We start from the raw sequence: 72,089 nt of genomic DNA, 5'->3' as shown, positions 1-72,089 counted from the left end.
CACAATTTCCTCTGCTACAGTACCCTGTGATGAGAAATCAGGTACTATGTTTGAATTTTCATTTCGTCCTCCCATATGTTGTGCCTTTGAACAGGAATGCTTTAAAATACATCGGTGCAACACAGATGCCTTCTTAACAGTGACTAACGTTTCGATGTAAAGTTACATCTTCATCAGAGTCCTAACCCTGGACTCTGATGAAGATGTAACATTACACCGGCGATTCTTTTTTATTCTACACTGTTTTGTCCTGCCCTGGATGCACCAGATTGTTGTGGATTGCAGAAGCGCAGAGAACCCTCTATTTTTCACTTTAAAATACATATTGCATGAGACAAGACACACAATTATCAGCGATGCTGCTTCTTTTTTAACAAAGCAAAACCTTGGTGTGGTCTATTTTTGCTACAGTTCTTTAGCAAATATCTCCCTTTGTCTTGTTGAATTTGATAATATTGAGGATGTCTTTCAGTTAATCCAAAGATAACGACAGGTACTGTATATTAGTATGTATGGTACATATATACTGTATATTACTATTAACAGTAGATATCTACAAACAACAGGAAATGTCAGAATTCACTGACTGGCAAACACACCTGCACAGCCAACACTTGAGTGGTTACATATGGTACATACAGGTGGTACAGAGGAAGCGGTGATGCCAAGATTGTATCTCCACGGTAACAGTAACACGGGAGATAGCATCTCAGCATCAGCACACATTATGAGGGTGCGGGTAAAAACAGTGTGTGAGGCCTGTTTGAAGATTTAACTGTGTGTGTGTGTGTGTGTGTGTGTCGATTTGAGAGGTCACAGAGTCGCTTGATGGGTTTTGTTATGGAACTAAAAACGTTATTTGTGTGGACACACACATGCCATTGACCACACTATGTAACATGCGCACACACACACACACACACACACACACACACACACACACACACACACACACACACACACACACACACACACATGTTCAATGCCTGCATTACACATGGAGAGTATACAGCGATGAAAGAAGAAACAGAGGAGGAGGAAGGGAGCAAGGGAGTAAAACACAGGACAAGGGGATAAAAAGAGATGAAAAACAAGAAAGAAAAAGTTCAAGATGGATTGAATACAGACAAGATCAAGATACAATCACAAGATGAGTGGAGCAAAAAAAAGATGAAGAAAAAAGGAAAGAGGAAATGAGACCATGGATGGTTGGAGTGAAAGGGGAAACAGTAAATGTTGTAACATTTATAGTTCAGCACTTTTCAGGGTCACTCTGTTCACTGGCCCCAAACACACACAAAATCTCTCTCACTCCCTCGATCCATCTTTCTCTCTCTGCTTCCTTCCTGTCTATATGATATACACACTGAAAACACACACGCCCACACACACTCGTACAGTGATATATGTGACTGAGCGTCGTCCACACATTTTTAGATGGAAAAATCTCTTTCTCCGTCTGTTGATTTTTACTTTACAAGCCAACCTGGGTGGCTTCTGAGTGTGTGTGTGTGTGTGTGTTGGGGGGGGGAACAATATGGGGACCGAAATACCATCTGGGGACAAAAGTCAGGTCCCCACAATGTTAACCATTTATTTTTATTTTATTTTAGAAGACTTGGTTCCACGAGTAAGGCAAGGGGCCCTATTTTAATGATCTAAGCGCACAGCGTGAAGCACATGGCGCAGGTGCGTTTAGGGCGTGTCCAAATCCACTTTTGCTAGTTTGACGGGGGGAAAAAGGGTCCGTGTGCCGGGCGCATGGTTCAAAAGGGTTGTACTTTGTGGCTTAATTAATTATAGGTGTGTTTTGGGCGTAACATGCAATAAACCAATCAGTGTCATCTCCCATTCCCTTTAAAAGTCAGGCGCGTTTGGACCTTGGCGCATTGCTATTATGACGGTGGATTTATTGAGCAGGAAGTAAAGAAGAAACTGATCTGCTCATGCGTGAAGTGAAAGCGCGTGAGCAGATCATATCATATTACTATTTCACATTGTCATATTTTTATTTTTAATCTTTTGCTCATTTGTGTGCTGCTGCGCTTCCCTGTGTGTGCGTCTAGGCTCGCGCTGTTTACGAATCTAGGCGCATTTTAATAATGCGCTGTTAAAATGACAATGAAATGCTGCGCTATTGACTTTAGACCAGGTTTTTGTTGGTCAATGGCATGATCACTTCCCGCTGCCTCAAGATAGCAATACGCCAAGAATTCATCTGAACACACCTCCCTGTAAGACCAGTACACCCATGGGCGAAAAGATGGGCGCAGGTGCATTTGCTATTTAAATGACGTGGGCGCTGGACAGTCTTAAAATAGCAAAGACACTTGCGTTGGGCTTTGCGTTGGGCCTTGCGCCACGCTGCGCCGGGTGCAAGATAGGATCCAAGATGTTACTAAAGTTATTACGAGAGTGTTATTGAAAGCAAAGACAATTTTGTGGAGGTAGATATGTGATTCTAGCATGAATTCAAAAATCTAATTTACAGTAATGCCTGTCATCACTATATCTAATAAACAAAGCACAATAATAAAACTGTTACATTACATTCTGCTGGGTTTCTATCTATGTCTATTCTCATATAAGCAGACTTGCCACTCTTTTCTATTATTTTCTATTCTACCCAGTGGGCTAAAGTCAGTTACATAGTTGGGTAGTTTTCTTAACCTTTCGCCTCAGTGACATACTCTGCCATGACGGCCGCAGAATACACACACTCCGACACACCTTAACCCCGTTTATACAGCTGTCTGAAATATGTGTGTGTGTGTGTGTGTTTGTGCTGCTGACACTGCTCTTGCTATATGAAATGAAATGGGGAGAGAGAGAAGGAAAACTTGAACAACTATTTCTTTGTTAAAGATCTTAATGGACAATAGTAGAGTAAGGGAGAGCGAGAGGGATGGGTGAGTCAAAAATTCATTTCACTCATCAATCAGATTTGCAAAGCGAGGGGAAAGAGTGTGTGTGTGAAACCAACTTCTCCTGTCCAAATGACTGATTCACCTACCCAAAATGTCCCCTCTATGACTCCCTCCAGTCACCAGAGTTGAACTCCTGGACTGGTAAATCCTCTAATCGCAGCGATTTCATTGGAAAGATTGATTCCTCTGCAACACTTTGGTTGTTTTAAATTCTGGTGTGACCAGGCCTTCACACATACTTGTTGTTTATACATATTATGTGCATTTTGTTTTTATTTTTATGTATTATTTCTGTATTTGGTCCAGTGTACCGTGTGTGTGTGTGTGTGTGTGTGTGTGTGTCTGAGACCATGATGTCCATTTGAACTTGAGCTCACTTATAAGTGTGGTTCTGCTTCTGTGATACAAATGATGGTGTTCTCTGGCTATGCAGTGGTTTTTCCTTCAAATATACAGTTTGGACACACCGCACACACACACACACACACACACACACCCATGTCCAGAATGAGGTTTGACCAAAGTCTTTGTGTGTCCTCACCACGGCAGCTCTGACCCTGAATCAGGAATGTGGTGGTTTAGACTGTGTGTCCATCCTGTACATGCTTGTGTTTGTTAATTTCTGGTTTGTGTGATATATGTGGATCTGTAGTGGTAATGTGTCAGGGCATGACATCATGGTGTGTAATAACAGGAAGCTGGCGGCTCTGCATGGGAATCAGATCCATTCCACTCCAGTGGGAAGCCGGAGGAAGATGCTGAACTAAAAATATGAAACACAGACAATTTTTTTACTTCACTCCTGTGTATACTTTGCCACGGGGTAACCTGTCTGCTTCCGCCTGGCTACTTGAGGGTGGTGTTGCCTGCACATCGAAATCATGATGGGAAAAAGAACGTAATTTTCTCCCAACGAAAAACAGTCTCCTAGAAGCCTGTGACAATCTGCCAAAAACAAACCAACAAGATGCAGCAGTTGGTGTTCCTCAGGCCACCTTATGTAGACCACTCAAACAACGAGTAACAGTCAAAGCTGCTAGTGATGAGACAGAACATGAATGCACACAGAGAAAGCGGTTTAAGCCACCTGCAGCAAGTGGATTAATAACGTCCGATCACGTAACGCCATTGGTTAGGGAAAAGAAAATTCAGGAAATACCGTAGGTGTCCGTTTCATTACTTAACAGTCATCATCATAGTCATCAATATTGATGGAAATACAAGAATATTTAATATCATTGCAAATGGTACCACCAACCAACCAAACAATGCAACCAAAGCAATGAAAAGGTATAATTCACCATGGTCATAACTCCATCCACAGTTTGTTATCCTCTTTTGTTTCCAGACCATGATGTCTCATTAATATCTGCAAGATATCCAAGATGTAAATTATAGAGTGTGGTCTAGACCTACTTTATCTGTAAAGTGTCCTGAGATAACTCTTGTTATGACTGGATACTATAAATAAAATTGAATTGAATTGAATTGAATATCCACTCCACTTCCATTAGCAGGTGGTCTGTGAACTCAAAATGCAGCAAAATCAAAGTCTAGCCAAAGTCCGTACGTTAACAAAGAACAGAAGAAGAACAGTTACTTTTTACAGCAAGGCGAAGACAGAATGGGCCGGTGCTTGCTTATTCTGGATGTGCTTCAGTACTTAAGGGCAGACGATGAGTGACAGCGGGTAATACACCAGGAAGGGAGGGGATGATGAATCAGAGAAGGTTTGGCCATGCTTATTATTCTATGTGTGTGTCAGCTACCAGCACATACCAGTGGTACAGTGAGTGTATAGGCCCAGTCTGTCTGAAGGTTCCCTCTGTAACCACGCAGAAACAATTCCACTTGCACCCTGCTCTTTTATTTCAATTTTTAGAAGGACCCACAAGGATTAAAAGATTAAAATGTTTCTGACTATTGATTCATATTACTGTTTCAGAATCGACTCATATGTGCATTTTCTGATCTGCCATCTTTTAAAGGTTAAATCCACGGTTAATGAAACTACTTGCCGCTACTTTAGGGAACATAAGAATCAAAGGAACCAATGTTGACTGTTGGTAGGAAAAGAGACATAAACCGAGATCTCTGATGTCGATTTCAAACATTACATAATTTAGAAAAGTGATTTCAACCATTAGGAGATACCACCCAAAAATAGCAAGAATCATGCGAATACATGACACTCATCGAATAAGGAAAACTGCTTCAAGTGCTACATTTTAGAAACAAGAGATCCTTCATCTTTTCATGGGCCAAGATGCAGTCTGAACACATGAGTTTTTTCAGTCTGAAGATGTGTAGGGTTTCTGATGTCCTGATGTCAGTGGGGAGCTCGTAGGCCTTTATATTTTTATTGTGGAGCCAGGACAGCAAACATTCAGGATTTTATTGAGCGATAGCTGGGCCTCCTTCGTATTGACGGAGTAGCAAGCTATTTGGCAGTAGCAGAGTGTAGTTGGCGGGCTGGGGTGTATGGTTTGACCATGTCCTGGATGTACATTAGGATGGGCCATTAGCAGCACGGTAGGCAAGTACCAGTGTCTTCAATGGGATTCGAGCCGCACCGGTAGCAGGGTGCAGAGGAGTGGTGTAGTGTGGGAGAACTTGGGTAGGTTTAAGACCAGCAGGGCTGCTGCATTCTGGATGAGCTGCAGAAGTCGGATGGCACATGCAGGCAGACCGGCCAGGAGGGGTCTTCAACGTTTTTTAAGCCAAGGACCCCTTAACTAAAAGAGAGACGGAGCAGGGACCCCCTACTACGTACATATATTGTATAAAATTAAGTTGCATATAAAACTGGGCCTACAATAACATGTAGGCAACCTAAAGCCTTTTATATACTGTATATATCTTTTTTGCATAGAATACCAAGCTATTAAAACAATAATTGTTGGCATGATTTTATAAATCATCTTTTAATGTTACACATACATGTGGTACAATAATCTCAGGATTAACTCTATCTGTGGATGGCTATCTTAGTGACTACCTTACCTATAGGCCAGTGAGCCTATCATCAGTGGTGATTTAAATTTGCTAATAATATGTTAGAATTATGTTAAGACATTTTTATTCATGAAAAAACCTTTTTGACAATAATTTGGGGCCCCCCCCCCCCCCTGCAGTGACTCGGCAACCCGGTCTCACGCCAGTTCGTCACGTTATTTTGATTTATTGATTCATGTACATGTCACGATTTTCTTGTTTATTTTGTGTACAGGTCACGATTTTCGAACGTTACCATTTCACGAACTGCCATCACACTGGGCTGCTCTGGGGGACGCAACAACGGGGAAATGAAACGCCACAACGGGGAAAATAAACGCCACACGCCGGCGACAACAACAGGACGGACCGCCACACGGGGACGCGATCCCCGGGCACAGGGACACAATTCGCGGTCTCTGTGGCACGCAACAACGGGGACGTGAAACGCCACAACAACAGGACGGTTGAGGTTAGGAAAAGAAGATACTGGGAAAGGAACCGAATAATGCGGAAAGACACTGCAACACGCCGGACGCCAGCCCCGGTCTCCGGGATGAAAGTCCTGTTTTGTTTGGCCCATCCACCACCCCGACCAACCTCCCTATGCGGATTTTCTGCTTTTCATACTACTCCCTACCGTTGTTGTTCTGTGATCACGAAATATGCTTTCAATTTAAATACATTCAATTAAAATTTCTGTTCACGAATCAATAGATTCAATAACGTTACCATTTCACGAACTGCCATGAGACTGGGCTGGACTCGGAGGACCCCCTAGGGGTCCCGGACCCCCTGTTGAAGATCTGTGGTCTAGGCAATAGATGACAAGAGCCTGGACCAAAACCTGTGTTGCTTTCTGGGGAGGGGGGAGGGGGGAGGGGGGGGACAATCCTCATTATGTTGTGGAGCATGAATCTGCAGTAGTGGGTTGTTGCAACGATGTTGGGAGCAAAGTACACTTATCCATTGTCACACCCAATCCAAGCCGCAGACACACACAGAGTTCTCAATGTTGTATTGTACATCCAAACATTTACTTACTTGAACATATGAATCAAGCTCTTTATTTAAATTACATTAAAAGAAAGTGTTTGTTTTCAGTTAAGATTGTCTTCACAAGTCATATAAGTGTCTTTTTGATTCATGCTGTGTGACACATTAAACTGCCAACTGACTAGCGAAGAGTAGATTTATGTATTTGTTTTTGACCACTCCTTAACAGTACTCGCTGACTCAAGGACCACAAAGTAACCACATCAGTTTTTTCGTCTTGACTACGTGACACACTGACCCTCTGCACAAATATCCTCAAACGCTATGACCACAGAAGGCTTCCTCTTAAAAATGTTTTTGAAAAAGATGTCAATTACATCATGTTCCCTATCAGGAAATAACGCGTCATGTTGACAAGAGGGAATTCCAGAAACTAAAGACTTAAGAGTGGCGAAAACAGGGAAAGACCAAGAAAGGGAGAAGAGAGGAATACATAAAAATATCAAAATGGAAAGAAGTAAAGGAAAAAAGGAAAGCAGAGATAGAAGGCGGAATCAAAGGAAATAAAGGGTGATGGGATGAGATAAGAAAATAGATGTGATGATGATGATGATGAATGTAGAAAAAGTAGAACAAAGGAAATGGTTGAGGAAGAAAAGAGGCATGCAAATAAATAATGATTAGGGGAAGGATGACAAAAGAGCAAGGGACAAAAAGAGGGAGGGAAAGAGCTATAAGGTGCAAATGAGAAATGGAGGACAGATGCAAAAAGAAGCTGAAGACTAGACAGGAAAATTATGGTAGAGAAAAAGAAGTAAAGACGGGGTGAATCAGAGAGAAGAATGAGGAAGAGAAGGAAAGAGTGATAGATGAAGGAGCATGAGGACCGAAGGAGGGAGGTGGGGTTCACTTACTCCCCATTCAAATCATAGCCGCAGACACACGAATTCGGCCAAAACCTAAAGGCATCTAAAGTGCTGTTATAAAGTTCATAACAACCGCTTCTATCATTATTAATAATATGAAACCGCAAACTGGAGTATCTTTTTCTGCCGTTTTACCAACCTCACAATTGGTTATACTCCACACAGACCAATAAAAACCAGCAAACTAGCTTACACTTATTAAACGAGTGGCCCAGCAATATGATTACGCACTTTAACAACCTGACAAATGAATAATATTCCATACAGGCTAATAAAAGATACTGCTCTCTTAGAAAATGGGCACTCAGTAACAAATAATGAATGTCAACAACTGTAATGAACATCACCACACAGTCTGCAGAGAAGAGGGTTTTCCATTTTGCTCTGGTAAGGAGCAAAACTCTTGTTTCTTTTCTCAGATAGCAAGAAAGTTATTAAATTATATTACACTGTACAAAGGTTTAAGTGGGTTAAAAAGACTTGAGGAAACAGACACTCAAACTTTAAATGAAATACTATATAATAATTGCATACACATCTAGATTTCTGGCTCACACAAACTATGCACATTTCTCTTAATTTAAGTAAATCTGTTCCACTTATCTGAACATTATTTGCCATCCAACAACTCTTACATTTTGTATTTTGTTCACAAGCTGGTTTCCAGCTCTTTAGGGTTTTGTTAGCTACGAGGTTTGCTTGCAACTTTGTGTAGAGGAGTTAGAAAACAAGACAATCTTAGCTTACTATTCCTTAAACCACAATAGCTGTTTACAGCAGCTGAACTTTTGAAATATTGCAAAATTGAACTGCGAATTAGGCGTGTTTCCATCAATTGGTTTGCAGCGGAAAAAAACTATGCATGGCTGTAATCGGTCAGTAAACAAAGTAGAAGAAGTAAAAGTTGCTAACCGGAAACCAAACAAGTTGCCTTGGACATCTAAACCACCCATCTAAGTAAGAAAAATGGAGAGAGGAATTTGGTTTAATTGAGCAACTTAAAAAATTCAAAAAATCAGCTAGTATTGGCCATGTTTCATTCTGTCCAGAGACGAAGATACGTTATGGGAATATCAGAAAAGACAATGACAGTGGAGACAGATGATTAGTCCTGTGGGTTAATATTCACTACATCAACATTTTTTATTCATTTATTTATATTTTTCCATATCCCATCCCAACTCTTTTTTGAAAAAGGCAAAAACCACCTCAAGCAATTAAAGTGCTAACATTATGCTCATTTTCAGGTTCATAATTGTATTTAGAGGTTATATCAGAACAGGTTTACATGGTTTAATTTTCAAAAAACATCATATTTTTATTGTACTGCACATTGCTGCAGCTCCTCTTTTCACCCTGTGTGTTGAGCTCTCTGTTTTAGCTACAGAGTGAGACATCTCACTTCTGTTCTATCTTTGTTGGGAGTCGCACATGCTCAGTAGCTAGGTAAGGACTACTAGCCAGTCAGAAGCAGAGTATGAGGGCGTGCCATGCTAGCAGCTAGGCGAGCATTATAACGTGTGTTACAAAGTGACGCACAGTTGTCACAGAAGTAAAGGCTGGACTACAATAGAGCTGTTTGGAGCAGTTTGTGAACAGTGTTTTCTGTTGGAGATGGTAACTCCCTTTGGGGTGGACTTTGGGCTTTTTCACTTTGTAAACCTATAACGTGCATAAAAAAGACATATAACACAATAAAGGTAAGGCCAAAAGCTAAAAAGCATAATATGAGCACTTTACGTTTTATTGAATTTTGTCATTTCCATTCAGCTTTTCCGAATCTATACTCCAAAATGCGCATACAATTTGTCTCACACGGTTCAAATTTTTTCATTTCTACACATTCAATCTCTGGAGTTTTTGTAACGTAACTTTGGTGGTGCAATGTTAGCTGATCCTGATATTCAGAACCTTTTGAGAATGTGATGGTTGATGTAGATCAGGACCAAATTATTGCTTGATGTTAAAAAGTCTTGAACCTTGTGGCCAAGATTGCTCAGTTGGTAGAGCAGGCGCACATATATATATAGAGCTTTATCCCTCGACGCAGAAGGTCCAGGGTTCAAGTCCGACCAGTAATGATTTCCTGCATGTCTTCCCCTTCACTCTTCCCCTTTCATAGCTGTCCTATCCATTAAAGGAAGAAATGGCCAAAAAATAATCTTAAAAAAAAAAGAAAAGAAGTCTCTAACCTCAAACAGCACTTTTCTTCACTGTGTTTACAATTTTTAATTTCCTCAAGTTCCTGAAAGATGTTAAAAAGACGTAGGACGGAGTCATTTCTTGGCCTGCATTGCTGGAAGTGTTTATTATTTCCTTGTCTTGCTGTGTACTCTACTGCTGAAATGAACAAGCCATGACTCTATCAAACACAAACATGAACATGTAAACTTCAGTTTAGTCACTCAATCCACTGCGCCTGATTTCATTTTGAGCTTGTGAACACACACACACACACACACACACACACACACACACTAGTGAGCAATGCTGTGGTCTCTCTCTCACATACACACACACACACACACACACTAGTGAGCAATGCTGTGGTCATTTGAACCACAGCTAAACATCCTGGTACCAGACCTCAGGTTTGCCTTGTTACCATGACAGCACAATTGTTACTCTGTCATGTCTATTATGGGATGGGAATAGGGTGAATTACAGGTTAAACCACACTTTGTCTGAGTGTGTGTTTGACTTTAGTGACCATCCACTGCCATTGTTACTTATGTTTATGTTTATGTTTATGTGTGTGTGTGTGTGTGTGTGTGTGTGTGTGTGTGTGTGTGTGTGTGTGTGTGTGTGTGTGACACGCTGCAGATTACAGGTCTGCTACAGGCTGGCTGCGAGTCGCAGTGACTTGTCACGGTATAAACACAAAGTAAACAACGACGTCTGACTTTTGGCTGCCCTTCTGCACAGTCATTTTGCAGTGTAATAGTGTCATTCATCCTGCTTAGGTCGAAGGAGGAAGCTCAAGACCGTCAGGACTCCTGTGCTAATTTCAAACCACGAAGACAGCTATAACCTGAATAAACAACAGTCTCACCTGCTTTACAGGTATGCAAGTCTATTGACGAGGTTTATATAGCACTTTTTAAAACAATATATACAAAGGTGCTTAATGGAGTGGAGAGAAAATAAAAGAGACAGACAATGTATTAAAAGATGGGTAGGACAACAAGACAAGTAGGTCTTTTTAAGAAAGACATGCAATCCCCAAAAATCCAAAGACGAGATCCTGAGACGCCTAAACAAGTTGGGAAGCAGACTGAAATGGAATGTCTTTTCATCCATAAACAAGACTAAAGGTGTTTTCAGACAGAATACCCAGCACCTTTCCGCATCTTCAATCGCACAATTTTGCCAAGGTAATCTACCCCAAGCAGCCAATGAGTGCTTCTGTGTTTGTGTGACAGCTTAGCTTCTGACTGATCTCTGGACTTCTTTCTGTTATTTCCAACCAGTTTATCTCCTTTCCCCTCTGCAGCAGATTAATAAAGTAATGGGATATTTTCATTCACTGGGCACCAAAGTGCTGGACCACCCAACAGACTGACACTGTCACAAGCGTGGCTAAAAATCCACTGCACCAACAGTCATGTCCGAGATGCACAGCTAATTTGAAGCCACACTTTCAACATTTGTGTTGGTTGCTATAATGGATGGCAGTACTTTTTGCTGTGTTCCATAATTTTTCACCTGAAGAGATTATTATTTTAGGGACAGGCATACTCTTTGTGACTCATGTTTTTTTTCACTACTGGTCGCAACATGTTCCCTATTTGTAATGACTAAAAATACTGAAATGTGGGGATCATTCTGTCCCAAATTCAAAGTGCATAAAATAACAGTCTTGTGTAGTAGTTCTAGTTCACTGGGGAATATTTTATCTCCTAGGTGGGAATGTCAAATTGAGCTGTAGGCTCAAGTGACCTCTGTTTGGCCTGTGGGCGATGTCGAGCCATGACAGATAAAGAGACACTAAGAGACAGGGTAATAGGAAAGGTCAAGTGTACAATCAGTCTGTTTGTGTGGAACACTGAAATGTTTAAAGAGGAGGGAGACTGTTCCTTTCCAGTGACATCAGTGCAGAGGAAGAGGCTGCTATAACAGTCCCATGGTGTCTTTAAACGGCTGTGCTGGAATCCTTGCAGGTCAGCCAAAGGCTAGAGCACTTGTCCCTATATCTTCTCTTCTGTCTCTTTCTTCACTTTCTTCACAGGTATTTCCTCCTCTCTTTTTCTCCCCCGAAACAGAAAGATAAACAGAGGACACTGATGAAAGTAAACGATGAGAAAGAGGCCAACATCAAGGAAGACCGATAGAAAATGAGAAAAGGAGAAGTACACAGTGATACAGACAGCACAGTGGTGCCAAATATGTGATTGGCTAGGCCCGATAATGGGGGCCTATACGTTCCAGTAATTGATTGGCTGTCTGATCCTGTTCCAGTCGCTGATTGGTTGTGATGGTGTCGCCGTCCAACAGCAGTGTCATCCAGCGGGCAGGGAGAAGACTCCAAACCAGGAAGTGACCAGGGCACCGCAACATTTCAGGTCAAAGCGACATGTACTGTCCCACCGCTTACAGATATTTTTTGTATACTTAAAGCAATTATTTCCTAACACAGAGGATGATCGCCTAAAGTGGGCAATGACTGAACTAAATCCAAGATGATTGGCAGTGAAAGTTAGTTGGCCATTCAACTTCATACTGTTCAATATCATATTTGGCATCCAGAGTTACACGCATCTCCTTAGGGCAACTTTTGTGGTTAAATTTGGCATCCACACTTGATAAATAGAATTCAGTGCCCAGGCCTGCGATCATGTCTTTTTTGTGCAACATTATAAACAATTCTTAGGAAAACTACAATAACAAAACTATTACTTCTGCCATTATCTGGTTTTCCTTTACCTTAAAAAAACTTGAAGTTTTGGATTGACTGTGGGGACCTTTAACTTTCAATTTGCTAAACTGTTTCTCCAATGGACAGGGCTGTAGTACTTGAGTCCGGACTCAAGACGCTTTTCTGTTGTCTAGGACTCATCTTGGACTCGTTGGTATTTGGACTCGGACTTGTCTCGGACTCGGCCATTGGACTCGCCAAATATTCTAGGTGGTTTCTACCGAGTCCAGCAGTATATGCTTTTATTTTAAAGTAACTTCCTCCTTCAAAACAAAACCATTGATGAAGCGCACTTGTTCAAAAACAGGTATTAGTTTCACTCAAAATCCATCTAGAACAGGAATCGAGATTGGTCGCCTGGTATACACCTGGCTGCATCATATACCTCAATCATCAGGTATCAATCATTTTCATTTTGGCCTCAGACACAATGTCAGTGAATTCTTCAGGACAAGTAATAAATAAAGAATAAGAATGTGAACATGTGAACCATTTTATATTTCAAGTAAATATTGTGGCCTAATTTGACCTTTTCTTTCTACGATCTTGACTGTCTATCATTTGGACTTGGTCTTGACTTGGACTCAAACTTTTTTGGACTCGGTCTTGACTTGGACTTCAACCTCTTTGGACTTGGTCTTGACTCGGTCTCGACTAGTCCTGGTCTTGGACTCAACAAAGGTGGACTATAGCCCTGCCAATGAACCTACAAACTGTTCACCCCATGGAACAAACAGCCATCAGTATACATTTGCATATTGCTTTTAAGTGCAACACACTTGGTCAATTGACGCCTGTACTACACCAGACACGTCATACATACACAATAAGCCTTCATGTTGTAACCACGATCCAGGGAGTATGTGTAATGAAACAGCATTTTTTTTTTTAGACAATTGACGTGCATCAATGCTGGGAAAAAGTATAGTGACACATCCTAATGTGTGTCAACCCACAATGGTGGTGTGTATTGCCCTGCTGATGTTAGTAAAAGAATAATTAAATGACTTTTTGTTTAATCATTCTGGCAGAGCTGAATATGACTCTGGTCTGCATCTGGGCATGATTGCACATGTTAGTTTCCATTGAAAAAACAATTACAACCATCAACGATACGTTAATGCTGAAGTATCTGAAATGCCTTTAAAGTGACCTTTTATAGTAACTATAGACCTGTAAGCCCTTGTACCTGTTGTGATCGAAACTCCAGATCTGCAACTGAAATTGCTGTGGATTGCTGTGCTGGTGTGTGGTCTTCCTTGGAAGACAGAAGTGCTGTACTGCTGATGGTCATACCGGTCTTTGATTACTTGTGTCTGAACAAACTATTCGACAGTTATTCAGAGATGCATCTCCGTTTCCGTCACAGAGGAATTGATTGGTAGAGAAAAAACAGTAGTGATGCCTTTTTAACAATGAAAGACACATGGAATAATAGCAGTTTAGGAAACATACAGACTGGAATAACCACTTTTTGTTGAAATTCAACGGTATTTAAAAAGGTTGCAGCAGCTGTTAAATGTATTTAAGCTACGTCAAATGATGCTACTTCAACGGCTGTTGGGTATAGAAATTACTTAATTTTTTATACTTGATTTGAATTTTTTTGTCCACATAAATTAATAAAGCAGAGACATTGAAGAAAACAACATAAGCCTGAACTTATTTGAAAATTAGAGCAACCATTTGATGATCTGATAAAATCCAGTCTAATCATTGCCAGACAATTCAGAGACATGCTGTCATGGCAGAACGCAGACCGTGTAGCATATTCTCTACTATCAATCCTTTAAAGCTGCAGCCAAACTGGCAAACATGTTCGTCTTGGCAAACAGAAGCGAAGAGAACTCCAGAAATGTTGTTTTGAGGGGAGCAGCCTGGGATAAATGGTAAGTAGCTAAGCCCTGGTTAGGACTGGTTTGGCCCTGCGGTGGAAACCATGCTGCTGGGGAGCATCCAGAAGACACAGTAGGACGCTGGATTAAGTTGAGATGAAACTATTGGCAGGACAGAAGACGGCTATAAAATACAGATATGAGGATGTCTCCATGTCTCTGATGATTCGTCCATCTGAACCAGAGGCCAAGGAAGGGTTAGAGTAACACATGCCATGGAAACCCAAATACTTACGCTTAATAATCACCTGTTTCACATGATTTGTCACTTTTGGGTTTAAATGTAGTTTGGGTTATTATTTTTGTTATTGACAAATATAAATTTAACATACATTTTGGTACCTTTGAAAGTTTAAACCATTGGCTAAAGTTGAAAGGAAACTATTGGCAGGCTAATAGGCAGCAATAAAAAACTCTCCCTAATGATTTGTCCATCTGCCTAAAGAGGACATTCAAGGGTCAGTACGTGCTTTCTCTGTTCCGTTCTATTTTATTGGGCTGTGCCTCCTTCTCCTATATACAAGAGTTAAGAAAAACACGACCTTAGGAGACAAATAGAGGCTCAATTAGAAGGTTGCACTGATTCTTTATTTTATTATAAGGCAATTTCATCATTCATATACAGCAGGCCCATGTTCTATTACATTTTATAGACTAACATATATATCTATAGTCTGAGGTAACACAGTAGTGATATATCCAATGAATATTTTACCCTTCTTGTTCTAGGATCAGTGTTCATTGGGTAGTTCCTTTCAGGGAAATATACTGCGGCATACTGTAAAAATACTATGTTTTACGATTTCTAGTCAATTTTATTTATATAACCCAATATCACAAATTTGCCTCAAGGGGCTTTACAATCTGTACAGCATACATGGCCCATTCCCACTCCCAACTCATCAAATACAGCAGCTTGGTCAGTGTCCCTTAGCGTTCGACGTACAAGGCACCCTTTGGCGTCTGTATGAGCCACACCGGGCTTCGACCGCGGCGCTAAGAGATGACGTAGTATAAAGAGTGACAAAGTCCACAGGGATAAAAAGCAGCAAAGTCCGCGTAGGGAGGAGGTCGGGATGGATGGATGGGTCAAACAAACACAAGACTCACCCGGGAGACTGCTGTTTGTGTCCTATGTGAAACCAAAAGTCAACGTTATTTTAACTTTCGACATCAGTTTACTTGCTTACGATACACACTTAACTAAGTCAAGTACGTAAATTACGTAGCAAACATGATTATTTTAACCCAAACTATGATCTTTTCCTTAACCTAACCAAGTGGTTTATTGCCTAAACCTAACCCTGCATTTTAACGTTAAAGGGTCCTGATTAGTCTATATCCTTCACGTTCCACTTCCGGGATTGCTCCAGTGGTGCAGGAAATTCCGCCGGATGCATTTATTTTCCGTTTCCTTCCGCTTTCTTTGTGTTGGAAGTTTGAATTCAGTGGATTTATGAGGACTATTTTTGACTGCTCCTCAGATCTCTGCAGGGTAAATCAGGGCAGCTAGCTAGACTATCTGTCCAATCTGAGTTTTGTCTCCTACGACTATTTTGCAGTGGCTCTGTGCGTGCGTTTAGCACCACCCACGACAATTCTTATTGTTTTAAAGAAATGCCATTAAACCAGAGCATTTTTTCCTCTCATCCCCGAATGCTGTGTGGAGTAGCCAGACCCTCCTTCAGCTCGCTTTGGAGGATGGTCTGGCAAAGCGAGACTAGGTCCTTATTGACGAGTTGTGAGTGAAAATGCGTTGGCGTAAAACACCCTCGACCCTCGATTCAAAACAGGAAGAATTTCCCCACCAAAGATAAAAACTTTTAACAGGTTTTAAATTGAAGAAACCAGGATGGCCAGGATGGACAAGCATGCAATACTATGGATGTTGTTTGTACAGAATAACCAATATAATAAAATTACAGTTTAGAAAATCAGGACAAAATTATAGATTGTAAACATATACGAAGAATTCTACAGCAGCTACAGAAAGTCGAACTTCATCAACAGAATATCCAATGAAAAAGACATCACAGTGCTGAAGGTCAGGTAAGGCCCCATGCTAGTTTGATTGATCGCCAAACTTCAACACTACGTTTGATTGACAGGCGATCGGTCAGAAACACCACAGCGAAGAGTGGTGAGCAAAAGCAAAACGCCTTCATACAAATCTTCTAAAATACCTACTAAGCTTATTGTCTGAAAAAAATGCATTCTTGGCCAAAATTTCAGTTTTGATCGAGGACTTTAGCGACCATATGTGTTATTTGCGGTTGCACCTCCGAGCTGGATTTCTCTCCGGTGTGGACAAAGATTTATATCGGTGTAGCCACAGCAGCTGCACTCAGGCCAAGTCTGGACGCGCAGTAATGCAGTCACATAAAATCCAATCTGTAGAATCAGATCTGAAATGCCAAATGTAACCAAAGCTCTTAATTGTCCCTGCAGTTTGGAGGTCAAATGCTGACCAGATCCCATTTGTCAAGATACACCATAAGTCAAAGTTTAGCTCAAGTTAGGCCAAAATAAGCTGAAATAACAGCTAGTTACAGGCACACAGAGGTTGCATGCAGTGCAAATGACAACACACAAACTTAATGTAACTCCCGTGTGACTTAGCTGAAAGCTTAACACATGCTAGCATTCATTAGGGTAAAAAAATGGCCAACACTATAGGAACAAACAACGTGAAGAGGGACAACGTTTAGATGGAGCTGAAGTTGGCAGGCTCAGAGACAGCTATTAGATAGAAATTGAAAATGTTTCTTTCTGTTTCTCTTCTCAGTGACTTGGATTCTTTAACTGACTCAGAAGGACAGCCAAAGGTTACCATATGCTACAGTGATGCTTGCTAACATGATAAACTGAAGGGACTATGTAGCCAGGCATTTCAACATGAGGCACAACTGAGCAACTTCTCAGTGCTTTCATGTAGAGCTGCTTGGATTTATACACACACACCTGCACGCAAAACCATGATTTGTTTTTATACACAATATATTCTAATACATTCATGCAAGGGCACACACACACACACACACACACACACACACACACACACAGCTGGCTGGAGCAGAGGTAAACCAGCGACTTTTGTCCAACATCTGTATCACTTCAGGGAAAACACACACACATACACTCACACAGGCCAATCCCATGACAGCGTAAGTACATACACACCCATGGAGGAACGTCGACAAACAACAGGGTTATAATGATGATGTCTTTGTTCATGAACTCTGCAGAACCTGTGGCTAGCTACCATTACTGTAACACAAAGATAAAATCATTCTTAATCACACTTAAACACAGAAAAAAACACACTTTCTCTTCACACACTGACCCACACACACGTGGCTGGCTTTCTCTGTTTCACTAAGGTGACTTTTGGCCAACATCTGTATCACTGAGCTGAAAGGAAAATACACAGAGTTTATGTTTGGTGTGGGCCAGGGATACTGTAGGCTTTTGGTCAGCTCTGCTATTTAGCTGGCTATTCATAGAAGTCCACAAATTTATCACTCAGCACAGAGTGCGAGTCTGCATACGTGTGCATCAGCAAGAAATAGAAGATGGGTGTTCAAGAAAGCATTATTTTACTGATTGAGGGGAGAGCAGGAACAGAGAGATGATGAGTGTGCGTGTGTTTACTCTGTAGTCTGTGTGTTTTCCCCTCTGTAATCATGATGTCAACCTAACCATATGAACTTTAACAAATGTCCCACACTGACAAACAGATCAGAGAGGCACATTCCGATGGGACCTTGGATGCATCACAGTGACTATATGTTACACAACGAAAGTGGCAGCTGCACATTAACACACAGGAACCCATTCATACCTGTGGTTTTGGGATCTCCTTTGGCTGTGGTTCAACTGGTGAACTTCCACTGACCTAAAGCTTTGGTTTGACGACCGAAATATTTGACTTGAAAAGTAATTATTTTTTGCTAGAGCAAAAAAATGTCACAAAAGCATAAAAAATCTCCTTGACTTTAGTCATTGTGAAAATAAATTTGGTAAGATTTCCATGATCTAAAATGTCTAGGGCTGGCCCCTGAAAGTCTGTCATTGTGCAACTACTTATGGGGACATTTCAGTCCCCTGAAATAGCTGCAGAGTGAGCGCTCCTTGCTATCACGCTGCTCTCCGGTACAGGCAGCTACTAGTCTCGCATTGCCAGACCTTCTTCAACAGCGCTGAAATGTGTAGGAATTTGTTTTGCAGAGAGACATGGACTTGAAGACTTAAATGCATTGTATTGGTGCTTCTTAACTTGATTGAACGAAATTGACATACTGAAGATTCGAGACACAGCATTCCGGGATGGGAGAAAAATGTGCTCTGGTTTATTGGCATTTCTTTAAACCAATCACAATTGTCTTGGGCGGCGCTAAGCACAGGTCAAAGCCACGGTGCGTCTGCAATATGTAAGTTCAAAGGTTGTTTTAGTAGTGCAACAGAAAACTCAGATTGGACAGATAGTCTAGCTAGCTGTCTGGATTGACCCTGCAGAGATCTGAGGAGCAGTTAACCATAGTCCTCATAAATCCATCGGAGTTTAAAATTCCAACACAAAGAAAGCGGACGGTAAACGACATCTGACCGAAAAGAATGAAATCCGGCGGAATTTTCGTCGGCAATGGAGCAAACCCGGAAGTGGAACGTCGTGGATATAGACTAGGCAGCTACTGACCCAGGGTGAGACGGAGGCAGCAAGTCGGAGGAAGAGAGGTGTTGCCCGGCCAGGCTCCGAGATAACCTTATCTTCTGCCTTCTGCTTAGAAGTGGTGAATTTACAGCTCACAGCAACGTAATACCATATAGTCTGGGGCTATTGTTTGATGTTGGCAAAAAATGTCCGATCCGTCATTAGCGTAGTTAACACACGTTACCACGAAGGGCTAACTTGGCTTGTGAACGTCGCTGTAATGCTGAACATCCCGCCAAACAATTTTAAAAAATCTGGCAGTCAATAAAGTGTTGCTTGATAGTCTATATGAAAAGAATAGGAACAAATGGTCGAACATATCAAAGCCGATTCGACTGACACAATTCTGAGTGCGGTACAGCCCTATAAGTTTCCTGCTTGCATTACTGAATTGGACTGACTAATGTTATCCATATATCCAGATTTCCCAATGAAAAAAAAGAAATCTTTCTAACTAGAAACCTACTCCCGACATCAGTCTTCGTTTTCTACAGTGCCATTTAATAGCTTCAGGCATAGAGGTTTACCTCGTACTTGAGGAAAGTACAAACATGCCTAGTGATTGCTGCTCATTAACAGGTTTCTTTCACTATTCAATTATTTTGAATTCAGCCTTTTGTCTGTTATGCTTAAATTTTAGGATGAGCAAAGAAATATCAAGGTAGAGAATGAAGGATTCAAAAGAGGCAGGAAGAAAAAGAAGAAAGAAAAGCACATACCTAATGGTAGGAAACCTGACTCCAGTGGGTTTTGGGCTTTACTAATTAAGTTTCTCAGTGGCAAGTTGAATTTCCTCAACGCCAATACAACCATGCTCAGCCTGAACATGATGGACGGAGCATAGGAAGTAGGGACGGAGCGATGCAAAGTGAATTTTAGCTATTTCTTAGGCTTTCAAGCAAATGCTCTCTCTGAGAATGCTGACTAGCGCTTCTAGAAATTACACAGTAATCTTTTGGAAGTGGTTCCTTTGGCTTACAAAACAGTTTGTGAGCTTTCCACTCAAATGAATAAATGACAATATTCAAAGCTGGAGCCTGGAAGGATCAGAACACAAGTGAAGCTATCAGGTGACCGCGCAGATTCAATCGGGGTTGTTTGTGTCCGTACGTGCCTACGCTTCAGCGTAGCCCTTAAGAACAGAGTATTTCATGGCAGGTTGCCGTTTTATGGTTGAAGTGTAATAGCAAACAGATGAGATGAATTACAACGATGAACAGCAGCCATGCTGGGGACACAAAAGAGGATTACTGAGCTGATTTACACCAGATTTGTCCTGGCAATCACAGGGGAGCACTGATTAGAGGTTTGGCTGTCTTTTTTTTTGTTGTCCTGGTCCTTACCAAACTCTTTAGCCCTCTTTAGACCTGTTAATATCTGGTATGATTTGGATCCGCTCCAAAATGTAATGGGTTTTCTTTGACCCATGCTACACCCTTCCACCAGGTTTCATAAAAATCGGGCCAATAGTTTTTTCATAATCCTGCTGACGAATAAAACCAAAACATAACATCCTTGGCGGATGTAATAAAAACCACAAGGGGCCCCTGTAGGTTCCTTGATGAACTCCACTTTTAAAAGGAATAGTAAGACTTTACTTAGTTTGCTAAGAATTAGATGTGAGAATCGATACCACTCTCATGTCTTTAAAGCTACATTGTGTAAGAATTTCTCCCATCTAGCGGTGAAATTGTATATGACAAGCAACTGAATATTACTTTCTAGCCCCTCCCATTCCGAGCGCATTTTAACTCCTACGGTGGCCGTATTATTCCAAGAAGTACGACTTTGTCCGTGAGCGTTCCTTCCAGTGTAATAATAGTTTTACGTTATTTTGGTACCATTTCATTGCTAACATCAGCTATCAGGTTCCCAAACGAATGCAAGCTAATGTTAGTAAAGTATCAGTGCTATCGTTATTCTGTATATTGTACGAGATTAATAGTGTAAGGCAATGTTTACAGCGTAGGCTACATGTTTTTCTCCGTGAGCAGAGTCAGAGATCAGTTGATGCGATGGAGGTGCGAGGGAAAACTAAATAAAGGAAGAGGGAAAGGTAAAGAAAAAACAAAAGACAGAGCCGGTGGCAGTGGATCGGTGAGACTTCCTAGGTAAAGACAAACTAAAGACACGCTCTCCAAAGATGACGAAGAGAGAGTGGAAGCCCTTCAAAGACAAAGGAGAGAAGCAACGGAGGTTTGTGTTTTTAGTATATTTCTCTGAGCAGTATGAACAATGTCAATGAAACCGAAATTAGCTCTTAGTATCTCCATCGTTTACACGCAGCTGTTCTAGCTGTAGCTAGTCTGTTACATCTGCATGACGTGAGTTTTCTGCTATGCAGGGAAATCATGACACATATGATTAAGTTTATGTTACAAGGTAGACAATCCTTTTTCATCATTGACGCGAGGAATAGTATCCTAGATGTCGTTCTAGCGTTATGCACAACTATGCTATAGTTAGCCAAGCAACTATAAAACTTAGAATTTACACAAATAGGCTGAATTACCTTTTGAGAAGAAAGCAGGCAACTTCGGCGTCCCTTTTAAAATCCTTGCTCCTTATGAGCTCTTTCCATCTTAGAAAAGCCACTCCAATATTAACTTTGGTCTTGTTGCTTTGCCTGTCGCGTTGTCGTTTTAATTCTCTTTTTAACTTCCTTGGCGACTCCGTTACATGTCCTCGAGAATAGGCGCGATCCTCCATCTTCAATAGGCTTTCAAATCTGCTGGCAGTCGCGAGTAATCTCCCTGGCATTCGTCACAGTGCCACTGAGTGTAAAAGCGTGAAAGGCAGAGGTACGTCCCTCTTTGGCCAATGTACTTTAAAGATGGAGGCGCAACATGGCGGCCGCCATTCGAGCGACTCGCTCGTATGTATTCCGAATGATTCTGAATGGCAGATTCTACACTTACGAGAATATTTTGATTAGTTGGTGGAAGTAATTACACATGAATGAGCACATATTTGTGAAAGAACAAAGGGTTTTTTGCTAAGAATCAACTCAAAAAATTACACAATGGAGCTTTAAAGAATATGAAACGTTAACCCCAGGGACATGTTTCCTTTTTTAAGAAAGACAGACAAAAGAAATGTTGAATGAGAGAATGTACTGATTTACAGAAGCTAGTGGAACCGAGGCTAGACAGGAAGTGACGTCAGGATTTCGGCTCTCTAGTTTCATCTACAGCCAGGAGATTGGCTGGAAAAAAGGATATGCAGCTAGCCTGGTTCGGTTCAAAGGTAACAAAATCGGCCTGCCAGCATCTCTAAAGCTCACTAATTAACTTGTTATATCCTGTTTGTGTAATCTTTACAAAAACTATTTGATGTTTTATGGGGGGTTGTGTGCTAAAAAATTGGCTCATTTGCTATAAGAAATAGTTATAGTTAAATTATTTTCCAGTTTGCACTGTTATATTTAGTTCTTTGAATGGTGATTCAACCATTCACATTCCTCTGATAAAAATCTTTGATTTTATAACAGAGAGTTATAAAATCCAGTTATGTCGGCACTCGTGTGAGAACCGTGACTGCACAAAGTCCATTCAGCTGCAGAAAAAAAGACTCATCTGTATTGACTTTTGAAGTGAGTTTAATCAGCTTTGACTTTCTGTCCCTGTGCAAACACAAACACGGTGGAAAAATGACAACAAAAACTGGGAGGCACGCTGAGAGGAGAAGGAAGCATGAGAGCTGCAGAACATATCAGAATGTACCCTTAGCCCAGAAATGGATTTTGAGGAAAGTCAGCAAATCTGCATACTTTAGACATATTTCTACCGCTTTTCCCTGCTTCTTTCTCCTTGTCTGTCTACGTGTCTCTCTGCTTTTGTTTCTCTTTGATATGCTTTCTGTCTCATTTCTATTTCAATCTGCCTTCCCTTTCTAATTTATATCATTCCTTAAGTCTATTTCTATGTGTGTGTGTGTGTGTGTGTGTGTGTCGTCACACAGTGTAAGTGATACAGATAGAGCGACCACAGCCTATGATAACAGGATTACTAGACAGCCGTGTTTAATTTGAGCTCAGGGCAAATACAGGTTGAGTGTGTGTGTGTGTGTGTGTGTGTGTGTGTGTGTCTCCTTTTAGGTGGCCTTGATTCCAGTAAGTGCAGTGTCTGAATTGGCTTAGTACCCCAATTCACCATCCTTTCACATACACACATGCACGCATGCACACACACACACACACACACACACACACACACACACAAACACACACACAAACACACACACACACACACACACACACACACACACACACAGTCTGAGAAGACATCACCCTCATATTTGGATAATACCTCGATATCTTTGACCAGTTCACTTATTTTTAGAAGGGATCACATCCAAGGAACATTTTTCTTTTCGTCTTAGGTTGTATTTATTTTCCTGTCTCTCTCTCTCTCACACACACACACACACACACACACACACACACACACACACACACACACACACTTAGAGAGATCAGCCACCCTGTCCAAAAAGAAGATGAGGGGAGAAATTTATCTTCCTGCTGCTGCCAAATACTTTCAGTCATGCAAACACAGTTGGTCCACACACACACACACACACACACACACACACGTTGTGGTTGGGATTCTCAAATTAGCTGGTCAGCAGTCAGTCGTATCCAGGGGGGTTGTCGGTTGGATTCCCGTAACTGAAGCAATTTGGCCCTATTTTCTTTTCACTTAACGCTATCTACATTCTTCAAATAACCATGACTCTTGACATTCTTTCCTCTCTTTGTTTCAGCCTCTCTGTCTCTCCACGTTCTATTTGAATGTTTATATTTTTTCCATGCAGTATCTGATTTTTTTTACCCATTACATTACATTACATTCGTAATTACATACACAATTAAGTGCTTTCAACCCTGAAGGTTCAAACTCCAGACAACAAGTAGTAAGTGCAAGTACACTAGCTTTAAATAAGCAAAGCTACAAAGAGCCATATGAAAGTGCAGGTTCAAGATATTTTTTCTTTTTTTTATGTTTATCCGAGGTGTAGTCGGAAGAGATGTGTTTTTAGCCTTCTGCGGAAGATGCATAGGCTTTCAGCCATCCTGATGTCAATAGGGAGCTCATTCCACAGCAAACAGTCGGGTTTTCGTTGAGTGATTAGTTCTCCCTCGCTGTGAGGGGGCAGCAAGCAGGTTGGCTGATGCAGAGCGAAGTGGGCGGGTTGGAGTATAGGGTTTGACCATGTCCTGGATGTATGATGGGGCTGATCCGTTCGTGGCCCTGTATGCAAGTACTAGTGTCTTGAAGTGGATGCTGGCAGCAATTGGTAACCAGTGAAGAGAGCGGAGGAGCGGTGTAGTGTGAGAGAACTTGGAGAGGTTGAAGACAAGTCGAGCTGCTGCGTTCTGAATGAGCTGCAGGGGCCGGATGGCACATGCAGGCAAGCCAATCAGGAGGGAGTTGCAGTAGTCTAGACGTGAGATGACTAGAGCCTGAACCAGAGCCTGAGCCGCCTTCTGCGTTAGAAGGGTACATATCCTTCTGATGTTATGCAGCATGTATCTACACGATCGGGTAGTTGCAGCAATGTTGGCAGTGAAGGAGAGTTTGTCGTCAAGTGTCACACCCAGGTTTCTAGCAGTCTTGGTGCGGGCTACCACAGAGTTGTCAATTGTTATAGTCAGGTCTTGGGTAGGAGAGCCCTTCCCTGGAAGGAAAAGGAGCTCAGTTTTGTCGAGGTTGAGTTCCCAGAAGAAATGTCAGTCAGACAGGCCGAGATACGTGCTGCTACTTGAGTTTCAGACTCCGGAAAGGAGAGAATTAGTTAGGTGTCATCTGCGTAGCTGTGGTAAGAAAAGCCGTGCGACTGAATGACAGACCCGAGAGAGTTGGTGTACAGAGAAAAGAGGAGGGGACCCAGGACTGATCCCTGAGGAACCCCAGTTTTGAGTGGGCAAGGTTCTGAGGTGCCCAATGAACATAGGGGATAACATAGTTTCATATTATGTAAGTGTCCTTGCCACAGGTTTAGTCATTTCTGGAGGTGCTCATGAGTCCATGATCTTTATGAATTAAACTTTCTGCCATGTATTTAAAATGTTTAAAATGTATTCATATTGACAGATTGTCTTCTACACTCTCCTTGCAGCTACATCTTTAGACTTTGCTGAAAACTCTGACTTAATGCACTTTAAGACACTGCTATCAATCATATGTTTTACAGTATAGTGAAGTTCTGATCAGCTCTGTTAACACTGCAGATCGTGGTTAGTATTGTATTAGTAGTGTAGTAGTAGTGTATTTGGTTATTTTATATTCTCAGTGCTTTGTAACATTGCTATGTTATATGTCTTGTTACACACTCTTTACATTGGAACCTATACAGTATGTACTTTTGGGTTCTGTCTGAGGAGTAAGAAAGCCTCATTAAAAATTACACTGACATTTGTAATAACACAAGTTATTAGAAAATTCAGTCAGAAAATCCAGTCCAAACATAACCTTGCTCAAACGTGTGTTGTACGGATCATTAAATTTGTCTAGCTTGGTGTTTAAAAAAAACAATGCCATATTGTTAATTTTATATCTCTGCTTTTAACGGCCCTCAACAATAACTTAGCAAGTTCTCGTAATAGTGCATTCCATTTACTCTGGAGTCGGATTTTCCAAGGACATAGTCGGAAACACGCCCCCTGACCTCGCATTTCCGAGCATGGAACTTGGAAAACCTCGCAGTAACCCGAGTTCAAAATCAAACATGGCTGCCCCGTGTATCAACAGCAGTGAAAGCTGTAGTAACAATCAGTTTATTAGCACTTGTATCTTATTTGTGTCTCACTAAATCAATCGTACACACAGTCCTGTCCAACTTCTATCTGTGGATATGCTACTACGCTGTTTATATGCACAAAAACAGTCTAATGCGTTGTTAACTACTGGTATTGCTAACAATGGCTAACCTGGCTGAGCTATATCCCACAAAGAAAAATCTGACTTGTAAATAGAACGCATTCAACTCAGGTGTGACGTCATTCCCAGCTCCGGCTTCCGAGTTCCGAGGTAAATGGATGCATTCATTACAGTATACTGTATATCACCCATTAACCCAAATCACAAATTTGCCTGGGGCTTTAAAGAGAGGACAGAACGGTGTAGACCATTCTTAGCAAGAAGTCTGAGGTACTGTAAAAAGTTGGAAAGATGACATTAGAAGAGAGCCTTGGTGAATATCCCAGATATGGCAATCAAGTTAAGCTGGATTTATGCAAAGATACATGTAAATGTATCTGCAAACCTATGCAGAGAATGGTGTTAATTGAACGTGTAGGATGCACGCCTTCCCAAATGTCAACATGTCACGCATACAAGCAAGTCAAACAAGCTCATTGGTTGATTCAATCCCTTGAGGGAGGCAAGTCCAAGACAGGAAAGAAAAAAAACACATAATTGTTTGCTCAAAATCCACATATATACATACATATAGTATAAAAGAAACAGCCACACAAACGTCAACAAACGCCCCCCAATGCATGTTCACCTACATGCAGCCTGGAAAAGCATGTTTCAACCTTTACAATAAAGCATGTTTGAGTGCTAGTCAAGGTTATAATCGTTAACGAAAACGAACGAAATAACGAAAACTAGGTGGGAAAAAACATTGTCGTTAACTGAAATAAAAATAAAAACGAGACATTACAAAAAAACGATAACTAAACTAAAACTGTAATGTCTGTTTGCAAAACTAACTAAAATAAAATAAAATCATTGAGTAAATGTCCTTAGTTTTCGTCTTTGTTGCTGTCTTCCATAGAGCAAATAACGTTATATCTTTCCGACCATGACATTTCCCGTAGTCATCTCCTTATTCTCAATAGTTTCCAACTGGGAACCCAGAAATCCCAACATTCCACGTCAAATTGAACACAACACAATCCATGCCCCTCGCCTGGCATCATAGCGGTACTGAAAGTCGGAAGAAAGCGGCATCTATTTGATTATGACTGTGTCAGATAAAAGCAAGTGCCTTGCAGTGGAAGGTGGTAAAATATGTGGACAATTTATTACAGGGAAAAATCCCACGAATTTGAAAGTACATTTGAGAAGCGCACACAAGCTAGGAGGCTAACCTAGCTTACCTTAACAAGGTAAAGGAGAAAGCAAAGCCCCCTTTCCCCGAAACAGAAACTGACCTCGGTAACGTTATGGGCATGGATGTATGGATACAGGGCCAGGCAGCATGACAACAGCAGGACAGAGAACACTACAGGAAGGCTTTCACCGGCGACCTGATAGCTGCTGGTTAGTACATACGCAGGAACACCAGAAATGGGAGGAAGTGTGGGTTAATATGTGGATTGATACTGAGATGTCTACACAACTGTGTGAGTCGACTGACTAAAAAAAGTTCGCCACTTTACTCGAACCAAAGTTGAAAACACCTGTTTATGTATGTCTTCTTTAGTCTGTTGGCTATTTAGTTTTTTTTCCTGGAACACGTCACTTACACATTTTGCACTTAATGTGGCGTCTTGTGTAGACTGTTGTCATATTTATGACCATATGTAGGCTACATTTTAAGTACTGGTGTTATTGTTCAATACATTGTAAATACATATTTCTAAAATTGTATGATGTTTTTGTTGAGTTATTATTACACAATACTTTTTCTGACCTTTTTGAATCCCCCGACAAATAACCCATATTACAAAGAAAGACTAAAACTAACACTAAAACTAATAAAAACTAAACTAAAACTAAGCATTTAAAAAAAATAAAAACTAAACTAGCAAACCCGCTTTAAAAACTAATTAAAACTAAACTGAATTTGAAAACAAAAAGTCAAAACGAAATAAAAATAAAAACTAATGAAAAATGCAAAACTATAATAACCTTGGTGCTAGTCCATATTCACTGGAGCGGCTTTTCTTTGTATGTTAACAAATTAAACGTTGGTTAACTTTTAAGATCACACAGGTTTCAACCTTTCATAGTGAGGGCTGTATAGTACATGAGAACACAGTAAACCCTAGGAAGATGTTTCCTTTTTCAGAACAACTGATGAAAGAAGCCCAATGATTCAACTGATTTACAGAAGCTAGTGGAACAACAGTTCAACAGAAAGTAGTCTATATCCATGACGCTCCACTTCCGGGATTGCTCCGTTGCCGCCGGAAATTCCGCCAGGTGTCCTTCTTTTCGGCCTGATGTCCGTCACCTTCCTCTTTCTTTGTGTTGGCTAAACTCCAGTGGATTCATGAGGACTATGGTTAACTGCTCGTCAGATCTCTGCAGGGTAAATCCAGACAGCTAGCTAGACTATCTGTCCAATCTGAGGTTTCTGTTGCACGACCTTTGAACGTATATGTTCCACCAAAACAAGTTCCTTCTCGAGGATATTTTGCAGCGACACCAGGGCTCCGTGCGGAGCTTAGCGCCGCCCAAGACGATTGTGATTGGTTTAAAGAAATGCCAATAAACCAGAGCACGTTTTTCTCCCTAACCGGAATGCTGTGTGGACTAGCCAGACCCTCCACCGCAGCGCTGTGGAGGAAGTTCTGGCAATGCGAGACTAGACAGAAAGTGGTGTTAGGACTTCCTTAGGTTTTTTCCATTTTTTCCTGATCCAAATCAATGGTCCAATGATAGACAGTATTGTATAGATTGTAAAGTCCTCTAAGAAAGACTTCTAACTTAAGGCTATATAAATATACAGTACTGACTATAGCTTGCACAGTGAGCAGCAGGACTTCGGTGTCTCCACCCAGTGAACCTGAACTCAACCAAAGAGAATTTCCACCTCCAAAGCAGAACTGCCACTGAACAACTCAACCTTGCTAGTGACATTTTGTCTTTCTTGTTCTTAAAATTATTTAAATTATCTGGCACTAATGTCTATCTGAATTGTCTCAATCTCTTTAAACTTCTCTCCCCGTACAGTTCTGTCTTTTTTCTTCTTCTTTTTTCTCTTTTCTGGCGCTCTGCTCTTTCACTCTTCTCTGAGTTACACTGAGCTTTTGGTCCTTACTAAGCAGTATTCCAGAGGTTGTGTGTGTGTGTGTGTGTGTGTGTGTGTGTGTGTGTGTGTGTGTGTGTGTGTGTGTGTGTGTGTGTGTGTGTGTCTGTCTTAGTGGTTCAAACCTCTCAGAAGGTGATGACAAGATCTCAAAACTCAGGGCTTTTCTTTCAGGCCAGAAATTCTCTCTTTTACTTTTATTACTTCTTCTTTTCTCTTTCTCTCTCTCTTTCTCTCTCCCGCAGTCTGATTCAATTTAACTATTTTAAAAAGGTTCACTGGCATAATAAAACATTCAACAATGCTACCCAAGTACTATATTGTACACATCTGCTTAAAGAAAACCGTACAGGAAATTCTGTACAGTTACATGGTGTAACATCAAAAAGAGCTCATCAGGTGGAAGCATACAGGAAAACTTTTCAAGCTGGCTTTTTATTCTTAAACTATCTTAAAGGGATAGTTCAGATCTTTTGAAGTGGGTTTGTCTGAGCTACTTCTCCATACCCAGTGTATTAGCTACGGTAGATGGAGGTCGGCACGCCCCCAGTTTGGAGAAGCAGGAAGGAGTACCGACACGGAAGATACGCAATGTACTGCTGTGGAAGGGGGAAGCAGCTAAACACATTTTAGAAATCAAAACAAATCTATATATGTTTAAGTGGACGCTATATATAGAATATTTTCAGTGCTTTACCTTGTTGTCAGACAGCCCTTTATGGCAGGGAACTGAAGCCGTTATCTCTTCTCTTTTCAAAGCCACCAGACTCCTTTGCCAAAAACACTAGTTTTACGCCGCAGAACAAGGGAGGCAAAGCTGTGTGTGTGTTATACATTGAGAAGACAATGTTAAGAGAATTCTGGGCATAATCTTGAACATTTAACTTAACTTATTCAGCATTAATCCAAAAAACTACCTCAGAAAACTGCACTTGTGTTAACGCCACACACACACACACACACACACACACACACACACACACACACACACGCACACACGCACACACACACAAACACACACACACACACACACACACCCTTCTCTCTAATGGTCCTTGAGTTGTTGGAGACATAAAGAGATAATGAGCCATCAAATACTGTATATGATCCACTTTTCCAGAACCTTCTGTCTGACCACAGAAAACAGAGCGTAGAGATTTACACACGTGCACACGCGCACGCGCGCACACACACACACACACACACACACACACACACACACACACACACACACACACACACACACACACACACACACACACACACACACTCCATCCACAATCATCTCCCACTGTAACCCCATGTTGTGCCGTCTCATCTTTCTCTTTCGGAAAAATCCATGCTGCTTTTAAGTGAGGCAGAACAAGGGAGTCTGGAGGAGAGAACGTGGGAGGGATGGAGGGGAGGAGGAGATATGAGGGATGGAGAAACAAGGAGACAAGAAAAAGAGGTGAAGAAGAAGAAATTCCGAAATATGGACAGGGAGAAAAGAACAGCAGGGAAAAGTAGAGTCAGGACAATGTTAGAACTTTTTCGGGGTTGCCTTGATCAGCGGCAAACGTCTTGTTGAGAATCATCCAAACACATTTGACGTGTTGCTGTGATTGTTACTTATTAAGACAGTCCTAAGAAAAACAACAGCGTTTCTCATTTGTTTGCATGCCTAAAAGATCTATGTATATATTTACCTTAAAGCCCCCCTCGACACAAAAGTGTTTTTCTTAAGATTGTGTCCCCTAAAATGTCTGAGCCTGACTTTACTGAGTTTTATCCGTGCAAAGTTTCTCACGAGAGAGATGTTTTCACATTCCTCTACTGAAGGGGGAGATGTGCACTTTCCTCAAATCTCAGATTTTAACATACAGGGGGCTCTAATAAGATCTCCAGGAGCGTTTCATAACCAAACACCTCTAGCGGTAGCAGGAAGTATGGCCCACAGAAACTTTGTTTTTTTTGTCCTCGCAGCTAAACCAGAAAACGCAACGGTCGCAGTATTGAACATGTCGTTGACGTTGTGAAACGTCGCAGTTTGGTTACGTTTAGGCAAAAAAAGCTAGTAAGTTCAGTTAAGAAAAAGATCGTGACTTCGCTTAAAGTCAGACAGTATTTCACCTCCGGTTATGCACGTGGCGCAGAACACGACGTAGCTCCGTATGTTCCGTAAAGTAAAAACCAAAACAAAAGAAACTTGAGCAAACAAAAGAAATCTTCTTTTACCTTTTATCTTCAAACGGGACACTAGTCTATATCCACACAACGTTCCACTTCCGGGATTGCTCAGGTGCCGCCGGAAATTCCGACGGATGTGCCTCTTTTTCGGCCGGATGTCCGTCACCTTCCTCTTTCTTTGTGTTGGCATTTTAAACTCCGGTGGATTTCTGAGGACTATGGTTAACTGCTCCTCAGATCTCTGCAGGGTAAATCTAGACAGCTAGCTAGAATATCTGTCCAATCTGAGTTTTCTGTTGCACGACTAAAACAACTTTTGAACGTACACATGTTCCACCAAAACAAGCTCCTTCCCGGGGCTATTTTGCAGCGGCACCGTGGCTCCGTCCGGCGCTTAGCACCGGCCAATAGGATTGTAATTGGTTTAAAGAAATGCCAATAACCCAGAGCATGTTTTTCTCCCATCCCGGAATGCTGTGTGGACTAGCCAGACCCTCTTCCGCAGCGCTGTGGACGAAGGTCTGGCAAGGCAAGAACTTACAGGACACAAACCCCGGTCTGAGGGGAATTTTTATGATTGGTGGGTTCATCACTGCAAGTGACTCCTTTCGCATTACCAAATGAATCCATTGTACATACATAAATATGAAAGTACAAATAAGTTTAGGTATCTAAAACTACTTGGTTAAGGTGAAGGAAAAAGAAACCTACATTGAGGATTTCTGATGTCAAAGTCAGACACTTTTTACACCCACGCATAGACTCCTTCTACTGAAGTTTTTGGCACTAATAAAAACTTCCACCTTTGCTCCTGCATGATAAGTCTTCCTTTAAATGGCCACAACATCAACTATTTTAAACGGATGACCAAAGAAAAAAAGGTAGCTGCATTTGGTGGACTTCACAGCTGCATGGATCAGGAAAAATTAATCAAAAAGTAAGAAGCAAAAAGAGGGGGAAATGAAGGAAGACATTAAAGCAGAGGATTAAGAAAGAATGTAAGGAAGAAGAATGTAATGGAGGAAACAGCTGACAACTCAGAGGTTGGGGTTTTGGATGAGCTAGTTGTTAGCGTGTGGCGCTAACAACTAAATGAATGGAATGGAATTAAACGGCTCAGAATCCAGAACAGCAAGACTGACTCCAGCTCAATTTACTCTCTCACACTAACGGTCTGGTCAGTGTCAACTCCACACAACAATCTTTTTACACTTCACTATCTTGCATTTGTGTGTGTGGTATCTTAAGACAGTTTTGGCAGGACAAGCCATTGAAGAGGGACAAGGCCAAGTACTGGGTTGCTGAGGAGACACAGAGACAGACACACACAGACACACACACACACACACACACACTTGTCTGATAGATTTAGTAACTTTTTAGATGTTTTTCATCCCCTCCCTGTCCAGTGAAAACCATGTATCTCCAGATGTGTTGATGTTGAATGTTTGTGATAAACTGAAGGATGAAGTGTTCCTTTATGTGTTGAGAAGATTCTCCTCCTTCTTAAGCTAAATAAAGCAGGGATGCACCGAATCCAGGATTCGGACTGGGCCGAATATTGGGCTTTTTGGCGGGGTAAGGTTTCTGCCGAACCTTAGAATTTTTTTCTACCGAACCGAACCGTCCATAATGCTGCCGCCGTTGATTACAGGAAGGTGTTTACGTAGGTGGAGCGTTCAATGCAGTAGGCTGTGAGAAAGTGAAAATGGAACTCGTGAGCAGAAAAAGTGTAGCTTGGCAGTACTTTCAGTCAAAAGAAGGCCATTCAAGTCCAGCTCCATGTTCAATTTGCAATGCCCATTTGTCTCGTGGTGGAAAGGACCCTAAACAATACACAACATCACCGCTGTTAAAACATTTGCGTGTGAAACATCCGAAAGAATACGAGTTGTGCATGAAGGAATCTACAGACCAGCAGCCAAAATGCAGCAACTTCAGGTACGGCAAAGGAAGGACAGTTCATTTCTGACTTCATTAATGTGTTTACTGTGTTAATGGACTGAGGATGGGAGTAGGATTCGGTATTCGGTTTCGGATTCGGCAGGATCTTAACCAGTGGATTTGGTATTCGGCCGAACCCCAAAAATCTGGATTCGGTGCATTCCTAAAATAAAGTCTTTTGAAAGCCTCTTGGATCAGCTGGAAAATGCATCGTCACAAAGCTGAAAACAGGGCTGTTTTACTGACAACATGAAAACTTTTCAAACTTTTTAGAGATACGTTCTCACAGGACAGCGACGCTACAAACATATGATGATCTTATAGACCATGATGCATTGCTGTAGATGAAACTACCCAACAGTATATAAAGGAGTTAAAATTAGCACAACCTTAAAACATCTACAGCAGTGAGTTTAAGTTGCTGGGGCTCCGAAGACATGTTGAGGGTGAGGAGGAAAATTCTAATGACAAACTGACACACATGCTGTGGAGGTTTAATTTCTTCAGGCATCTGTTAATGGTTATAGAGGAAATATCAGTAATTAAATTTGTATAGTAAAACATTTGAATGTGATTATGAAAGGAATTGTGTATCTTTTTGTTTCATGGTCTTTACTTCCTGTTTTGTTCCTCTTCTCAGTTTATTGATCTTCTATTCTTCTCCTCCCTCCGTCCTTCAAATAATCAATAACAAACACTGTATTCATCTGGAAGTACTGAAAATGTCCACATATGCATTAACATGTACGCGCACGCACACATACACATAATTCTCCCTCATTATTTGTGTTAACTCGCTGTCTTCCCGAACAGCACCCTGTGATCCTGCGATCAATAAAATCTGCCGGAAAAAATGAAACTACACACAGAACAAAAAGCTGTTTTTGCCTTTCTTTGTGTGTGTTTTTATATGGCCGTTACATCACAGTGCATGGGGTCACAAACACTATAAACACATCGTTGAGCTGAATCGTGTGCATTTTTCTGTGTGCGTTTGCGGGTGTTATATCCCTGTGGGCTCTTGTGTGTGTGTGTGTGTGTGTGTGTGTGTGCGCACACGTGCATGCATGTTTGTGTGTGTGTGTGTGTGTGTGTGGACATGCGGTTCCATGTGTATGTATGGTTATGGGTGTGTGTGTGTGTGTGTGTGTGTGTGTGTGTGTGTGTGTGTGTGTGTGTGTTCCCTCCGTGTTCTCTGTTTGTTTGTCCGCAGTTTAAATGGGGGCACTGGGAGGTTTGCGAGAGGCAAGCTGGTTTACTGGTCTCTAAACAGAGTAAATGAAGACAGGAGTCAACCGGAGGGCAGAGAGGAGAGGAGAGCAGAGGAGAGGAGAGGAGAGGAGAGGAAGATGGGAATGCAACGTGGAGAGAAGCTTAAACAAGAGGGAAGGTTGAGGAGAGAAAAGAGGAGCTGAGGAGATCTGACAAGGAAAGGGAAGAGGAGAGAAGAAAAGGAGACAAAGATGGAAGAGAGATGAAGAAGGGGAGAAGAAGAAGACTACTGGGAAAAGACAAGGTGAGGAGACAAAGAGAGGGGAGGAAAGGAGAGGAAAAGGAAAGGAGAAAGACGAGAGAAAAGGAGAAGAAAGGATGAGGAAAGATGAAATAAACGGGGGAGGAAAGAGAGGCATGAGAAATTAAAGAAGAAAAGAGTGGATAGGGACGCAAGATGAAAAGAAGACAAAGGGAAAGATAAAGCAGGAGAGAGTGAAAAAAAGGAGGAGGAAGGAGCAAAAAGAGAGAAGTGGGAAAGGGACATGAAAAGATAAATTTAAAGGGGAAAGAGAGGAGGAGGGTGGAGGAATGAATAGGATTGGGCATCGAGAACCGGTTACCATTTGGAACAGTTTAAAAAAAAAAAAAAAAAACGATTCCAGTGGAAGATTTGGTTTTGAATCTGATCTTCGGTTCCAAATTTAAAGTTTTGGTTTCCATAGCTTCCACCGTACTTCCAGACGCATGTTGTGTTGCAGCCGTGGAGCACAGTAAGCGGCGCTCTAAAGCCTGGCTTTATTTTACGTTGAAAAAGCCCGGTAGAACTGTAAATCACCATTGAATCAAAATATTATCTGTGAAATAAGCCTCTGACATGTTTCAACTCCACCCCTCAAAGGATCAGAACCAAGAATCGATAAGAGCTGGATTTGAAAGGAAGGGTAACACTCTACTTGAAGGTATCTACATAAGAGTGCCATGACACTGTCATGAACACATGACACTGTCATGACACATGAACCCTAACTCTAACCCTAACCATAACCTGTCATGACAAAAACAAAAAAAAGAAGCGTTATGTCATGAACGTTTATGACTTGTTTATAATGTTTATGACACGTTCATGACAGTGTCGTGTCACTCTTATGTAGATACCTTCAAGTAAAGCGTAACCAAAGGAAGAACAAGAATTGTTCAAATCAAAACGATGCCCAACCCCAGGGATGAAGGTGGTGAAAGAGAGGAGGAGGAGGAGGAGGAATCTAAACTATGGGCACCGCAGGCTGTAGAAAGCATCAGCACCAGTTGTTGTTTTCCACCAACAGAGAGAATGAAGTGGCAGAGTGAGGGAGGTCTGGAATCCAGTCAGCGGGAACTCTGTCACTGTTTCATCAGAAAACCTCCTCCTCCTCTTCCTCCTCCTCCTCCTCCTCCTCCTCCTCCTCCAGGCTTTACATCCCTGATGGTCCGTCAAATAGTATACAAAAACAAATAGCCATAGCCATGACTGATCTCAAGGAACTTTGGCCCGCCAAGGTGACAAAAGGCTGCTGGTGCTGGTAATCTCTTATTTCTCCGGAAGCAAATAAACGCTTATTTTCCAGCGTGTTTTTATTGTTTCATGCTGCAGCTTGATGGCATGCATGAGTGGATAAAGGGGATTGGGCTTTTCTACTCCTTTACTGTAACTTTGGAAGAGTGTAGAGCAAAATGTTAACCCTCCTGTTAAAAAAAGTTTGTGTCAGAAATTCGCGGTTTCTTTCAACCAAATTGTCAAAAAACGTGGCATGGTGGATGGTCGCCTACAACGCTCTTCACAAGTAAGGCAAATGATCAGTTCACTACTTTCATTGAATATGGGTGTTTTATTCAATTTTATAGCATTTGAAGAAAAGAAATGATAAAAAGAACGTTGAAAGAAAGTGACAAAAATGTTGGGGGAAAAAAACAACAAAAAACGTCAAAAGCACAGAAAAAGAAATCGACAAAGACATCGGAGAAAAGTGACAAAACTGTCGAAATAAGTGACAACCACCGGGAAACGGTTTGAATTTAAAAAAACTAGAAGTTGCAACAGGAAAACAACACAAGGGTTAACTTATTTCTTCATTTTCCTACTTATAACTTTTTGGTGGTTTGCACACTGTGTGTCCATGTTTTATACTGCTACAACTGACTTATTTTTCTCTATATACAACATGTACTTATTTAAATGTAATGCAGTCCCATATAAATAGGCCATACAACCTTTCTGAAGCTTCTAATGAGTAATTTGTTACAGAGACACAGATCCATGAGGCCTTAAAGGAACCGTTAAGACAAATTATATGACTCGCCCACGCCTGTTCTACATCCAGCAGGACCACCATGGAATTGGCCTGACGGCCGCTGAAATCGTCCTGCGGTCTGAACGGGTTGAAAACTGGAGACTTCGGCCCTCCACACCGCTCCAGACCCGACGGAGCCCGACAGGACTTTTTTTTTTTTTAAATCTTTACCAAAGGTGTTTGGTTTAGTCGGTCCGGTCTGGCAGGGCTCTGCAGCCGCACTTCAGCCAAGACTCACCAAGGCGAGAATCTGTCAGCGGTCCTGGCAGCAGCCAATGGGAGTTCAGCTCAAGGAGGAAGAAAGAAGAGAGAGTGTTGTGGAGGAGGAGTGCATGAGACATCCCCGACTCCTCTTGGAGGAGTAAAAGAAAAAGAGTTTGCAAACACTGACACAGATGTGTCAAACAAGAACTGTAAACTGTAACTGAAAACTCGAGTACGTTGTCACTGTATGGCCAAAAGAATGTGGATACCTGAATATTACATTAATTTGTTTAGTTTTTTAAGTGGAGTTCTGAGCCCAAAAAGTGTTTTTAGCTCCAGCAGAAGAACTAATCTCTGTTTAAACTAACACGCCCAAACAGTGTGTATCTCCTCAACATCCTCGTATACTGAGCATGCATGTGCCGGGGTAAACAGTAGGCAGCATGTATACTCCGCCCGTTGCTATGGTAACGTTAGTAGCTTAGTCTCAGAGAACGAGACGTCATGACCGATTAGACCCAATCAGGCGGCGAAGCATTGGCGTCAGTGTCGGTGTTGCCAAAGGTCGTTGAGACTGCAACACAACCGCAGATTCCAAACCAAAACGGGGTCAGAAGTGTTTTCAAATGTCTCCGGTTTAGGGGCTCGGAAACGCCACAGCAGTGTGAATGCGAGGTGTAAACGTAGCAAAAGATATTTGTTTTCAAACCAAAACGCTGCAATGCAAATGTAGTCTCAGCGTGCATGTAAAAGTAGTCAATGTAGCCTGGTTCTACAACTCTGGATCACTCTCTGCATCCCTGATTCCAGAAAAATGGTGACAAGAGTGGATTAGGTTGATGCAGCTGTAGAGGTCAGTTGACTCTTGGATCAGCATATTTTTTTCGATTGATGAGAAAATAATTTGCAATCGCAAACAACTTGCGTCTCAACAAAAAATGACGTCAGTGGGATGGATGCTTGGTCAGGGGGTACTTGGCTGAAAAAAATATTTCAAAGAGGGTACACTATTGAAAAAAAGTATGAAAACCACTAGTCAAAAGTATCATTGTATTTTTCAGCATTAAGATCTCCCTTCGTTGGAAGATCTTAAGATCTTAAAAACCATGACAACCAGTCCCAAGAGTGGGTGAACAGGGGCGTCCACATAGTTTTGGCCATATGCGACATTTCTTTTATTGGGCAAGTGTCTTCATTTTTCGAGCAGGTCAAATCTGAACCTTAGTTTTTCTTTCTCTCCATCTCTTTTTCCCTTCGCTCCAAATCTCTGTCTTGTGTCTTCATTGCTCGACCTCTTCACCGAGTCCCCCGTCCAAACACCTCTCATCGTTTTCTCTCTAATTTTCTCTCCTCCAGTCTTTCCTCCAACTCTCTCACTTGGCCCTTTGTCTCATTCACTGTTTTGCTGATTTTCAGGCTCTTGTTTGATTTCAACTCCTAAAGAGCGGGACTGCCAGTTTGAGGTGTTGAAGACATCCTGGAACCTCGTCCGAAGCCAAAGAACATGAATCCAAATCACGGCTCTGATGTGTGTTTGCATGGGTCTACTTCTGTGTGCACGTTCGTGTAGGGTCTCGCTTAACTCAATGTGTGTGTGTGTGTGTGTGTGTGTGTTCTGCAGCAGGGCGATCAGCGTTGAGCCAGAGTTTTAGGAGAGACAAGGAGGGCGGGAATTATGGGAAATGAAACCAAGTTGAACATGAGGAACTTTCGCACAAAAATAAAAAGCAGACAAAAGTTTCAGAGGTTCACAAGGGACAAACTGCTGCTTTTTTTTAATAAATTATATTTTTCATTACTTTTATTCTTTGATAAGTAATTATCCGCTCTTTTCGCTCTCTCTCTCTCTCTCTCTCTCTCTCTCTCTTCCTCTGTCCTCGTCTATGTCTCTCTATCCCACAGTCTGTTGAATGGTATTAATTGGCAGGAAGCAGAATTCAGTGTATATGGCCAACATTTCTGTAAAGGGCCAGTTATTGCTTTAATTATCCGGTAATGGATTTAGCATCTGTCTGCACTAAAGACATGGCTCGCTGTACTGGAACACTAAAACACACAACACACACACACACACACACACACACACACACACACACACACACACACACTTCCTACAAGTTCATTGTCCGTTAATGCTTGAGCATGCCAGGATTTTTACCTGCACATGCTCACTTAGTGTTATGCCAATAACATATTTGATTATTTCATTCATGATGGTGAACACATGACCTCACACCTTCTTCACCCTCTCTCCTTTCGATTCACTGATTCGCACGTACATGCACGCACGCACACGCACACACACACACACACACACACACACACACACACACACACACACAGTATATCCAGCCTCAGTGTTTCAGTCATAAACAGCTCATAAAGGCCTGTCTTTGCTAATGACTCGGCTAAAGAGAGAAACAGATCTTCAGTACAGCCTGAACATAGGCTGAGTGGCTCTTTACGGCTTGGCTTCTCTCTCTCCCATATTTTTTCTCGGGAAATGCTGCTGAGCGTTTCCCGACGGAACTCGGAGCTTGGCGGGTTTTTCGCCACCGAGTGCTATTTATTAGCGTATTTAAGCCTGTCAACTGGCTGGTTCAATATGTAAAGTAATGGCGAGTCGTGGCCCGGAGCTTCCAAATTGCATCTGTTTTGAAGTGAGAGCTAAATAGGAACAAGAGGTGGATAACGTGGCAAACCCTGGTTTAAAAAGGCACCATACCTGCCAATATCCTTATTGTTGGGTGTATTTAAAAGGTTGTCTACTGCTGTGCTCCGGATTTTATTCTGCAAAATATTCCCAACAACTTTTGAAAGACCTTTAATCCTTCAACCATTCAAATGGCTTCTGTTTTGTAAATGTTTGCACAGTTTGGGGCAATACTACATCATTTTAATTCTTGAAAACATCATTACTTTGTGATCAGTCTCGCATTAGTCTTGCATTGCCAGACCTTCATCCACAGCGCTGCGGAGGAGGGTCTGGCTAGTCCACACAGCATTCCGGGATGGGAGAAAAACGTGCTCTGGTTTATTGGCATTTCTTTAAACCAATCACATTCGTCTTGGGCGGTGCTTAGCGCCCGACGGAGCCACGGTGCCTGTTTTGGTGGAACATGTGTACGTTCAAAGGTTGTTTTAGTCATGCAACAGAAAACTCAGATTGGACAGATAGTCTAGCTAGCTGTCTGGATTTACCCTGCAGAGATCTGAGGAGCAGTTAACCATAGTCCTCATGAATCCACTGGAGTTTGAAATTACAACACAAAGAAAGAGGAAGGTAATGGACATCCGGCCCAAAAGAGGGACATCCGGCGGAATTTCCGGCGGCACCTGAGCAATCCCAGAAGTGGAACGTCGTGGATATAGACTAGTCCCGCATTGACTGACCCATCTCCACAGCGATTCGATTTAACTCTGACGACATCATCAGGGTTATTTTCTCAGACTGTAAATCTCTATCGACTTATTCAGGGATCCACCTTGCATCTAAATCCTCTCTCATACAGCACAAGTACATGAAACAGAAGACAAGTGACGACAAACATGAGCAGAAAAAAAAAGACTCTAAGTCAGACTTTCAACCGAAAGAACAAGACGTCTCTCGGCCCCACAGTATTTGATTGACAAATTCATTTCTGGGAAGTACAATGTAGAGACACCACAGCAAAGAGCACTTAACAAAGACGGAGAAACATTTGAGTAAAAAGCTTGACAATTACAGTAATTATACATCGCATTAAACCATTATGGTAGTCATACAGCCACAACAGCATTTTCTAAACCATGACAAAGTGAGGGAGTAACATTATAATCCCAAACACATGTCTTTTTAAGCTTTTGGCAATAAATAAATAAAAGTATCATTTATGGAGACATCGTTTGATAGTGAAGGGAAGGAAATAAGAGTCGCTTTTGCCAGCATTACATAAGGGCTCACTGTCGGAGCCAAGAGGTTTTTACAAGTTTGTTGATTTCATTTATCATCACGGCGTTTAGGAGAGATGGAGTTGAGGAAAAGAAGAAGATGAAGAAGAAACATTAGAGTGGACAATGAGTTCCAAAAAAAAAGTTCTCTCTCTCTGTTTCTACCCATCTTTATGGCTATTTCTGCCTCATTCGTTTGCTTTTTGTCTCCTTTCCCTATCCGTCTATCGGTGTGCACAGTCTCTCCCTCCATGCCAGGCTGAGAGCTACTGTTGCCAACCATAATAATATCGTAGGACAGGACAGAGAGAGACACACACACACACACACACACACACACACACACACACACACACACACACTGGGAGACAGAAGAGCATATAAATACTTCCACATTACTGGAATAGTTAAGGAGAGAGAAATGGATGGCCGGAGACAGAGGACAGACGGGTCGAGGTGTTCCAGAGGGCAAAGAGTAGACGGATGAAAAGGAAAACGAAAGAGAAAAATAGACTGAAGGTCAACGTCCTCAGGACTCAGGTCTTTTTATATTCATATAGGCTATTTTGCAGCGGGTCCATGCACAGTTTAGCGCCGCCCATGATGATTGTGATTGGTTTAAGACAAATAAACCAGAGCATGTTTTTCTCCCATCCCGGAATGCTGCGTGGACTAGGCTCTCCTCCGCAGCCAGGACGGTCTGGCAAAGCGAGACTACCAGAATATAAATCTGATTGGCCACCATGGGAGCCCGCTTATGAAATCTGAAAGAACTCATTGGTTATTAGGCTGTTTTATCAACCAAATCCAAAAACTCCTGCAGCTTTATTTCTAGTTTTTGTTGAATATGTTACATTAAAAGAGGCAAAGCTGCTAGTTTGCATTCAGCTTAAAATATCTACTCAGAAAATGACGTCCATTAATATGTCAATGTTAAATTATACCTGATAGCTCCCCATAGAGCCTCACACTGTGACTCTGATTCCATACCTGGGCCTCGTATAAAGTTGTTTCCACACATCTCTGATGGCTGAGTGAAGATATATGACAGGGGGGAAAAGGCTAAGAATCAAAGTTGCAATTTCAAAGACATTTCACCAACTCTTGCTGGTTTATATCTCACCTTGTTACCAATGTATAACTCGCAGTAAAAGTGTGTGGATGTGTTTATATTCACAGAGGAGGTCAGTCAACAGTAGGGGAGCCTTTTATATCAAAGTCTGAGAGCCCAGACTGGCTCTGCTATAGACACAATCACTCCTGTGTGTGTGTGTGTGTGTGTGTGTGTGTGTGTTACAGTGCTTAAATTGTTCCAGCATGATAATAACAATGTCATTAGAAACTTGGGAGTGCTGCAGTACAGCTAAACAGAATGTTCCATAAGTGTGTGTGTGTGTGTGTGTGTGTGTGTGTGTGTGTGTGTGTGTGTGTGTGTGTGTGTGTGTGTCTGCAGGCATATGGGACTCCTACGCCTATATTTGTAACTGTGTGTGAACATACAGTATGTGTTTGTGTAAATGCATGTGTTGGCATTTTTTTTGTGAGAGAGTAAAGAGAAAGGGAGTGTGTGCGTGTAAGAGTGCGCATCCAAAATGAACAACCCCCCTGTTTCCGAGGTCGGAGCGCAAAAAAAGGGCTAAAGTCAGGATTATGGAAATTTTCAGAGGCCGGAATTCCTCGGTTTGCTTCCAAACATCATTCACTCTTAGCGAGGTCATGTCCATAAAACACATACACACGCACATAAACACACACACGCAGACAAAAGGGTAGTCAGTGTAACATTGGTGAACCGTGTCAGTATAAATCTGATAGTCCCAACATAATACGACGACGGCCACAAAAATGTCAACAGTCTACTTAACCCCCTGGAATGGATGTGAGGGGGAACAGCAGAGAGAGAGAGAGAAAAAAAAAAACATAGCGATGGATAAACAGAGAAAAGAAAGAATGACTGCAAGGTGGCCAGAGCTAACGGAGAACTGCAGCGAAGCAGAATGTAAGAGAAAAAGAAATAAAAGTGCTTCAATGGACCAGAATATCCACTGTTAAACCGTACGTTCACCTTCTGGTTTTGTGCGTTCTTACTTTGTCTCATTGCCATCAAATTTGAAAATCCGCAAAGCATCTCCTGTATGGTGCAAATGCAGCTTGGTGGTAAAAAAAAAAAAAAAAAACAGCAGCATGTTGGTAAGAAGGTGGACGCATTGCAGAAGGTAAACTAAAGAGCAAATGACAAACAACAATGTTCATGCTTCCTCCACCAATAGGATGCCATGTGAGCTAAATGAGTAGATAATGAGTAGCTTCTTAGCCCAGTTTACTGGTTGACTGTAAACCAAAATGTTTTGGACACTGCAATCCGTTAACTGACCATCAAACTGAACTTTTACTTGTTGCCTGTTAAAACTACTCTTAAAATTATGATAGTTAGAGCCTTGGTACTCTCACTGGAAAGGTGTTGCACTTTGGGGTGGGAACAAGTTAGGTGTTGTTTATTTTATTTGTTTGAGTAACTGGACTGGGCGGTCATGGTGAAGAAGAAGGTGAGCCTGAAGGCAAAGCTCTTAATTTGATCAACTTTCCAACCTTCAGCTGTTTCAGGAGCTTTGGGTATTGGCTAGTCTCGCATTGCCAGACCTTCCTCCACTGCTAATCATGATGTCAACCTAACCATATGAGCTTTAAAGGTCCCATGACATGCTGCTTTTTGGATGCTTTTATATAGGCCTTAGTGGTCCCCTAATACTGTATCTGAAGTCTCTTTCCCGAAATTCAGCCTTGGTGCAGAATTACAGCCACTAGAGCCAGTCCCACAATGAGCTTTCCTTAGTATGTGCCATTTCTGTGTCTGTAGCTATTGAGGAGGAGAGAGGGGGGGGCAAGGTGGAGAGTGGTGGTGTGGCCTTGACCAACTGCCCCTTTGCTCGTTTGAAAGCCATGATGCCTCTCTCTTTCTCATGGGTGGGCCAAATTCTCTGGGCGAGCAAAGCAGAGAAAGGGGAGGTAACCTTCCTCCTTATGACCTCATAAGGAGGAAGATTCCAGATCGGCCCATCTGAGCTTTCATTTTCTCAAAGGCAGAGCAGGACACCCAGGGCTCGGTTTACACCTATCACCATTTCTAGCCAGGCTGGGGGAACGCATATTAATGTTAAAAAACCTCATAAAGTGAAGATTTCATGCCATGGGACCTTTGGCAAATGTCCCACACTGACAAACAGATCAGAGAGGCACATTCCTATGGGACCTTGGATGTATCACAGTGACTATATGTTACACAAGGAAAGTGGCAGCTGCACATTAACACACAGGAACCCATTCATACCTGTGGTTTTGGGATCTCCTTTGGCTGTGGTTCAACCGGTGAACTTCCACTGACCTAAAGCTTTGGTTAGACGACTGAAATATTTGACTTAAAAAGTAATTGTTTCTTGCTAGACAATCCCCTGCTTATGCCTTTGCCCCTAACCTTTTCTATTTGCTTCCATCTACACCTTTTGACCTGAAACTCAACTCTTTAGCTCCGCTCCCCCAATAACTTCTCACCCTGCTCCCCCATCCCATCTAAACCTCGGCCCTGTTCCGTCCTATCCCGTAAACCAAACCTCACCTCCTCCTGCCCTCCTAACATTGAACTCCCCTTTTCCCTCTCTCCAACCCCCAAATTCTCACCCTACCCCCCCTCCCCAACTGCCAGCTGTAACCCTAAACGTACCTTTAAACATTGTTAGCCCCCCTCTCGCTCCACACAGACACACACACAGACACACACACACACACACACACACACACACACACACACACACACACACACACCCACACCTCGGCTCACCCTGAGTCAGCCCAGTGGCCTGACCTTGCCTCCTCTGCATTTTAACTCTCCTATAACTTCACACGTGGCTGAACCTGCGCCCTGACCAGCCGCCTTTCTCACACACAGATGTGCACACTTGTACATGCACACACACACACACACACACAAATGAAGACGCACAAATGCTTCCGATCTCGTCTCCTTGCTCTCCCTCTGCACTACTCGCTGTTTGTGTGTGTGAGTAAACCGATCCGTCCTCATAAAAACGTCCAACAGAGGGGCTGTTACACAACATGTTACCTAATAATTCAAAGGATGCGTCTGAAATCAATCACACTTTCACAACGTAGAGAGATCTGCGGAAAACAGTGAGTCAGTTGGGAAAAACCACAGAGCGTCTGCACACTCCATCCATTTGCACGGTAAAGTCACGCATGAGTTCTATGCACAACATATGCACAGAAGACAACGATTTGTCTTAGACATTTAGCGAAATCTTAGAGTAAGCCTGTCCCTGAAAGTATTTTCTGCGTAGACAGCATTATAAGAGACACCTCCAGGCAATTATTATTATTATTATTATTTTTTAGGATTTTTTTCAATTTCCTCACCATAAAAAAATAAACCTGACTTCACTAGTCACTGTAGGTTTTTTTTAGCAAACATTACTCAAACAAAAATATTCAGTGCATTTGCTGGGGAACTCATTTCAGCGGTGGATTAATCCACATGTGGTGCTCTAGTGAGTATTTGTGGCAGCAGGATTCGTTATAGGAGAGGATAATTCGTTTTATGTGGGATTAAAAATAAATTACAGCCTGAGTGTGTGTGTCCCAAAGAAGCCCGTATGCCGCTGGCAAACTTCACACCGAGATACGCCACTGTCCTTTTCCCCAGTATCTCCAGAAAAGCAGAAATCGTATGACAGTCACCTATGACTGACATCTCTACTGCCGTACCTTGACGTCAATCTTTACAACACTGATTGGTTTATTGCTTGTTACGCCCAAAACACACCTATGTTTAATGAAGACACTAACTACAACCCTGTTGAACTACGCGCCCTGCACACGGACCATTTTTTCCGCCGTTAAACTAGCAAAAGTGGAATCGTACACGCCCTAAACGCACCTGCGCCAGGCGCTTCACGCCGTGCGCTTGGATCGTTAATATAGGCTTTTTTCCATCATCTTCCTCCTTCCCTCTTCCTGTGCCTCTGTGCTCTCTTTCCTTCCCAACATTCTCAAAGAAGAATAAAAAAAAAAAAAATGCATTTCTTGGCCCGTAGACGTCAGCTCATTTTCATTGTTACTTTTTTTCCTCCGTGGTCGTTAGAGGGTCAAACACTCGAGAAACATCCGTCGGGTTTCTCTCCCAATTCACCGCCATCCGCTCTCCAATATATTCTCACATTCTCTGCAGTTATCACATTCTCAGATGTTAGTCAAGAGGGCAAGAGGTCTTATGGATTCGGAGAATACCGAAGTGTCATGCACGCACACACACACACACGCACGCACACACACGCACGCAGGCACGCACACACACAGCGAGCCTCTGGCCAACCCTTGTTCTTTGGTTGACCCTTGCCTCTCTCGTCTGTGCTCTCACCCCATAACTTAGTGCTTATTTTCACATCGCACGCACACACAGGTAGAAAAAACACAAACTTTCTCAACCCACCAAAATAGATATGCAAGCAGTCTGTCTCTGTCTCACCTAACAGGTTCTCTCTCTCTCGCTCTCTCTTTTATTTCACCCCTTCGCACACACTCATAAACACACAGACACACACTCACACACAGCCCCAGTGTGTGCTGACCTAGGAGTAACTCAGTGAAGTCAGCCAATAAAACACCGAGGAATCGTCGGCACGTAACTTGACATTCTAGTGGTTTGTTTGGATAACCTCTCGCTGTGCGGAACCAACACACACACAACCACACACACACACACACACACACACACACGTACTACAGCACATTATTTTACATTTACGACTCTCTAGTTCCTGCAAGACCCCACCGCTTCGCTCGGCCCTCAGCGTTGCCCTCTCGTCCACCCCACCACACACACACACACACACACACACACACACACACACACACACACAAATAGACTACCAAACCCTCTGTTTTCCCAGCAATTTATCTCCAAACTAAACAATTACCCAGGCGAGGTAACTACAGACCAGAGCTATTGCGAAAGCCATCATTTTTAGTGTCGCTCAAAGGACGACAATGTCAGTCAAGAAATATGAAATATGTCAACAACTGTCCGATAGATTGCCATGAGCCAAGTTTGGACAGACAACCACGGTCACCGGAGGATGAATTGTAATTAGTGTAATTACAGCAGGTCAAATTTTCCAACACTTGGAATTTTGGATACACCGTATCCTCGTATCCTCCACTTTTACTCCTACTTAGTTTTTTGTAATCTTAGTTTTCTGTAAGCTTTAACAAAAAGACTTTTCTTGTTTTACCCAAACAAGCCTAACTATTTCCATAAAGAAAATTACAAACTTTATGATGTAACTTGTAAAATCATTATGAATATTTCTCTACGCATAATAACTTTTAATGGCACTCCAGATTTGGCCTGAGACCTGTTTCCAGTGTCTCTGTAATACAAATATCTTTTCCTAATTAATTCTGGAGCTAAATTGTGCAAAAGAATTGCATTTTAAAAATCTAAATCTTGTGTTCAGCTTCTACTTCAGAGTTCTGATGTGGTTTCATGTGGTGATTTACAGTCGGGTTGTTGGATAGAAGTCAATGGCCGTAAGCCTTCGTTCACCTCTTTTTGTATAAATCATTACATCTAACTGTGTCCTAAATATCCCTCCTTAATTGTGTACATGACTGTGTGTGTGTTTGTACTTCTGTTCCCCCTGCTGTGTTTTCCAGTTCTGTATTTATGAGTCTCTGGGCTCCCACTGAAAAGCAAATCTTCTTTAACTTTTACCTCAACATGAACCTTAACTCAGTGTGCACGAGCGAGTGTGAGTGTGTGTGTGTGTGTGTGTGTGTGTGTGTGTGTGTGTGTGTGTGTGCGCGCGCGTGTGTGTGTGAGAGAACAGAGAGAAGCAGAATCGTTTTCACCTCTTTACATTACCGACTCCCCACAGAACACTTTCTTTACAATATGTTTGTGTGTGTGTGTGTGTGTGTGTGTGTGTGTGTGTGTGGATCAGGATTACCTTTGCCTCTCACCTAAATCTGACTTTGACCTCTTGACAAAAACTCTCTTCCACAGTATAAAACACTGTAATGATGGCGTTTTTCACTCCACGCTTCAAAGGAACACACTGAGGTTTTCGGGGAAACTGCCAAATTAGTCATTTTACCTGTTACCCGTTATGAGAACACGGACACCAAAATCATCCATGTGCACCTCATAGATCATCCCATGCACTGCAACACACACCAGCACTCCTCTAAATTTTGTCATTTTTAGGTACCCAAAGTTTCATGACCCCAGACTGGATGTGAAAATCGTGTAAATCTGATACTTTTGGGTAAATAAATCTGTCTTATAGATTTGTATCTATCTTATAGATTTAAAGCGAGCTACTTTTCACACAAGTGCCAATTATGGGATAATGGTAAATGTTAGAACATAGCGTAACAGTTGCACGAGTCATAAAGTCTTATTTTGGATCCCCATTACCTTCCACTAAAGGTCCACACTAAAACAGTAAAAATACAATCAAACAATTTAAAAAAGGCAAAATAAGCCAAATATAAAGATTAGGAAAAAAAGTCCTTGTTTACACTTGGTTTGATATGCTCTCTTGGGTGATCTGATCACAACTGGACATAGAGTTTAGATTCTCTGCCCGAGCCCGAACTTGGCCCGATATTTCCCAACACTATAATTGATAGCGTAGGCCCTTGATCAAGCATTTGTGTTTTTTTAATCATTACTTTATTAGTCTAATTGGGTGGGGAGAAAGCATGCCATAATCATGTGCAGCGTATCCTCCACTCGCACGCATCACACCAGGCCTGCCGTGCTGTATTGTGTAGCTTAAGTGCAAAAGGAAAAAAATTAAAACAGGAGAATTACCTTTGAGCAAGTTTGGAGGAAAGTCAGAGGTATGGAACCATTTTAAACAAGTCGTGGGCAGTTACAACATATGTGTCGGCTTTGTCGAGTGCATTAAGTGCGGCACGCTGCTCGCCTATGACAGCAAAAAAAAAACGGGGACTTGGACGATGAACAGACACATGAAGCAGGCTTGCCATGGCAGAAAAGATGACAGTCAGCCTTCACTGTCCTCTTTTGTTACTTCTCCAAGCATACCCCTGAGGGCGAGGCAAGCCCTCACAGAGAAATGCGTTGAGTTTTTTTTTTTACGTTCTTCATTCGGATCCATTTGCGATCCATTCCCAAACAATGCAGTTTGCATGCGTCGTCCTTGTCGCATTATTCATTAAGATAATTCTAAACAGATTTCTGTAGTTGAAACAACTCAAAATTGTAGTTGAGAACGTCAGTTATAACGGCCCACGTATTAAAAAATGGTCGGGTTTAAATCGTGCTCGGGCTCATAATTACAGTTAATATGTCGGGCCGGGCCGGGCTCGGACACAACGTGCACGGGCTCGGGTAGGGTCGGGCTTGATTTTTTGGGCCCGATCTAAGCTTTAACTGGACATCGCTAAATGTAAGTATAAACGACCACCAAGACGCATTGTGATCCAATAAACTCAAACCAATTATATTTAGAAGTATAGTTTGTGATAAGACAGGCTTGCTAGAACATCTACCACCAATGGATTATTGAACAGGCCTACTGGGTACAGGCCCAGGGGTCCAAGGGATCAGGGGGCCCTGCACCAGAGCCTTTGTCTGAAGTGACTCTTAACATTTCCTGCTGGAAAAGTCAATCAAACTACACAGAAAAACAACTACAAATAGACACAAAATGGCTGCAAAGAGGAACAAATACAATAAATAAATGAAAGAGATGCAACTTGACTGGAAAGAGACTAAACAAAGAGATAGACAAAGTGACCACAACAAGACTCAAAACAGCCAATGAGAAACTCAAAACGGCCACTGATAGATGCAAAATGATCACAGAGAGACACATGTAGGAGGGGTGGGGACCTTTAACATTGTGCCCAGAGGCACGTTGTCTCATTATAAAAGATTTTGTTGTGATCAGGCTCCTCTTTAGTCTCTGATAATAACTGCCTTCTTATCAGAGTGACAAGTTCTTGATGTATTCTTAATGTGGATACACTGCATCACGGGTTAGGATTTACATTTTAAAGTCATAATACTTACTGTATAGTCTGACTATTTCTCTATTTAAACACTGCCTCGCTGTAGCTCTGCACTGCAGCATGTGGTACATCATCATTTGCGGTTTCATGCCTGTCACGATATCGGGAGAGAATCATCTGTAATTTTGAGAAATTCGGAGCAATGCACGCAAGGCGACGTTTTCTAAAATGCCGTTTCAGGAACAAAGAACTTCACCTTCTCTCACAGTGTAAAAAAATATCCTGCTCAGCCTTGACTGGAGTTCGTCTGCTGCTGTGGTTAATGTTACTGTCTCCACCCAGCTCCTCTACTGGCATCAACTGTATTAATACCGGACAGTCTGACCACAGAGATTTCACAGATATCCGAACGTTGTCAACTACTACCTTCACAGCTGCACGTGTGTGTGTGTGTGTGTGTGTGTGTGTGTGTGTGTGTGCCGTATTTCATTTATCCTTTTCTATCTCTATGAACGACTGCACACATGCAGTGGTGGAATGTAACTAAGTACAAATTTGAAGTACTTGTACTTTACTTGAGTCATTTCTTTTCGTGCCACTTTCTACTTCTACTCCGCTACATTTCAGAGAGAAATATTGTACTTTTTCCTCCACTACATTCATCTGACAGCTTTAGTTACTAGTTACGTTACACTTTAAGATTGTTGCACACAAAACTCACATAGATTATAAAATACTGTTTGATTATCAATTAAACTACCCAACAATATAACGGCCTAAATCCAGCTGAAATGATTAGACCATTAAACACACAACTGTTTGGATTGCATTGAGTACATTTACTTTTAATACTTTACATTTTCCTGATGATACGTACATACTTTTACTTAAGTAACATTTTTAATGCAGGACGTTTGCTTTTAGAAAATGTCAGTTTTCCTGCATGTCTTGTAACGCATGCAGTGTATGCTAATGTGGTCTAGCGACTCCCTCATTGCTCCTACGCCCTTATATGCATTTTCTTTGCCAATGTGTGTGTAACATCTCTATAACATCTCTAATACACTCTGACCACGGATGCTCCGCAGATTGGCCCGTTGTGTCATCTTCCCTTTCTGGTGGTAAAAAGCAGACAATCCTTCGCACACGAGGTGCACATTAGAGTCCTAAAAGTCCTCTTATTTTGGCAGTACTTAAATATATAATATTTCTGGAATTTGGAGCACTTTAATGTAACTGAGAATCTGTCTGGTGCAGGATGCATTTCATCAAAAAGGTCAAAGGGGCAGCTAGGAGAAGGTGTAAAGTCCAATTCAAGAACACATGGATGGAGGTACAGTAAGGGCCAGTTTACCATCCTTAGCCATGCTGCCAAACCTTATAGATCTCGTCTGGTAATTACATTGACTAATAAAAGTTAGATAATTAAATATCTAACTAAATAATGTGGCATGTGCTGTGTGATCTAGCACCCTGTTCTCCCTGGAGGTTACTTTTAATTGATAAATAATCATCCCACTGCCTATTCGACCCAGTCTCACGGCAGTTCGTGAAATGTTCACATAATTTAATCTATTGATTCGTGTACACGGACACGTTTATCTCGGGGGGGGGGGTTTCGTGATGGTCAGCATGTTTTTTAAACTAATGTATTTCAATGGGAAGCATCTTTCGTGATCACAGCACGATTCTCTCTGCCAGTCGGGCTGCAGCAGAGAAGCTGTATACAGCTTTGCTATTATTGCTATTTTTAGCCTAATAACCACTGTTTTAATCAACAGTTATTCACCAGATCTTATCATGGTTTATATATGTATTTCTTTTGATGTTATTATTTCAGTCTTATTTCCAGAGAAGCTGGATTGCTTTGTTGTTTATTGCTATTTAAAAAAAACTATAACGCTACATCTATCAACATTTATTTAGATGTTATCATGGTATTCATTTCTTTATTTTAAAATTATTATTTTGGTCTTATTACCGGTGAAATATTACAGTATGCTGTAAGACAGAACACTACGATATGATCCGAGCGGTGCAATGCAATGCAGGCATTCATATCAGCGGGTCTTTAACGCCAGTACCGCTTCAATGTACATATTTAATCAGTGGTTTTGTCACCAGCAACAACACATTGCTCAGTTTTGTTCCAGTAAGTTATGCACTGTAATAACGTTTTTTAAAAGTCAGCGGAATACTTCGGAAGTGACATAGTAATTACTGCTCTGCGTCTGTGAAAGAATATTGCACATTGTAGGTGAGAATTTATACAATACAAACATACAAAAAATACCAATAATGAAAAAAAAAAAATCAGGTTTTCCTTTCCTTTCTACATTGTGCAGGAAACACTTCAACTGTGTATAAGGTGAAAAAAAGAAAGAAGAGCCAGAGAGAATTCCGAGAAATAATACAGAATTCCCAAGGTTAAAGTGTATTACCTCCTTCCCCCGGCTCCTTAACTTCACTTGTTTCTTTTTAACCTACAGTACAATTCAGAGTAATGTTTTTTTCAGAATGATCATTTTTCACCACATTTTGTCATTTCCCAGTTCACTTTTTCTACTTTTCTGCAGGTCCATCAGCAGCCCTGCGGGAGCAGTTCTGGGGCTGCAGGGGGACAAAGAGTGGGGGATAGGCCTTTTTTTTTTTTTTTTTTTTTTGCTAATCTATATTTGTCCTGGCAGCCAGGATGGATTCTAACAGTCGGACTCCTACTCCCAAACCACCTCTATAATCTTGTTCTCATCCCAACCACTGCTTGAGTGGTGTTTGTTAAAGACAGGGGAGGGCATTTTTCCGTCTTTACCTAAAAATGTACAGTAATTTATAGCATTATGACTACTAAAGTAGTACACCATGAAGAGTTTACAGTTACAAAAGTTGTAGTGAAGTTAAGAGGTTGGACACACACTTATCAAACTCGACTTCATGGATGTTGAATCAGGCCAGTTTTACCTCCACAAAGCAGCTTTGGCTTTTTTTTTTGCCAGACATGATCCATAACATCACCCCAACCCTCATCCACCTTCACTGGCTCCCAATTAAGTCCTGCATCACATATAAAATCCTCCTTCTGACCTACAAATCCTTCCATGCCCTGGCGCCACAGTATCTCTCTGACCTCCTCCATCCAATACACCCCACCCCGAAACCTGCGGTCCTCAAGATGCTGGCCTGCTCACCATTCCCCACACCAGACTCTGTACCCTCGGAGAACAGAGCCTTTAATGTTGCAGCCCCATCCCTCTGGAACCCCCTCCCTGCAGATATTCGAAATGCTACATCCCTGGACATGTAAAAAAAAAAAAAAAAACTCCTGAAAAAACCACCTGTTTACCACAGCCTACAACCTCCTTTAGCTTAGCCACAGTAATTCTGTAGTGTCCCTGGGTTTCTTGAAAGGCGCTATATAAATAAAAGTTATTATTATTTTTATTATTATTATTATTATTATTATTATAAGAATTTATAGCCTACAATAACTTCCTGCTGGGGGGAACTAGGACTCGAAGCCTACAGATGGATGCTTACACACATGCAATTTTTATTGACATGTTTTATGCAGTGAGATGGGGTTGGCATGAGGAACATTATATTTGAAGAGGAAAAGGGTCTTTCAATGACATACAGTATGTAAGGGGTTGCAGATTTTATTTATTTTTTGGGGATATTTTAATAATTGCTGTCACACATTTAACAGATTTTCTTGGGATATTTTACAATTTTAGATATTTTAGAACTTTTTTCATGCTTTCATAATTTCACTGTATTATTTTTTCAACAATATTTTTTATAGATATTTTAATAATATATTTTGGATATTGATTTTTTTTTGTAGTTTTTACTGTGTTTTTTCCTAGATATTCTTTCTAATATTTTTCAGATATTTAACCTTTATTTTCCGAATATTTTAAAAATTTGTTTTCATATATACTCTTTGCTTTTATTTTCAGCCAACTTAACATGCGTAAAACTTTGTATGAACATAACAAAATTCAACTACTAGGAACTAAACTGAACATGTGACTAACAGAAATGGAAAAATGTGTCCCTGAACAAAGGATGGTCAAAATCAAAAGTTACAGAACGTTACAGGGAAGACATCCTCCTCCCTCATGTGGTACCCTTCCTGCAGGCCCATCCTGACATGACCCTCCAACATGATAATGCCACCAGCCATACCGCTCTTTCTCTGCGCGGTTTCCTGTAAGACAGTAAAGTTAGTGTTCTGCATTGGCCAGCGAAGAGCCCGGATCTCAATCCCATTGAGCACGTCTGGGACCTGTTGGATTGAAGGGTAAGGGCGAGAACCATGCCCCCCAGAAATGTCCAGGAACTTGCAGGTGCCTTGGTGGAAGAGTGGGGTAACATCTCACAGCAACAACTGTCAAACCTGGTGCAGTCGATGAGGAGGAGATGCACTGCAGTACTTACTGCAACTGGTGGCCACACCAGATACTGACTGTAACTTTTGATTTTGACCATCCTTTGTTCAGGGACACATTTTTCCATTTCTGTTAGTCACATGTCTGTGAAACGTTGTTCAGTTTAGTTCTTAGTAGTTTAATTTTTTTTATGTTCATACAAAGTTTTACGCATGTTGGCTGAAAATCAAAGCAGTTGAAAGTGAGAGGACGTTTCTTTTTTTGCTGAGTTTATATTTAAAAATCCTAGATTTTATTCCATTTTTTACTCATATTTTTAGGATTTTAAACAATTTCTTGCGGATATTTTACAATTTTTCCCCCGGATATTTTACTTACTTTGTTAACATTACAAGCAACTAAACTAACTAGCTCTTTTGAGTGATTCATAAAATTGAATCATATATAAACTTCAACTTGTTAGTTGATCAAAAGCATCCCACTTCATAATAATTCATGAAGTACTGTTGGGTTTTTTTAAGAAAGTAAGGAGTCAAACCTCTCTGCCATCACCGGCTCTCTACTCTGGTAAATCCAACTGGTCAATGTGGCATCCAGCTGAAATTAAAAAGCCTGCACTGACCGTTCTCTTACCTCGCAGTAATGACTGTTATTGTTCCTCCACTGGCAAAACACTCACATTTTCAGAGAGGCATTTGAGAAATTTCGCCCACCTGTGTTTCTTTAAATAGTGATGTCTTGGCGAGATGAAGCGGCTTTTGAAAAAGTTACATGAAAGCCCTCAACTGAAGCCGGTACAGATACACAGCCTGGCAGCTGCGTGCATGTATATACGTGTGTGTGCATGATGTGTTAATAATATGAAGACTCATTTTTATCAACAAAACTGTTTTTACAAGCACATGAGCATGATCACAAAGTTGTTAAATAAAAAAAGGAATTGCACTATAAACACCAGCAGGAACGTGTGTGTTTGTGTGTGTGCAACAGCACTATAAAGCGATAGAGGAATGTGCTTTCACTCTTTAATGAGGTTCATCAAAAAAGTGAGGTGTCAAGAAACGAGCCTCTTCACACGCGAGGCGAAGAAAGGAGGGATGAAGGGAACTATATAAAGCAATTATAGATGGATAGATCATGTGCAAATCCGTTTTTTAGGCCATTTCTTGGCAGAACTCCAAAAGAAGCTGAACATCACACATTTGACGTAAGGTGGCCTCAAAAGGTTGTTGTGGTGAATGTGCTGGCATTCATTTATTTCCCCGTACAACAAACATTTAGCAACATTAGCTTTCACTCTGACACTGCCATCATCGAGTCCATTCTCAACTCCTAATCACCATCTGGTACGCTGCTGCCACCGCCGAGCACAAGGGCAGACTGCAGCAAATCATTGGCTCTGCTAAGAAGGTGACTGGCTGAAAATCTGCTGTCCCCCAGGACCTGTACGCTTCCAGGACCCTGAGGAGGGCAGGAAAGATTGTGGCCTACCCCTCCCACCCTGGATACAAACTCTTTGAAACACTTGGTTCTGGCAGGAAGCTGCAAAAACTCAGATCAACTACAGATGGCCTCATCAACAAGAACCCCTGTAGACACTAAACATTACATTAATGTCATTATCTGTCTGTATCCGTTACATTAATACACATCTTTGGGACTGTATCTCTGTGCATTGCATATCCTTTTTTATACTGTGAACTTTTGCACATTCCTTGGACAATTCTATATTTACGTCTCTTGATTTTATTTATTTTTTTGCATTACTTGCTTTTATTGTTAATGTAATTTTCTCTTACTTTGTTTATGTTATGCACCAAAGCACCAAAGCTAATTCCATGTATGTGAAAACCTACTTGGCAATAAACCCAATTCTAATTCATTCTTTCATTCAGAGAAAGCGTTTCTGGCGACCTGACTAATGTTACTCTTCTTCTAGCTCTGTTTTGGTCTCCTCCAACTCCTGATGTAAAAAGATATCTGGCTATTTAGCTGCTAAATGCTCCGCTATGTTCACCAGCTAGTTAACTTTGTCTGTGTGCCATTTAGTGCTGGGCAGGAAGCATTCAGTGGGTTTATTAGAGCTGATTTTGCTGAAAACAGCAGCTGTAAAAGCAGTGAGAGCGGTGACACTGGACCCAACGTTAAACTCGCGGACAGTAAAACCAAAACAATATGTCGCTACGAGTGACCTCTTTCTCATTACATATAGTCATATGACCCACTGTTAACATAAAGGCTTTGTGTAGTGCAGCTTTAAAGTAAGAACAAACACCTACCTGTCATCCATCAGCATTAGAAGTCTTCAGCTGCAGGGAATTCAAACCTGAAATGACAGCATGAATATTTATATTACTAAAATACTACACTAATGCCATACTAATCAACGAGGGGGGAGTATTTTCTCTCTTTTTTTGGTCAACTTAAGTTCACAATAATATCCTTTATAAAGTAATAACGATGCAGGTTAACTGTGGTGGAGTGGCAGATGTTTTTCAGGCAAAAAAGAGCAGCAGTCAATTGTTTAAAGTGCCCATATTATGCTTTTTGGCTTTCCCCCTGGCCTTTATTGTGTTATATATCTTTTTGTGCACGTTATAGGTTTACAAAGTGAAAAAGCCCAAAGTCCACCCAAAAGGTACTTACCATCTCCAACAGAAAACACTGTTCACAAACTGCGGCAAACAGCTCTATTGTAGTCCAGCCTTTACTTCCGTGACGAACGTGCGTCACTTTGTAACACACGTTATAATGCTCGCCTAGCTGCTAGCATGGCACGCCCTCATGCTCTGCAACTGACAAGCTAGCAGTACTTACTGCGCATGTGCGACTCCCAACAAAGATGGAACAGAAGTGTGATGTCTCACTCTGTAGCTAAAACAGAGAGCTCAACACACAGGGTGAAAAGAGGAGCTGCAGCAATATGCAGTACAACAAAAATATGGTGTTTTCTGAAAATTAAACCACATAAACCTATTCTGGTACAACCTCTAAATACAATTATGAACCTGAAAATGAGCATAATATGAGCACTTTAAGACTTTGAAACAAAGCCTAACATGCAAAACTAAAAAGGATAGTGCATGTGCATAGAGCTCTGATGTGAGATAACCAAGTTAGCATACATTTTATAAGACAGAGAAAGAGACATTTTGCCTAAATTGAAAAGGGGCAACACAAACTTGGAAAAATGTACAGAGAGCAGACGGGTGGAGGAGAGAAAGGGAGATGGAAAGAAGAAAATCTATGAGGTTAAAGGCGAGTTTGGTCTATAACACAAAAGAGAAAACAGCATGATTTACAGGAATAGTGGAAGAAAAAGGAGATTAAGGAGAAAGAAGACAGGGTAGAGATTTAGTGATTGAGCTAAATCTGAGGTTTTCTTTCCAAATCTGAAGTTTCTTCTTCTTGATTCCCCATGATGATGCTAAATCTTTTATCCCACATTATACCGCCTGCAGTGTGTGTGTGTGTGTGTGTGTGTGTGTGTGTGTGTGTGTGTGTGTGTGCGCAGTGTATATAAATCTACAGCATGTTTTATTTTCGCTCTGCTCGAGTGGAATATTTTTCTAATGAGTGTTTTATTCCTGACCTCGACCATCACATGAGCACACACACACCATCAGAGACAAGCATATGGAAATGAAATCAAGTGGGAGACAGAGGGCTTGCAGAGGCTGAGGGACACACACACACACACACACACACACACACACACACACACGCGCACGCACGCGCACGCACGCACGCACACACGCACGCACCAAGTTCACTTTAAATCTTTTATCTACAGTATATTTGCATTTCACAGTGTTTTCTTTTCATTGCCAATTTTGTTTGTAGATAATTTCAAATTCATGGAGTACACACTCATACACACATGAAATGCAGTAACACATCATGGAGGGATGATAAGCCAATGGGCCCATGGGCACAGCTGTAAAAGCCCCCCCCCACCCTCTGGACATAGGAACAAGACACCCAAATTCAACAGTCTGAAAGAGTCTACTTGCTGTCATTTTGTGTCTCTTTTTGGTCATTTTGTAGTTGTTATGTGGGTCTTTGTAGTCATTTAGCATCTCAGTGACTGTTTAGCATTTTTTGTAGTGGTTTTGCATCTATGTGTAGTCGTTCTGCGTTTAGTTCATTAGTTTATAATGTCGTGGACAGTCCCCCTTAATTAATTGTACAGTAAAAGGAGCAGCTTTAGCCTCTACAGCTAATTTCCAGCTGTAGTCCCTGGCCAGCTGACAATAGGCATCCTAAAATACACTCCTACCTTTGCCGTTATCTGTGCTTGCTTGTTTGTGTGCCACTTGTTTGTATGTCTTAACCCTTTATGCTTAGGCCTGCTGTCATTATAGATGTAATGTAATTTATGTTAATTTGTTAACCAACTCAACAAAATTATAAACGTTTTCTGTTTTTGCCCCCATTTTTTATGAGCTGAACTCAAAGATCTAAGACTTTTTCTATGTACACAAAAGAACTATTTCTCTTAAATATTGTTCACAAATCTGTCTAAATCTGTGTTAGTGAGCACTTCTCCTTTGCCAAGAAAATCCATCCACCTCACAGGTGTGGCATATCAAGATGCTGATTAGACAGCATGATTATTGCACAGGTGTGCCTTAGGCTGGCCTCAATAAAAGCCCACTCTAAAATGTGCAGTTTTATCACACAGCACAATGCCACAGATGTCGCAAGTTTTGAGGGAGCATGCAATTGGCATGCTGACTGCAGGAATGTCCACCAGAGCTGTTGCCCATGAATTGAATGTTCATTTCTCTACCATAATTCGTCTCCAAAAGCGTTTCAGAGAATTTGGCAGTACATCCAACTGGCCTCACAACCGCAGACCACGTGTAACCACACCAGCCCAGGACCTCAATATCCAGCATCTTCACCTTCAAGATCATCTGAGACTAGCCACCCAGACAGCTGCTGCAACAATCGGTTTGCATAACCAAAGAATTTCTGCACAAACTGTAAGAGACCATCTCAGGGAATCTCATCTGCATGCTCGTCGTCCTCATCGGGGTCTCGAGCTGACTGCAGTTTGTAGTCGTAACCGAGTGGGCAAATGCTCACATTCGATGGCGTCTGGCACTTTGGAGAGGTGTTCTCTTCACGGATGAATCCCGGTTTACACTGTACAGGGCAGATGGCAGACAGCGTGTATGGCTTCATGTGGGTGAGAGGTTTGCTGATGTCAACGTTGTGGATCGAGTGGCCCATGGTGGCGGTGGGGTTATGGTATTGGCAGGCGTATGTTATGGACAACGAACACAGGTGCATTTTATTGATGCCATTTTGAATGCAGAGATACCGTGACGAGATCCTGAGGCCCATTGTTGTGCCATTCATCCACGACTATCACCTCATGTTGCAGCATGATAATGCATGGCCCCATGTTGCAAGGATCTGTACACAATTCCTGGAAGCTGAAAACATCTCAGTTCTTGCATGGCCAGCATACTCACCGGACATGTCACCCACTGAGCATGTTTGGGATGCCCTGGATCGGCGTATACGACAGCGTGCTCCAGGTCCTGTCAATATTCAGCAACTTCTTTTTTTTTTTTTTTTACTGACTGGTTTTCGGACCCCCCCGGACCCTCCCGGACCCCCCCAATACAGTAAAACTGCACATTTTAGAGTGGCCTTTTATTGAGGCCAGCCTAAGGCACACCTGTGCAATAATCATGCTTTCTAATCAGCATCTTGATATGCCACACCTGTGAGGTGGATGGATTTTCTCAGCAAAGGAGAAGTGCTCACTAACACAGATTTAGACAGATATTGTGAACAAAATTTGAGAGAAATAGTCTTAGATCTTTGAGTTCAGCTCATAAAAAATGGGGGCAAAAACAAAAGTGTTGCATTTATAATTTTGTTGAGTTGGTTAACAAATTAACATAAATTACATTACATCTATAATGACAGCAGGCCTAAGCATAAAGGGTTAAGACATACAAAGAAGTGGCACACAAACAAGCAAGCACAAACAAGCAAGCACAGATGACGGCAAAGGCATTAGAGCAGTCCATACAGTAAAAACAATACAAAGGAGACAAAAGAAAGGAGTGTCTTTGTGATTGGTTTGCATCTATTTTTGGTCAATTTGAGTCTCTTTGTGGTCATGTTTCCTGTCCTTGTAGTAGTTTTGCATTTCTCTGAGGTCCTTTTGTGTCTGATTTTTGTCATTTGTAGTCAGTATGTGTTCGATTTTGATAGATTTGTGTCTATTTCTAGTAACTTAGCGTCTTTTGTGGTCATTTTGCATCTTTGTAGTCATTTTGGGTCATTTTGTGTATGCTTGTGGTCTATTTTTCAGCGACATTTTGTGAGTCAGGACCCCTGAGCCTTTGGCCGGTAGGCGTGTTCAGTAATCCATCCATGTACATATTCTCTCTCTCTCGCTCTCTCTCTCTCTGGAACTGTGCAAATTGTATACAGTGTGTGCACACAAATTCATAAGTACAGAAAAACATGCATGCTTCTGCTTGTACAAAAGTGTGTGTGTGTGTGTGTGTGTGTTTCCCTGTGAGCATCAGCACCAAAAACACTGTCTACGCCAAAACATCCAGATTTCACAACAGTTTCAGGAAGACATCAAAAGTTGTGACCTCCATCGACTTCCTCTATCTCTGGCCTCTGTGTGTGTGTGTGTGTGTGTGTGTGTGTGTGTGTGTGTGTGTGTGTGTGTGTAGTCACCAGATTATATCTCTGATCTTTTATCTCTCTAGTTTCATTGTAAACAGCTGCAGATTCACCTGCCAGACAACATGCTCAATCAACCTGCGCAACCTTTTGGCCTTCACTTCACCCAGACAACTGTGGCCAAAGAAAAAGAAAAATGAAGAACAAGATGAGGAATAAGATTAAATGTGAATGCAATACTTTTACAAAAGTCTTTTAGCTCAGGCTAAAAACTTCAAAAGCGCTGGAACGATCCTGCATCTTCTGAGTTTTTGGTAAATGACACAAAGAGCTACAGCACGATGAGGGCGGGAATGTTTAACACAAGTCACAATTATGGTGGCCCTGAGATGCAAAACATCACAAGAAAAGAAATGTTAAACAGCAAAAACAGAGAATATCAGATTCTATCTCCAGTGGTGAAAGAAGTATTCAGATCCTTTACTTAAGTAAAAGTACTGATACTACACTGTACAAGTACTCTGTTACAAGCAAAAGTCCTGCATTGAAAATGTTACTTAAGTAAAAATATGTAAGTATCATCAGGAAAATGTACTTAAAGTATTAAAAGTAAAAGTACTCAATGCAGAAAAATCCTCACATTTTAGAAACTAAAAACGATCCAAACTGCTCTGTCAATCAACGAAGTGTTTAATGGTCTAATCATTTCAGCTAGACTTGTAAGCCGTTATACTGTTTGGTAGTTTAATTGATGATAATACATCGTATTTCATAAACTACATGAGTTTTGTGTGCAAAACTCTTAATTTGTAAAGTAACTAAAGCTGTCAGATGAATGTAGTGGAGTAAAAAGTACAATATTTCTCTGAAATTTAGCGGAGTAGAAGTAGAAAGTGGCATGAAAACAAAAAATGACTCAAGTAAAGTACAAGTACCTCAACATTTTTACTTAAAGGTGCCATAGGTAGGATTGTGAAGATCCAGGACTTAGCCAAAAAATTTGAACATCGACAACTTCTCAGTCCCTCCCCACTTTCCGCTAAAGCCCAAAACGGTCTCATAAGCCCCTCCCCCCACAAGGGAGAATGAATGCGTGTGCATGAGCAGTGATTGACACGCAGTTAGACACCCCCTCCCTGGCCTTGATTGGTGCATCTGAACAATTTTAATTACCTGCTTCATGTAGTTCTTACTCAAACATAGGGTCAGTTTCAGCAAATATGACAGAAAGTTAGTTTTATAAGGCTTACCTACTGCACCTTTAAGTACAGTACTTGAGTAAATATACTTAGTTACATTCCACCACTGGATACGTCAGACTTGAGTGTGGTATCAATTTTCTCATTTAACTCTTGACACGGAAGAGAATAAGTGTATTTCCCAAAATGTCCTTTAATGAAGTAAAACAACAATCACATTTTACGTCTCAGAGTTCCTCCTGCAGATCTGATCCAGGCCCTCACTCATAATCAAATGATGCGTTATAGCAGGTCAAAGTTAATTTGATTTGACACAAGGTCATTTTCAGGTCATGAAGACACAGAAAACATATTTAAGTCCGTGACCTGGGCTCATTCACCCGTTGTTATGCAGCAGGGTACCAGTCATGATGTCTGCAGATCCACTGAGAAAACAAACAGCCTGGTAGGATTTCAGCACTACTTTGTGTTCCTCACTGATTCTATCTGCCTTGTTTGCTGCAGATTTCTGTGACTGATACAAGTGGGCACACACTATGTTTTATACAAAATAAACATCTTTTTTTTATATATATATATATATATATTTAGTCTACCAGCTTGTTGTGTTTGAAAGATGCTTTGTTAATGTGAGGCTTCGTCAATGCTGGAAGTTTATTTTAGGCTTGTGTTTGTTGTCTGATGTGGGTCACTGTCTGGTAATTCTACAGCATGCACAGCAAGATATTTTGGTAGAAATTAGGTCTTTTGGAAAAGAAAGCAAAACAAATGTGGAAGTGCCTTAAACCTGCATTCTATCTCATTTCCAGCAGGGGGCGACTCCACTGGTTGTAAAGAATTGTATAGAAATCTATGGGAAAATGACTTTACTTCTTACTTGATTTATTACCTCAGTTAACATTTTCATAATGGGTTTATGGACTCAATCGCTAGTTTCAGGTCTTCTTTAATACAGCATGATGTTCATTTTGTAAAATATGGTCCCATTCAGAGTAAAAGCAGGGGATGCTTTAGGGCGTGGCTACTGTACCTACAAACCATTTGGTGACATCACAGAGGCTGTGTCCACTTCTTTCATACAGTCTATGATTTGATCTCTGCCCAGTTTGTGCAGTTTGCGTTATACTAGTCTATATCAACGACGTTTCATTTCCGGGATTGTTCAGGTGCCGCCGGAAATTCGGCCAGATGTCCCTACTTTTTTGGCGGCTTTTTCTTTGTGTTGGCATTCTAAACTCCGGTGGATTTATGAGGACTATGGTTAACTGCTCCTCAGATCTCTGCAGGGTAAATCCAGACAGCTAGCTAGACTATCTGTCCAATCTGAGTTTTCTGTTGCCCGACTAAAACAACATTTGAACGTACACATGTTCCACCAAAACAAGTTCCTTCCCGAGGCTAGGGAAGGTACACATGTTGCAGCGGCACCGTTGCTGTGTCCAGCGCTTAGCGCCACCCAAGACGATTGTGATTGGTTTAAAGACATGCCAATACACCAGAGCACGTTTTTCTCCCATCCCGGAATGCTGTGTGGACTAGCCAGACCCTCCTCCACAGCGCTGTGGAGGAAGGTCTGGCAAAGCGAGACTAGTGTTATACTAACTGTAAAGATGTTAGCTGTAAACTAGCTAGAAATGGACGCGCTGACTGTATGCAGTTCAGCCTCTGACTGAACTCAGAACTCTGGTTTCTATTCTTTTTTTATCTTGCCTTTGTTATGAGGCAGATCCATAAAGTCACTGGGTTACTTCATGCATTAGTTGGCTACATCACAGGTCGTCAAATTGCATTGCAATTGAAGCATGGGAGAGACGTGAGGAAATTGTGCGTGGAGAGAGGAAATGAGGAAATGTGTTTTTAGAGGGATGAGACGTCCTTTCCTCCGATGCGTCACATTAATTCGTCGGCTGTATGCGCGGAGTTAGCAACGACTTTCAGATGCACAACTTCCGGGAAGGCTATTTTAGTGTATCCTCGCTCATAGCTCCTCAGAGATCCCTCATCCATCCTCGATCGTTGCTCTTCGAGGCAGGAATAAGAGCTTTGAGACGGCCTTTACGAAAAAAGAGGGCCAGAATGACTTTCGGTTCAAGCAAGGAGGTATCAAATAAGAGACTTGAGAAGTAGACGTTGAAACATTTGCAATCCAGTTTCACAACAGCCCGGGCGAATTCACATCTTAGTCGTGCCTTTCAAATGATCAAATCATAAATTTATAGGACCCCCTCAAAAATGAGATGCTACATAACAAGGGGTTATCCTTTCAATAAATTCAAATTTGTTTGCAATTGTGCTCTGAGGATAGACATCTTAGAACCACATCTGTTTGTGGCCCAAAATGCCACATGTTGCAACATCCTGAGATCTCAGCAGTTTACATTGTGAATAAAAGGTTAGCATAACCAATAGGTAATTGTTCATTCACATTCCTTTAAAACCAACAATCATGCATCTTTTTCAATGTGATGCATATTGTCTAGACATCTTCCCATTCTTTGCAGATACCTGCACTCAGACAGCGGCCACAGGCGTGGCAACAGCTCAGATAAGATGGCCGACGCTGGTAAGCACAATCTAAAACTATCTGACCTTCTCTGGCAGGAGTTCATGAACCGGAGGGAGCGTGCATCTTATCAGTCTTCGTGTGGCTTCCCGTCTCTGCTTGTTCAGATAACACGGATTCATCTTGATTCATATGTTGCCCAAATAACATATTCAGGTTTTTGTCTGTCTACTGAAAAGTGATGTAACCAAACTGTCAGAAAAAATGTGGCCTCGCCAACATTCAATCTGTTTTATTCCTCCTTTGTTTTTTTCCCCCCACCATATTATTCCCATATAAATTCCATCTTTTCATATATTCTGCACATATATCACTATCACTACTTTTTTTTCATCTTCATTCGGACACTTTGTGAGTATCATTCTTACACAGCACCCTCGGTGTGAACTCTCCACTGGCAGGGGAATGACTCAGGTGTTTTTTCATATATGTACGTGTGTGTGTGTGTGTGTGTGTGTGTGTGTGTGTGTGTAGTATGATTTGTGAAAACGAAACGTGTCTTGAGTGTGTGCGACGATACAGTTCTGTTTGTTTGCAGTGTGTGTGTGTGTGTGTGTGTGTGTGTACGTGCGTGTGCGAGAGAGAGAGTCAGGTGTCGAGTTTAACCTCTGATCGACCCAACCTGGGAATGATCTAGTCTCAGCGGGGGAAGCCAAAACTGCTCCTCTATATGTGTGTGTGTGTGTGTGTGTGTGTGTGTGTGTGTGTGTGTGTGTGTGTGTGTGTGTGTGTGTGTGTGTGTGTGTGTGTGAAGGTGTGTTGTGTGTTGCATGTGTGTGTGTGTGTGTGTGTGTGTGTGTCTAACCCAGGGATGACTCACAAACCATCTGGAGGCCAGATGCAGGTTAGAAAACTCCTCTCGCTCCTCTCTCCCTCCTTCCCTTAAGTTGCGGTTAGTTCCCTTAGTTAACCCAAGAACTTTGACCTCTATGCTGTGGTGTGTGTGTGTGTGTGTGTGTGTGTGTGTGTGTGTGTGTGTGTGTGTAAAAGGCAAGGTTGTAACCTTTCTCAGAGGTTGTGAATTCTCCCTCAGTGACCTCCGGAGTTCAAGTTCACTAATTGACCCTGTTCCCACTCAAACAGCCTCCATCTTTCTCCACCTTTCTTTCCCTTTCTTCCTCTTTCTTCCTCTTTCTCAGCTCCACCTCCCTGCCACCTCAGACAGTGATTAACTCTGGGAAACTAGACCCTAAAGATGTGAACTGAGTCTGAACAAGAGTCATAACTTCAGTAAAAATGTAGTAAGTTATCTACTTCATATAACATGTTTTCATTGAAATAAAATATGATAAATAATTGGATTTGGACCTGTATTACATTAGGGTTTCTAATAGGGTGAAACATTACAGGGGAATAGGCCAGTGTTAGGAATATAAAAAGTGAGATCTCATTGTTATTAAATGTATTTTGGCACTCTTTTTGCATCCTTTTCTCCGTCTGTTTACTTTTTCTAGCCACCTTACTCTGATGCAAACATTCACTTAAGATTTGGACATAGAGAAGCAGGCAAAGTTTCACCAAAATGACCATGCAATAAAATAACTTGTCATGTCATTAATGTCATGAATGTGAATACAGTACCAGTCAAAGGTTTGGACACACTTTCCCATTCACTTGAATGAGAAAGTGTGTCCAAACTTTTGAACAGTACTGTGTGTAAAAGACTTATTACCAGAAGAACGACAGCATTACTCATTTGTTTAAACAGCATAATGACAGCTATGCTCTAGCAGAGGTATATTGGTGTGCATGCTCAGGGAAACGACTTTACCCACCTCAAGCTTTGGCTACATTGAACGTGTGACGGAATGCGGACCGTTCGTGGCACGGATGTGCCACAGAATGTATCTTTTAACCGGCTACACCTGCAGCGCACACACGGCGTAGGGATTGTGTGAGTCACAGGCGAGACGGAGAGCTTTTGCTTTGGGATTGTTGTTGTTTCTTCAGTTTTTTGGAGCCGGCACAGCACTGTGAAACATCAATCTACTGTCAGCTGTTATCAGAGGACACAGGTGAGGGAAACAAGAAATAAAAACAGAACCTCTCAAAATGAAACTGCCAATACGCTCACTGACAGTCATTAAGTCATTTTATGTATATCTGTAGTTTAATTTAAAAGATGATCCATTTCTGTGTAAAAGGGCCACACACACCTCAGGTTAAAAAATAGAAATAGAAGACCGTCCTATTTGTAACACTTGTAGAGCGGATCTCTGCGGCGCATACACAGCATTTACACCAGTTTCATTGATAATAGTGGAAGCGTAGTGTTGGAACATCCGCTCCGAATACGCATGCAATGTAGCCAGCCCGTCAGGGCAGGGGGAGATAACATACATTATATATATATATATATATATATATATATATATATATATATCTCACAGGTTCATACTGGAAATTAGTTATTGTACTTTGTTGAGTAAATGTTAGTTATTTTTGGCGTTTGAGCTGCAGCGGTGACTGTAACACACAGGTCCTGAAGGCAATAAACACTTAGTGCCTGAATGCTGCAATTAGCGTGAAACATTCTACACACATTATTATTCATTGTAATATTTCATTGCAAATAAACATCCAAAAATCCACTCTGAAATCATGGGAAAATTTCTGAACTTCAGTTTAATCACGTTTTTAAGTTTTCTTCAGTGTAAAAGTAATTCAGTAACAGTGCATCTGTACATCCATGGGCACAGCGCGAAGAGGGACTGCTAATAGTTAATTTGGCATACATTAATATAGTGCAAAATGTCCAAACTATAAACAAATATAGGCTAAAATTGTTGTGGTCCTCAGCTGACTCAATTACAACTGTTGGGTAGTCAAATCTATAAAAAAAATACATCACATAAGTTCACAAAACCAGGGTTCACAGATGATATGAGACAATTGTATCTATCTGAGTGCTTCTGGGAGACACACTGTGGAAACTTAATGAGGATAATGTCTTAAGTGCAGCCACAATGTTTCCGCAACATAAGAACAAAGACGATCTCTCACAGTGGTAACACACAGGCCCCCGCAGGCCATTCTTTGTAGATGGAACACATGTTTATTTGCTGTCAAATGGTTCTCCAACAACACCGGCCCCAAGCCTTACCAGTAAATCATCAAAATAAGTGTGTATATGTGTGTCTACCCCTACCAGTAAACGAGTAAAACATCAACGTAACAAGACAACAGAGCTGGAATTCTGTGTATTGTTCAGCCAAATGTTCTAATTTCACCCCCAGAGAGTTTTTGCATGGGCTGGCGAGTGTATACACAATTTGAACATAGTTTTTGGACTGCTGAAGTGTGTATGATTCTTTCGTGTATTTGTACGTGCATATGTGTGATTATTAGTAATGAGGTTTGACAGGAGACAACTGGATCTCAGTTCCTGATTGGACCTTGACAGTTGTTTGGTATCTGCAGAGAGTTTGTCAAGAATATTAAGGGATTGTTTCATTTGATTTTGCCAATCAGGCTCCATCAGGGCTGCTGTAAGAATAAGACACAAAGACTTAAAACATTCCCTCCCTGACTGTCACAGGAAGAAAGAAAGACACAAAGGAAAGAAGAAAGAGGACAAACAAGGACAACATGGCAAAAAGCCTTTCGCTGAGAAACCTTTTCCCAAATTGCTGTTTCCAAACCGTCTGTCTTGTGTTGAAAAACCACTTTCCCCAGATAATCTAAGCAGGTAAAAGCTTTCCAACTTTGCACTCATCCCCATCCCCAAGTGCTCCACGGGGTGCTTTTATTTTGAAGGAGGATCAGAAGGGAAACGAAGCAGCTGGATCATATTCATCAATATGCATGAACTTTTGTGTTTTCTCGCTATGTGCACATATACAAACAAAAGCTGAGCTGAAACAAACCACAATACGACCACAAACTACAGCCAGACTCTGGTTTAGTAATGTACAGTTGCCTGCTGTTTAGTCTTGCATTGCCAGACCTTCCTCCACAGCGCTGTGGAGCAGGAACACAGCATTCCGGGAATGCGTGCTCTGGTTTATTGGCATTTATTTAAACCAATCACAATTGTCTTGGGTGGCGCTAAGCTCCGCACAGAGCCACGGTGCTGCTCAAAATTAGTGATATATCGGGCCGATATTTGCATTTTTACGTGTATCGGCATCGGCTGATACGCGGCTGCTGTGTTCGCCGATAGTTTTTTCCCGGCATTATTTACAGACAGGCGTCCACAGGCAGCTCTGTGTTGCTGGAGACGCTGCAGTTCACGTGCAGACCATGCACTGTCCCTCCCCCACCAGCAGAGTGCTGGTGCATGGCAGTCTTAAATTACAAATCAACCACTTTATTTCAATGGCTACTTTTCAGGTTTATTGTTTTCTTAAATTATTTAAACGTGTTGACGAAGGACATTTTGTGATGACCTGATTATGATCTGTCTTATAATATGTCAGCAAGCAATGCATCATCAAGGCTGTGTTGTAGATGTTGATGAAAGCCGTTTACCCTTGCACAGTTAACCATATTATGCAGCGCATCCATCCATACGATGCACATTGCACACATAATTTGGGTGATATAAATGTAAGATGATTGCAGAAGTGACACTGATCTGTGTTTTTGTTTATTATTTTGAAAAAAGGCAGAGCAGATTCCCGAAAACAAATCCAGTGTGGCAGGGTTTACATTTTTATGATTTAAATTGAGGGAGCAAAAGCAGTATCAGCTCCAAATATCGGCAGCCCGTATTGGTCATCGGCTAAGGCTGATGGAAAAAAAAAATCGGTATCGGCACTAAAAAAAATCCATATCTGTCGATCCCTACTCAAAATAACCTCTGGAACGTACTTGTTTCGGTCGAACATGTACGTTCAAAAATTACCAAGTTTACCCTGCAGAGATCTGAGGAGCAGTTAACCATAGTCCTCATAAATCCACCGGAGTTTAGAATTCCAAACACAAAGAAAGTGGAAGGAAACGGACATCGGCCGAAAAGCGTAAATATTTTCCTCATATCGTACAGCCCTACGCTAAACAACTTATCGATTATTCAAAAAGATAATTGACAGATGAATCAACAATTACATAATCGCTCGTTGCAGCACTAGGTCATAATGTCTGGTTACTAAAATGTTACTCTATATCCTCGACGTTCCACTTCCTGGATTGCTCCATTGCCGACGGAAATTCCGCCGGATTTCCCTCATTTAGGCCAGATATCCGTTGCCTTGGGCTTTCTTTGTGTTGGCATTTTAAACTCCGGTCGATTTATGAGGACTGTGGTTAACTGCTCCTCAGATCTCTGCAGGGTGAATCCAGACAGCTAGCTAGACTATCAGTTCAGTATCAGTATCAGTTCAGTTTTCTCTTGCACGACTAAAACAACTCTTGAACATACACGTTCCACCCAAACAAGTTCCTGCTCTAGGCTATTTTGCAAGTTTAAAGAAATGCCAATAAACCAGAGCACGTTTTTCTCCCATCCCGGAATGCCATGTGGACTCGCCAGACGCAGCGCAGCGCTGGAGGAAGGTCTGGCAAAGCGAGAATACTAAAAAGTTAATCCACAACTTTCAGCTAATAAGAATCAGGAATTCTCAGTGGCCAGGGTACAAACAAACTTGGACTGATTGTGTAAACACAATGTAATATAATGAACCCAAACACACATGCATCATTAGCACAATCACACAACTGCAACACAACTTGGTGTGTAGACAATGAACACATCTGACCACCAGAGAACATAAATATAAGGTAATCACATCCCTATATCCATTTAAACAAACATAATGCAACACATCTGGAACTCAGTCAAGTAACTTTCACTTCTTTCCTCGGTAACTGACATGAGCAGAGTGTTTCATCGGAATTATGGGAAAATGTCCTATTCACACTAAAAAAGAACAAAACTGGTGTTACAGCTACAATGACTGCTGTGTGTTTAACCCTCTGGGGTCTGAGCAGGGGCATAAGTTTTGGGTTAGGGTTAGGGTTTAGATGGTATGGTCCACTATAGCAGTGTCTGAAATCTTTGGGAAACATTTATTTACAGGTAATAATAATAATAATAATAATAATAATAATGTATACTCTTTATTGATACCCAATGGAGAAGATACAATTTACACGCTGTCATTACACACTACACACAGGCCTGAAATACACACACACACACACGTCCTATACATGCACTAATGGAGATATGTCAGAGTGAATGGGCTGCGACTGCTTAACAGGCGCCCTGAGAGGTTGGGACGGGGGGGGGGGGAAATGGGTTCGGTGCCTTGCTCAAGAGCATCTGGCAGTGCCAAGGAGGTGAACTTGCAGCTCTCCAGCTACCAGACCCTCCGGTTCCCGACCCAACTTTGGTTGGAATGTTCCAACCAAAGTGTGTTAAATGGATATGATAACACATACATGGTTGCGTTGGCTAGCTTAGACACGTTGGAGCATCGTTGTCCGTCTGTGAAGAAATACTACTCTTACACTGGAGAAATTTCCCCTCAGTTTCAACACAAGTATTGGGAAAGAGGGGAAAGCGAGAGAACGACATCTGCCTGGCAGATTTCTATTGTTTCCTCTCCGAACCCATCTTTCATCCTTCCTCTCGTCCTCTCAAGAGCTGGTTCATGGGAATGTCAGAAAGACAGATCCCAGCATGAAGGAACACAAGTACTGATGGCTGCTCCACTGATTTACTAACATGATTTATTAAGATTACAGTAATCACCCGTTCTTGGTCACAAAACAACAGGCATACTTTTTTTAGATTGCAAATTAGTTGCATAAAACAATGGAGCCGGTAAAAGTGTTAACATACGACTTCACACAATCACCTATTCATCACAATGGGTAAGGTAATGGTTTTTTTTTCACAAATTCCAGCACACTTCTAAAACTACTTTTTACAAAAAAAAGTACAATCATGAAATAATTTAGATTCTACTTAGATATTATTGTAGTTGAACTTGTGCTGGATAGAAAAAAGTCATGGTACCAAAAAAAATACAGCTTAGATTTGTTCAAATTGACAACAACGTTAGAGCATGCCAAAATCCTCTGTGTGTCTGAAAACACCCTCAGACAGATAGGCGTAGATTTGTTGAAGGGGATATCCC

This window comes from Sander lucioperca, chromosome 17 (genome assembly GCF_008315115.2).
Source record: "Sander lucioperca isolate FBNREF2018 chromosome 17, SLUC_FBN_1.2, whole genome shotgun sequence".
Lineage (NCBI taxonomy): Eukaryota > Metazoa > Chordata > Actinopteri > Perciformes > Percidae > Sander > Sander lucioperca.
The sequence above is the reverse complement of the archived record's forward strand: the minus strand, read 5'-3'. Positions refer to the sequence as shown.